Below are 72,089 nucleotides of genomic sequence, written 5' to 3'. Positions count from 1 at the left end.
CCAGCATGTCTGGACCGACTCAGCTGAAATAAAACAATGGCCCAAACCTCTATGGCCAGACAAAAACTGCAAACAAAAAGGAAAAGAAGTAATGGTGCTCTCCACCATTGGCTCGGCCTATTTGGCCCAAGCCAGCAGCACCCAAAGAGGGGCTAACCCAAATAGGTGGGTTTGCTGGGCTTGTGCCAAACCGTGGCCTTCTAGCCAACCGAAGAAAAGAAAGAATAATGCCTTGGCAAAGCCTTGGCTGCTACGAATCAAGCCATGCAAAAAGAAAACTAGAAGTTTTGGAGGAAAACACAAGGAAATAACGTATTCTTGCAGTCCACCATTTACCAATGCTTAAACAAAATTTAAAACTTACCAATAAGCGTGAAATCATGAAAAATCGAATTGCTTAAGCCAACCATGCCAATATTACATGGAGAAAACACCTAAAAACATGCTTTACCGAAAACCACATTCATGGAGATGTGTAGAGGCTTCTCACCTTTGCAGCTTTCAAATGGTGGAGAGGATTGTCTATGGTTTGGAGTTTTAACTAGGCACCCACACAAAATTTCTAACTCTCTCACACTCTCTCACGGTTTTGGAGAAGAAGGGAAGGGGAGAGATAAGCTCCACCAAAATCGCCCAAGGGAGTCCCCTCTTTCTCTGTCTTAATGCCTTAAATATCTAGGGCTTTTAGATTGGACGGTTAGGATCTAAAGAGGCAAGATGGAGGTCTGGGGTGCTCCACGCCCCCCAATAGCCACCCATAGACCAATGCATGTCTCTCTTTCAAAAATTTCAGAAAATCTTTCAAAAATGCCATTAAGTTGCTTTTATAAAAGCCTTTAAGGTTTGTAAAATTTACATGGGTTGTCCAAGGCTTGCCGCCCAGCCCATCCAACCGAATTTAGCTATTTGAATTAGTTCAAAAATATTACAAAAAGACCATGGGGTGCCAGCCCCATGCTCTCCTTTTTCTTGGAAATTGTCCCTCATGATGAAGCCTTAAGCTTCATCATGAGCTTTAAAATGAGACAATGGCCAATCGTGGCCTTCTTTTTTCAAATCCATGCAAAACCTTTCAAAAATGTCACCAGATGGTCAACCCTTGACCAGCTGGTCCACCATAGCCAAAAACGTCCTCTTAGAGGGGTGCCACTTAGGTCTGGGCCACCTCTAGTCGATCCGAATCCAAATCCAAAATTGCCAATTTCAATACTTTTAAAATAATGCTTATTTAATGCCTTTAAATATTAAATTAACTTCAATGAATCATTTAGTTATTTTCAAACCCTCAATTAACATGGAATGTTCAATGCCTCTTAAGAAGATTCTCTTTCGTTTGCGAGAAACAAGCTTATTACGTTTTATGTTCTATCGTTAAGCAAATCTCGTAATTCACATGCACTGACAGGGTTTTTTCGTCATATAGGTCCTAAATTTGGGGACAAACTATACAAATACAGTACAAATTTACCCTTAAAGTTTCAGAGGTTAATTCGTTCGAAATTATGCTCTTTTTACTTACACAGTAAACTTACGCGATTTTCGAGTCGCGCGCATAAAGCTAAAATACAAAGCATAGTCAATTTACGCTTAATTATGCGATATAACCTCGTAAACACACAAAAGCATACATTTCAACTCAAAGCAAACTGTGAATTCCTCAGAAAATTTTGCGGGCCTTATAATAGTCAGGTGGAAAAGAGCTCCTCCACCGTCCGACAACCCTTCGTCAGACGATGACATGCAATGAGAGCCCCACCTACCGCCAACAATTACCCCTCCATCGATGATGACAGGGGCCAGTGACTTCCCCACGTGGGTGGGGAACTCTACCTGACATTCCCCAAAGTGGGTGGAGTCCCACCCGCTAGAATGGTTGGGGGAACTAGTTCGACCTCATAACCTAGTTCCATGTGATGTGGGTATGAGTTCAACCCAAAGCTCATTGGTTTCAGGCCTTGGGCCATTGATTCCACGTTGGGTGAACCCTGTTTAATATCTAGGTCCACCTAGTGAGCCCCACCACCTATTTTTGGTCCTGATATAAATACATAAACCCAAAACAAACCTAATCAGACCTAGACAGAGCTCCAGATCCAGTTCATAGTGGGTTAAAACCAAACTGAGCATAATTTTGGATATTGATCAGGTCTTAGCCAAACCTTTTACCTTCAGATCTCGATCCAATATCCAACCTAACCCATTCTAGGTGTAACGAATCAGTATGTCTCCAATCAGATCACAATCAAACTGGATCTTTACCAAGGCCTATGGCCACCCAAACTCTCCCTATGAACCAAACCTCACCCAAACCCAAAATCAACCTAATGAAAATCTAGATTACCTATAACCACCCATGTACCCTAATTGTCTTCCACCTAGGCTTGCCCAATACATCCCAAACCTTGCTATTGGACCTTACCGGAACTTATGTCTACCTTAATGCCCAAATCCACAACCCACTCCAATGGGCACCGAATCTAGGCAATATGCACAAGTACCAGAAGCATTGTGGCAAGATCAGAGGACACTTGAGGTATTGCTTATCCGTCTGTTGGAGAGGCTTCGTCCTAGGCATTCAATTTAAGGAGATTTGGTGGATCCATTGGAGGATCCAAATGTTGATGCAGATTTTTGGTATGAGCACCCATCGGGATTGGTTATGTGTTGTCAAAGGTGACAAAAAGAGCATGTGGAGACCTATGGAGTCAAGCTCGACCTCCCAGAATTCTCAGGACAACTTGATGCTGACATCTTCTTGGATTAAAGGTTGATGATGCACACATACTTCACTTCCCAGCAAGTTCCAGAGCACCACTGTGTCACACTGGCCGCAACCCGCTTACGAGGGTTACCACTATTATGGTGGACTGATTTGCACAAGATTCATGAAGGCTAGGGACTAAGACCTATAGCGATATGGACTGAGATGCAACAAGTCATGGAGGCCAAGTTTGTACTCCTCAATTATGCTCAGCAGGCTTATCGGTGATGTCTTTTGCTTCGAGATGATTCAAAGTTCATAGCTGAATACACTGCGAAGTTTCATCTCTTAAACCTTTAAAGTCGGCGTCAAAAGATGGAGGATCAACAAGTTACTAGGTACATCATGTGCCTTTGTTCTCATATTTATGATGAGATGATTTACCTTATAGTGTCAAATATGTATCAAGCAGCCTAGCATGGCATGTCTATTAAGGAAAAGCTCAAGTCAAGGAGTGATTTACCAGCATTGTCCTCGTAGTCCAAGGACGTTTTCCCAACCTAGAGAGTGAGATCAGACTAGCATGATGCCAAGGCTGCCAATTAGAAGGGCTCCAAGTAATCAATGTGACATGAGGATTTAGGGCCTGCACACAACACTAGGTTACGTGCTCGGGCCCCTAAGAGTGGATCAATGTAATTTCGTTGTGCATCTAGCATCCCAAAGCCCCACGGTCTGCAAGCTAGTTCAGTTGGTTGAACATGAAGCAGATGACAATACAAATCTAGATACTAATAAAAGGGCCAAGAGTCAGAGCAGAATGAAAATACCATTATTTTTTATGGTGCAACCCTTTTGTGCGAGTCCACATTTAGAAATATGGATGTCACTACCTATGATTCGCTGGAGATGAATCCTTTCCAACCCGGAGAGGATGATACAATTGTAGATCTAGAGTTGGATCCAACATCAGCGAAAGGCAAGAAGAAGAAGAAGAGGAACAAAGGGTGATTGGATTCGATAGATCCAACGAGAGGAGATCCATTGAGATCTGTAGTTGCATTTTAGAATTGGATTCTTTTAGTTCGTTTGGATATTAGAATCCTATTTAAGATCCGACGTAGGGTAGGATTTATGTTTTTGCTATAAATAATTATCACTATAAGGATGAGGGTCAATAGCTGCGACTCTTTTTTAGTGAGACAAAATCTTGCCGCTTTTGATAACGCAATAGCAGTGACATTTTTATCATCGTTAATTGATAAGTAATAGCAGGAACATAAATATTTCACTATTATTACTCTACTACGGCCATAAATTTTGTTGTTATTAGCTTATCAATAACAATGAATTAAATATCCTTTAGAATGCCTTGCCCTTGCACATGTATCGTCGTTAAAGGCATACATATAACGATGAGATTATTTGGTCATTAGATATTGTCGTTAAAATACTTTACGACTATATTTAATGACTAGAAGATCTCGCTATTATAGATCAATAACTACGAGATATGGATCATGCCATTATAAGGTTTTACTCTATAACTGCGATAATTATGTCATCGTTATAAGGTTTTAATCTATAACAGAGACATTTATGCCGCCGCTATAGAGTGACGTCTATAAAAGGGGGTCTTCTTTATATTTCTCTCTCTCTATCTTCACTCTCAAACCCTCTCTCGTTTCTTCTTGCTAATGCCACCTCCCACCACCATGTCATCATGCTACTACCATCGGCCGTCGTGACCCTAGCCACCCTGTACTCCACCCAGCCGATGTTGGATTCCAACCACCCTCCATGGAGCTACCGCCGACCCTCCCCTCCTCCACCTGAATCCCTCTCTCCCTCAGTTTTGTTTTGCCGACCACCGATCACTCCACCATCGAGACACCTTCTTTCACGAGAGCCCCTCGCTAGAGCTGCCCCTGCTACTGTTGGCCACCGCCACAACATCCAAACTTTTACCACTCTGGTTTGCTCTCTCTCCTATGCAACACTTCCTCTCTCTCCCTTTGAATTTTTGTTGCACGAAACCAGCAGGGTCCCACTACCTCCCTTCTTCGGCAGTCTCTTCTTCCTCTTTTACACCACCACTGTTGGGCTAGGTCTTCTTCCTCTTTATTTATTTCTATTTTTTTTAAATCATAAATGAGTGCTTATTTTGATTTTAAGGGTTATGTTTGTTTATTTTTCAATTGGCTTAATGCATGATGTTTAATAGGGTTTAAGTTATTGATTTAGTTTGTTTTTTAAACAATGTGAATGTTTAATTAAGTTTTTAGGGTTTACTATATTTTTTTTATTATCATTAGGCATGTCATGGATGTTTGATTTTCATTAGAATGTCATATAATTGAGAGTGTTTATAAAATAACACAAAACATTCTTGAATTCATTATTCCATACTAGTCTTTGTTATGTTAGTGCTCCATTGGTATGATCTTTTCATAATCTTAAAAGTCCTAATAAACAATGATGCTCTTTAAACATATTTTATTAAAATTCTTGATTCGAAGTAAATTTTTTTGTGAACTATTTAGGCTTGACCTCAATGTGGAAAGCTTGTTGAAGTCTTATAAATGAGTTGCCATATCTTCTTTTATTGCTCTAATTTTCCACTCGATAGTATGTTAGCATCCCTTCTTTTGTTGGCCTATTTTCTCAAGAAACATGTTGGTCAAGTTATATTGACTTAGGTGTATAGGAACACATGGTTGTGGACAACCCCATTTTATATTTTACACGATATGTTATAGGTTTATCTTTTCTGGATGAGAATAGGTATATGTATGGAACAAATGAATTCACTATGGTATGTCCATGTTTACATTCAACTGCTTTTGCTTATCCAAATTCTCTTGTGTATATGCTTATTTAAAAACATATTTAACATTGTATCTCTTCTTTTTTTTAAATAAATGGGATTTTAAGTTAATTCTTATATACATTCTTCAATTATAAGAGCTTGAAAAATGTGCTATTAAATTACTAGCACGAGTATTTTATTTATGTTCACAAAAAGGGCCTCTATGTTTTATATTGCAAAGCTGAAAACCTATATTGTCATCTTGATATTAGTTGCAGGAATAGAAATAGATGTTTACCTTAATATCAAACACAAGATTATATCAGGATTCTTTGTGGAGAACACCACAATTGTGGCAGATGGTGAGTTGCTTTCATATGATATCTTTCAGGTTTGCATCTCATAATGCCCATTTTTTTCTAAAATGATATTATGTGCTATTTTTATAATCTATAAAGTTTTCTTTATAGAGTACTAATCATTATAGCTACTAGAGTCTTGTATATTGTTTGACATTATGTTTAAGTATTTCCCCTCCCTTTCTTCCTTTCAGATATCATGTGTTTGCTTGATTCATTTAGGATTACTTATGCATAAATTTGGAAGAACTTCTTAGGTTAACATCAACAATATTCATAGTACAAATATATGAAAGTTGTTCGATCTCCAAGCCTATGGTGTTTGAATGGTTAGTATCTATGGCATTAGAGGAATAGGGAAGACCACTCTTGTCAAGGCCATTTACAACAGATTATCCACCGAATTTGAAACTAGTTGATTTATTTCAAACATCAGAGAAGTATCAAAAAAATTTAATGGTCTTGTTTCCCATCTACGTTAGTAGCAAGTTGCGTTTATTTCAAATCTGGTTCATTGTGATATCTACTTGAATGCTATATCATTCTGACTTACTGAATCTATGGAGTGTCTTTTCAATGTTATATCTACTTGAATGCTATATCATTCACATTAACTTGCTAACTTACTAAATCTGTGGAGTGTCTTTTCAATGTTACTAGTTGTCATTTAGGTTTTCGTCAAGACTTGATGGACTTTGATGTTTTAGTTGCAAACTTAGTCTATTTTTTTGTCAAATTTTGACATGATTTTAAGTCAAATATTTTTTGAGAAATTAGAGAATGATTGTACTTGAATGGTTCAGTTGAATTTTTTTTTTGTTTAATTAATTAGCATAAATGATCTCTCTCTATTCTGAATATATATATATATATATATATATATATATATATATATATATATATATATATATATATCCCACTGATGAAAGATTCGCTTGTTGAATATAGTGGGGTTATGAATCAATCATGGATATGCATTCACGATAGAAGTTCTGAACCTTATACATCTGGAATTGATCGATTCCTTGAAGTATCATATGCTCATATTGATTCCGCTGGTAGGATGTGATGCCCATGTCGTAACTATAATAATAAAAAATTTAAAGTTCTACGACTGATCAAACTACACTTGTTTGTACATAGTTTGAGTTCAAAATATATTCAGCCCCAAGTGAGTGTGGTCCAAACTCACGTAGATGCAGTGCATATACATCATAACAAGAGAGAGGGTACAACAAAGGTTCATGATCGGGTTTAAGAAATATCGAACGATGTTATTATGGGGATAACATTGGATCCATCTCCAGATGATGATGGTGAACACATGTCCCTTCAAGACTTAATGGATGATGCCCAGAATGATCTATATCCAGACTGTACAAAGTTAACAAAACTAGCTTTCATTTTTAAGTTATTACATATCCAAACAATGAACAATTGGAGTATCAGATCATTCGACATGCTGATTGATTTGTGAAAGGAGGCGTTGCTTGAGTGAAAAAGATTGTCAAACTCTTACTATGAGGTGAATAAATTTGTGAATTGCATCAGCTTTGATTAGGTGAAGATAGATACATGCGTGAATGATTGCGTGCTTTTCTGGGAGGAGCATGAGAAGAATGAAACATGCCCAAAGTATAATACTTCAATATGTAAACCACACAAAGGCAAAAGAAAGAAAGTTTCTCAAAAGATGTTACAATATTTTTTCATAAAATCAAGGTTGCAACACTTGTTCATGATAACGAAAACAACATCAAATATAAGGTGACACAAGACCCAATGTACAAGCGATGATAACATATTAATTCATCCATCAGATTTTGTAATGTAGAAGGAGTTTGACATATAACATATATCGTTCATGGCGGAACCTCATAATGTTCATCTCGGCTTGACAAGAGACAATTTCAATCCATTCAAAACTATGAGTCAGTCATACAACATGTGGCCTATAATATTATTATCACTTAATATGCTTTCATAGATGTGTATGAAAGATCTTTTCATATAGCTTTCCCTACTCATCCCTGGATCAAAAGCACCTAGAAATGACATATATATTTACTTGCAATCATTAATCAAAAATTTGCAAGAGTTATGGAATGAAAGGATTAGCACGTATAATGCATCAACTAAAGAGATATTTCAAATGCAACAGTGATGTTGTGGACTATCAATGATTTTTCAGCATATGCCAACTTATCAGAGTGGTCTACGAAGAGAAAGCTTGTGTTTTCAATTTGTAATGTCAATACAGGGTTAGATAGCTTAAAGTTTGGTAGGAATACATGCTACATGGCATACTGCCGATTCTTACTACACGATCATCCATGGTGTCGTCAAAAGAAGGAGTTCGCCGATAAAGTGGAGCATAGAGGGCCAGCAAATGAATTATCTAGAGTTGAACTGGAGGTACAATTAAGTAACATTACTATTGATTTCAAAAAAGTATTGGTTTGTGAAAAAAGAAAAAAACATAATGACAAGTAATGGTATCTAAATTGGACAAATATATATATATATATATATATATATATATATATATATATATATATATATATTACTATTATATTGGTCATCACTAAAGCTAAGATACAATTTAGATGTGATGTATGTTGAGAAGAACATATGTGATAATATCTTATATACATTGCTCGATGTCAAGAGAAAAACAAAGGATAACAAAAATGCATGGAAAGATTTAATACTCAAAAAGATATGTCATCACCTACACTTAGACAAAAACGATGCAACACGGAAGAATATATTATGGGGTTCCTATGAGGGGAATGAGAGTTGGATGATTAAATTTTATTATTTTTGTTGAATTTATGCAAAATTTTCAGTATTTTTTCTTGATTTTCATGCATAGGAGTAGCATAATATAGTTTTTCTTTGCGAAAAGTAAACTCGATTTGTATCACTAATAAAGTCCAATTTTAAGATGGAAATCCATCACATATAACCCCCATTGCATGTATGCACGCCCAAGCTCCAAAGGAAACTTTAAAGTTTATGTGACTTTTAGAATTCACCAAACTCATGCAAGTGGATTAAAGTGACTACACACCCGTGGTTATGTTGCTTTGCTGAGGTCCAAATCGGCTTGAGAGTGCCTGGTTGTAGGATGGGCTAGGCCCATTGTCTGGAGTTTAGTCAGCTTGGCTGGTTTGGTAGGTGTTGAAAGGCAAAAATAAAAGAAAAACAAAGTAATTTTAAATATACGGTAGACTATCGAAGCGTGTTAAATGCATGCTTGCTCATTTGCATCGAGCATTCATGTCATTGTATTGTTAAAAGCTTCCAACTTTAAATCTTAGAATTGATGAATCAGTTAAATGCATCCCTGCTCTCTCTCTCTCTCTCTCTCTCTCTCTCTCTCTCTCTCAGAGAGCCCAGTTGGAAATCAAGGGTGTAAAGGCATCTGCTCAATCTGACCCCATAGGTGCTTGCAAACATAGTCTGTTTACTAAAGGATCACACCTTCAATCATGTTTTCTTTATGTAAAGAACACATTTTTCAAGTCATGAAATTTTGATACATCATAGGCAATTGATTTTTGAAGCATTTGAAAAAACTTCATGCACACCACAGTCACATGATCTAAAACTGAAGAATTGAAAAAGATCAAAGACGGACTGCCTGACACAAATGTAAGTGATAACTCGTTATCAATAGATAACGAGTTATCTGAATCAACTAATAAAAACTCAATTTATTTTCTGCTAAAAATTCTATATAAATCAAATGTATAGAGTTTCATCCATAAACAAACTCAAAAATGTGAAAATGATGGTCTTCACGAAAGAGAATAGGTGTCTCATATCATCTCTCTCTATATATATAGCTACAATCTATTATACTTACAATTGAGTTGGAATCTCATTATACGAGTTGTTTTGACACAATCTGACCTCATAGATGTGTTCAACATGGTCTATTAGTAGGAATCACTCTTGAATCATATTTGTTAGACAAAAAAATGCTTTTAATAGTAAAAAAAATGATACATTCATAGCTATTGATTTTTGTATCACTGAAAAAACCTGTTACATTCTCGCTATCCAAAAGACAGTTCCCACTAAATAAAACATGTTGATCACATTTATGGTATTAGGCGTGAGGAACAAATCAAAAAAGAGGGGACTGCCACTTTGCTAGGTCGATTACATAATCGGCTGTAGCACATATATACACACGCAAGATGACACGCATGTTTATTTTGTGGTTTTAACTGCCGATAAATGGCTAAAATGCAAAAAAAAAATGTGTGCCACTGATCGCAGGCGTGTTGAGTCCGACATAACATCAAACTACTTGGTAGTTTGCTGTTACACCCTCTCTCTCTCTCTCTCTCTCTCTCTCTCTCTCTCTCTCTCTCTCTATATATATATATATATATATATATATATATATATATATATATATATATATATATATATATATATATATATAGTCACTAGAATATGAGAACTACCATGTGAACCACTATTTTCATAGATTTTTCTCTCTTAAATCTAGCCTTCACAGATGTAAAATGCATTCTTGGTTTTATAAGGACTAACTCTTGAAACATCCGATTTTGATCCATAAACATGATTTTTTTAAGACTTTAAAATCAATGGCTCATAATCTTCACAAATATTCAAGCATTTAAAAATCATATTTTTCATCGAAAATACACAACTCGACCATGCTCAACACATTTATGGGATCAGAAGCATGAAAAAACAATAACAAAAAAGCTGAAAATCCATTTAGCATATTTCATTTAGCACCAATGTATTAACCATATATATATATATATATATATATATATATATATATATATATATATATATATATATATATACACACACACACGATGTCAGGTTGAGCTAGTTAGAGGCAGTGTTGGGTGCGATAACTTGGTAGTTAAAGGGTTAGGAACCACTAAGCGCACAGTGTAACTGGTAGGTTATGATTGGGCTATGGCCAAATGTGAACCGGGATGCCTTGGGTCTTTACTCAGTTGGTTGGGCCAGGGTTTGGGAAAGATATGGAGGTTACAGTTAAGTGGTTGACTCGGTTTTGTTCAGGGTTCAATTGGTCGGCTTATAAAGGTTGATCAGGTTATTTATTGGGTTTGGTAAGGCTGGGCTTTAGAGGAACTTCTTACAGGATCAATGGGCTAGAGTTTGCTCGGTTCAACAGGGTCAGGTTTTAGTGGGTGCGACTCATGCATGGTTCTTATCCATGACGACTCAAGGCATCCTTGAGTAGTTTTCAAAGATCTGGTTTACATAACCCAATATATATATATGGTAACTGAAATATGTAAACTGATATGCACTGGAATTTTCATAGGTTTTTTTATTTTTTTCTAAAATTTCACTGTTCGGATGCGATCTAGATGCTTAGTTTTATAGGAATAGACTCTTCGATCATCCAATTACAATGTATAAGAAAGATCTTTTTAGGCTTGAGTTCAAAATTTTTATAAATATTCAAGCATACAAAATCACATTTCTTGATCCGATTACAAGCATTCAATAGTCTATTTCAAACAAATGGATCATGTAGAATGCATCTACAGGGTTAGATTTGCAAAAAACTACGAAAATCTTGGTTCAGTTTACATATTTTGCTGATTTATATATTCCAGTTTATATATATATATATATATATATATATAGTCACTAGAATATGAGAATCAGAAATATAGGCATTTCAAACACTTTTTTTGCAAATCCAACCATGTGGATGTGCTTGGCATGGTGAATTTGTTAGGAATCAACCATTGGATCATGTATTTTTGATGAAAAATATGATTTTTGAATGCTTGAATATTTATAAAGATTATGAGTCATTGATTTTAAAACCTTCAAAAAATATTGTTTATGCATCAAAATTGAACGATTCAAGAGAAGTTCTTGTTAAACCAAGCATGCAGGATACATCTGTACAGTTAGATTCAAGAGAAAAGAACAAAAAATTCATGTAGTTCTCATATTTTCAGTTCTCATACTCTAGTGATTATATATATATATATATATCAGAAATATGCAAAGCAGAGTGTGAACTAGGTATTTTTTATTGGTTTTTTTAGTAAATTTGAGCCTGCATTGGCCTCTGCTATATAAATTTTCTGTTTCCACCGCTTCATACAGCGACTTGCTTGACAGCAATCTATCTTGGCCTTTCTGGAGATGAGTGCGGTGTTAGTATCGAGAAATGTTGAAATGGATGGTCAGCAGCAGTGGAGCCGCGCATGCTACACGACTTTATATTTATAGAAACGATTACTTGGACCATCCTTAAGAGACTTCAATCGCATAATAAAACTTAAAAAGCTTAATTTTCAAGCTCTCAGTGACGACGAACAAATCATGAGCCTTAATGACTTTGCCTCCCCGGAAGTAGAAATTATATAATGATATTACGCAAAATAAAATAACAAACTAGAGCTAAATGGGGGAAGAAACAAAGAAAGAAAAGCTTTTTACCTTTCTCTTTTCTACCTTGTATTAATTTTTTTTGTTCCTCTTCTTCTCTCAGTTGTCAATTTGCTACCGACTTTTGCTGCCGATTTTGGATCGTGTTAGTTGGTAGGGCTCTGTTGGATCCTATGCCTTTTAGAGTGGCCAGAGATTCACTACGTGAACTGTGTTCAAATCCCCTTGCTTTCTTGCTTATTTTCCAAGATGGCCTTTCCTTCTATTACCCACATCCACCTACAATGCCTTCCCATGTACAAAAGAAGAAACAAGGTCAGCCATTGCCGGTGCAGTTCATCTGAAAGATGGACGGTGGTCACTTGGGCTTGGATGCATCTCATCATGCCACATGTGTCTCTTTTGCTATTTGACTGTCCCAACTCCCAAATGATATGTCAGTCGGGCCGTTCACGTGGGCTTTGCAGCTCTTGTGGTACCGATCGGACTCGACCAACCACCAACACCAAACTTGGTTCGTACGAGCTAGCAAACTAGATCCAATCAAAATTTTGTTCTCTTGCACTGGCTGTTGTTGGAGTCAAAGAGTGCATTGATGTAACTTCAATGCATGTGCTTTTGTAGTTGAAAAGAATGGCTACAACTTGATGTGAATTGCCATTGGGATGCGGATGACTCTATGCCCACAAAAACAGAAATGTCACTGTCTTGTATGTGCCAATTCCTTGTTTGGCTATTGATCTCAATTAGGATAATGCATGTAATTAAACCCTTGGAGAGCTAGCTAGGGATGTCATGGTTCACTTTGAGCTATGATAGGACAAAAAAGGATCCTATCTCTGGCATATGATACATGGGATATATCTTATGTCGATGCTAGCCCTTCAACTGATGATTCTGGATGGTTAAGATCGAATCTACACCCAACTAAGAATGTGGACTAATTCTAACTATTAGTTTGATGGCTAGAATGGATTGTAAGATGAATCCTGTCATGTGTAAGATGATGAGTCCGTTCTCATCGTGGGATGAGAGGTGCCAAATGTTTCACTCGATGTCACAGGGGACATGCCATTTTGGTTATTGTCCTTGGTGATACAAGCAGCTGACACGATAAGCATGACATTATCTTAATATTTTATTATATTTTAATAAAAAACTATTTTTGATGTTAAATTATTAAAAGATGATGTCAAGTCACACGTGCTACAATGGCAGGGACAAAGGGTCCTGATCCCGTGAGGGTGAACTAATTTCAAAAACCAGTCCTCAGTTGGCATTGCAACTAACTTCAAAAACCAGTCCTCAGTTGGCGTTGCAAGCTGCAACTCACCTGCATGAAGCCGAAATCGCTAGTAATCGCCGGTAGGCCATACAACAGTGAAAAAAAAATCAGATCTTCGTCTCTCATTTTTTTAAATTCTTTTAAACTTTCGAGTGAAATCCGAATCCGGCATCCTCAGGTTCACGAATCATTGTGACATGGGTTTCATTGCATTTCCTGTCATCCCCATCATGCATGCATCTCTCTACAGATACTCTGTAAACAAGATGTGGTTGAGAATGTGAGTTGGTGGAAAATGATGGGGGGGGGGGGGGTATTTATGGAAGGAGTGGTTTTAATGAAGGATGGGAAGCCGTTAAAAACTGTGGCATTGGGCTGTCCACATCACAAGAGCCCCTCGAGATTCATGCCGGCCTTGTCTGCCCTTTGAATCTCCAAAGCACACGAGCAGTTTCTGCCCTGCAGCTTATTTAACGGGGCCCCTCCGTTTGGGGAGGGTGCTTTATTTGACACGTCAATATCTTCTTTTTTGCAGAGACCAAACAACGGGAAAAGTCATTGGGCTTCCTGCTTTATGCAGTAAATAGCAGTAGTATCATCCAGGTCATGGGTAATTGGATTTGGATGGCCCAGCGGTAATAATACCAGAACGGGGTTTGTAAATTTTTTTTCCAAAAGCTTGAAAACCAGTTCAAAAGACACGTCACATTTGTAAGGCAGATACATCAAATGCCATTTAGGCCTCGTTTGTTTCACGCAATTTACATGAGAAAGTAGTAATCCTTCTTTTATCAAACATCAATTCATCATGGTGAAAAAGTGGCACAAGTGAGCTCCAGTTTTTCAACCACCCATCACTTTTTCCTTTCCTTTACATGGGAACAAAACCTTATTACCACAAAAATGAAGCGTAAAAAAGTAGTGAGAATCATGTCGATGGGTGTTTTTTTTATATTTAAAACTCAAGAAACCACATAGGAAACCCAAAAACTAGTTGCCTGCTCGGTGGCATAAAACTCCCAAACTAGAAACCCACACCCCCAAGGCTTGTACTGAGTTTCGGTTTATGCAAGAGGACATGATGCCTGAAAGATTCAAACCTCAGCCGCTCGTCCAACCGTCTTGGATGAACACCACTGTGCCAACCCCCTCGGGGCCATGTCGATGGTTCTTAATTGGGCTGATTCTGATTGAGCAATCCATTTCAAGTCAATTACAATCAAGTGGGGATTCCAGCCTACAGTCAGAGATGCACAGTAAATACATGGTCTCGATCCTAGTGTGACAAATATCGTGAGATTTACGAAAATCTCGCGATAATATCGCGAGAAATTGCTTGAGAGTTTAAAATGGCAATTTCTCGCGAGATTTTCAAAATATCGTGAGATTTATGAAAAAAACATAAATATCGCGATTTAAATGTGATATTTACGTTTTAAACGGCTATTTATCACAAAAAAAGTCATGTATTTTTATTTTTAAAGAATTTTTATTAATATTTTCTTATAAAAATACTTTTTATATTTAGTTTTTTATTGCCAAGATTATGCTGAAAAATGCGAGATTTATGAAATTTTTTCAATTTCAACGAGAAATTGCCGATAAAAACGTTTGTCACTATGCTCAATCCCATGCAAGAAGGCCAACTCATGTTGCCCAGGCCGTTGCTAAAGGCAACTAACATGTACCTCGGATAGGTCTGTGATTTTGATCAATGTTATCAATATCGGTGTGTGTCGACCTACTTATCGTATAGCTAGAAAATAGAAACGGCTCACCCTTGAATCAGTTACTTTTAATAAATTTTAAAATTATTTATAATTATTTTTTTAATAGTTTTAACATGTATCACGTTCCCATTGACACATAATATTTTTTTTTTGGCTAATATAAAACGATTCGTTTGAGTATTGGTATGGCCGATACACCAAAATCCTTTGGCCAAAGGATTCAAGGCTGATACCAATAATGACAACATTGATTTTGATAAACACTAGAGTCTCAGAATTATGATGGTTTTTGTTGCGTTTCCTTGTGGAAACTGATATGGATCCAACTGAACCCGTATCTACAACAATAGTAATTAGTACATATATATTTCATAGAATCCAGACCCGCGTTGGCTAAGCAAGAAGAATCTGGATCCATTGAGGCCCCGAACGGATTGGAGCATGAAGGAAAGAACCAGACCTCCTCACTTAGGAGAACCTGGATCCAAGGAAGGGCCGGCTGAACCTAGTAGGGCCCACCTAAAAGTCGACCTCGCCTTGGGAGGATTCTAGATGGCCATTCAAGCGGGGATTCAAGAAGGCTCTTAGGTGTTTTATAACCCTAAGAAGGCTTTACCCAATTTTAGAGTTGGGTCTCTAAGAAGTCTTTTTAGGTTTTTCTTGTTTTAGTGTGTCTAAAGTAGTAATTACTTTCTTTAGATTTTATTTACTTTTCTTTTTTGAATTGGTTTTTTCTCGTTTACTTTTCTTGAACTTGTTAGCCTTGTATTCTTGTGAATTGAGACTAAGCAAATGAATGAATTTTTGAAGCCTCTCACTCTCCTCAAATTTGTCTCTCTCTAAGCCTTTATGATGTAGTCCAACACTCTTTCTTCTGTTGGCCCCTAGGCCCTTATCCTTCTCTTCTCCTTGACCCTCTCTCTCTCTCTCTCTCTCTCTCTCTCTCTCAGTAAAGTCTTTCTCTTGAATCGTGTTGCTTGAGTGGTTAATTCTTGTGGTCAACTCACTCTAGTGAACCTTGGTTGCTGCCAAGACCCACCTTCAATGTGATTCGCGCTCGGTACCCGGCAGTTCTAACCATCCCCAGCCTCATTTGTGAAGCACTGACCTTCCCAGCAGTGACAACATTGTGGCCGACCCCAGCTCACCCAGTTAAATCCAGTAGTCGAGATGAACCCATGCCTTGCCCTGCCCAAGTCATTGAACCATGTTACTTATATTCAGTTTTGGATTCTGTCTAAACTACAGAATCTGACCTGACTTACCTAAATTGTATCTTGCTAATACAACTTTAGTTGAAACTCAAATTTCAACTATAGGTGTACTCACATGTCTCCTATAAACCCTTCAAAAATGAGTCCCAAACTCTGACTCAATCAGGAGAACTGACTCCTTTAACAAACCTTGTCAAACATGAAACCTAGACCTCAGCCTATTTTCTGTCTATTGTTTTCAACCACATAACTCCAGAACCCCATGGAGTTAGACCCTAAAATATTAACTAGACCTTCCAAAGCGTGTCTAGATCAATCCTTGAAAATTTGAGATTTTTCTACTAAGCCAATTAGGAGTTCTGATTTTTTTTAATAAAACCTGTCAGAACCCAATTAAACTTGTTTTATGTTTTAAATAGTTTTAACCTACTTAACCTAGGTTTAAACCCAGTCCAAACCGTGGGCCCAGGAATGTAACATAAACAAAACTTTTATTGGCCTGTTATGGATCCAGATTGTGGGTTATAAAGGTTGATGGCCCAAATTATGGGGGTTTGACCCAACTTACACTAAAGTGATCTGGTTCCAATTACTTTTATCGGTTAAATTTTTTCAAAGCATATAGAAAATAGGATGGACGTTTTAACCATAAATAAATATGAATCACTTGCAAAAATGAGATGTGGCTTATTAATTAATTATGTTTGTCCAAATTACTATGATCACTTAAAAAAACAAACCTTTTTTTAAAACAAACTAAAATCATGGGAATATACTGTTGAAAAATATGCTTTACTTAGTGGGTCAGAATATTGACTTTGAACCAGGTATGCTCAGAAGCTTGCGTATGAATGCACTATCCTGTTAACAATAGTTGCCCTACTTAAGATCAAGTCTTTGGTGTAGTGGGTACTCATGCAACTATGCTCCCCTGAAATGAGCTTTCATCTACTCATGAAAAATTAGTCAACGCCCTACACTGGATGATACCAATAACCTCGACATGAACCACCTTGAAGAGTCTTCTGACTATGTTAGGTTGATCCGGGTTTGACGTAGGCTCGAATTGGGTATAAATCCTGAGTTCAGATATAAGTATACATCGTATATGCAAAAATGTATGAATCCGGTATGAATCCAAGCTGCAACCAAAATTAGATCCTAAAAAGGAACTGGATCCTAAAAGGACTCCCGAAAGAACAAGGAGAGAGGAGAGAGAGATCCTACAGGAATGACAAGAAATCAATAAAACTTAAGAAAATGATGAAAAAATGTAAGAAACCCCAATACACACCTCACCATTTTTATTTGAAGGTTGTGCATGTTGGTCACAAGAATGTTGCAACCATGTATGTACTGCATGTGACCCCCTTATGCATGGTTTGTCACTTCCTTCAGCCTCTTTTAAATCTTATATGGTTTGGCAAGAATCTTTAAGCCTCAAAAATTCTTCAGAAGTCGAGATGCTCGGTTTTTTTTATGATGAAGAACTCTCGTCGAAGCAAGGAAAACCCCAGGTGGAACCCACGACCACCCTGCCTTATGTGGCCCACCTCTAAAAGCTAAGGACACACGAGATGCTCAATGTTGTTTGGCATAATCGAGAGCAGTTCAATAAATTTATAAAAAGGAAAATCACCTCTTTAAACATCCTTGAAACTCAAAAAAAATATTTTACTTTTACTTTGTTAGTTGCAATCAACACATGAAAGACAACATGTCGATAAGATAATGCATGTCAGACGCATTAGCCACTATTGTTGATGAAGACAATAGTGTCTTTTTCATTTTGTATGTAATTTGGTGACTGCTACACGCGATGCACATGCGTTCCTCAGCTGGCCATGGTTGTAGCCTGTCTCATTTACCCAATTAACCAAGTTCTGGCCGAGTGGGAGGAAGATTGCAAGGGGAATTCAAGCATGCATTTACTGTGGGTGAGACTTGAGAGTGAGACTTATGCAGACTGACATTGGCAGAACGAGTCTTCGTTTCAGAGGCCGCGCTTTGTGAGGGAGCATTTAGGTCTCTTACCAGTTGCCATGCCTTTGAGCAATCACTTAAAAACATCTTGTCTTGTTGTATGTGTCTTGTACACCTTCTTACTTTTTCTGTTTTCTTCAATGAAACGTTGATGGAACCGATGGAATTGCTGCACTCATCAGGGACAGTGCATAATAAATGAGAACCTCCAGTTGAAGAGCTACGTACTGCCAATACCATTAGTTAAGCCTCTGGTCAAGTGGGTGTGCATATTGCAAAAATTAAATGCATCCCATTGTACCATTACTACTATGATGACCATTTGGAAACGCCAAGCTCATGTAGGTGCGTATCCTGACTACTCTCTCTCTCTCTCTCTCTCTCTCTCTCTCTCTCTCTCTCTCTCTTCAATTCAAAGAAGAATGCTTGACATGTCATGGGCTCTTTTGAGAACTGCTTGTATGTATGTGTCAAATCTGCTTCCGATACCGATTCAGACAACTGGTGATACTGTACATACAACACATGTTCGACAGGGGCAGAACGAATTGGATCTGGGTATCCATATCCGTTCTCATCATCTGATGACAAGGTGGCATCCTTGGCTACCTCTCTGATCATATATCACCAAGAGGATGCATATGCCTCAGGTCATGACAAGCTTTCAATTATATGTTTTGGCGCATCCGTCACAAATTTCATGAGTAATACAAAGAGGTTCCATTGCTATTGGGGAGTGACAAAAAGTAGGTCACCCAAGGCTTCATTGTCGGGCCATAATGGTAGGGGTTTTGGCTGTTCAGGCATGGAAAACAGATGGGTCCCCATAGCTCCAATGGTGGGTAAAGCGGACGATGCCTCACATATAATGTTTGCCTCAGAAGTGGGCATCTTGTATTGTCAGTAACAACATGAACGTTTATACAGATGCGATGTGGCTTTAAATTTTGCAAAAAAGTAGGACGTCCTGAGTCCTGACACATATTTTTTTAGAATCTAATATACATTTATAATGATTTTTTAAGAGAGGGTGGTGTACGCCCCCGATGATTCACTGAATCCCACGTCTGTGTTCGGGGCTTTGAATGAGCACCACGTATACAAGCACATGGGGCTCGTATTCCCGTGTATGTTGACATAACTTTGCATCGGACTCTGGTGTTGTTGCAAAGACTTAAGTACCCTTTCTTGCTATTCTTCTCATAAAGTGATGGTTTGAGAAAATGACAAAAATGCCCTTCATTCAAAAAAGAAAAAACAAACAGTTAAAAAAAGGACAAACATGTCCTCCATCCAGAAAGTCGAGGATGATGTTGACTCTTTAAAGTCTTTTTCTTTTTCTGTTAAAAAAGGACAAACATGTCCTTTATCCAGAAAGTCGAGGATGATGTTGACTCTTCAAAGTCTTCTTCTTCTTTCTCCGTAAAACACTGTAAAACCCTCTCTCTCTCTCTAGAGAAGAAATCAAGGGAAACAAAGAGTTCTTCCTAGAGAAGGTCATGAACATCAACCCTCTCACTCTCTCTCCCTTCTCTCTCTACTTCTGTGCACATCCAACAGACGATCCTACATTGCTCCATCGCCATCTTCTTCTTCTTCCTTCTTCGTAAAACACTGTAAAACTCTCTCTCTCTCTCTCTCTCTAGAGAAGAAATCAAGGGAGGTAAAGGGTTCCTCCTGGAGAAGGCTATAAACACCAACCCTCTCACTCACTCTCCCTTCTCTCTCTACTTATGTGCCTGATTTAGAGTTTTTGCCCTTACAGAAGGGGGGTCCGGGGGATCCCCCCCGACGAGCAATGTAGGATCGTCTACGGGGGTCCAGGGGGGGCTGCCCCTGGCAGGGGGCTCGGGGGGCAGCGCCCTCTGGACCAAAATTTTTTTGGGCCTTCCAACAATGATTTGTAGTATTATCGGACTTTTCTACAGCAATTTGTAGTATTTTCGGGTCTCCAACGAAACACTATAGCGATTTGCGGAAGACACTACAAATCGCAAATCGCTATAGCGATTTGTAGTGTCTTCCGTAAATCGCTATAGCAATTTGTAGATTCTTACGCAAATTGATATAGCGATTTGTAGATTCTTACGCAAATCGCTATAGCGATTTGTAGATTCTTCTGCTTGTAGTGTCTTCCGCAAATCGTTATAGCGATTTGTAGTGTTATTCAGTAAGCAAATCACTGTAAATCGCTACCCGAATTAGGACCAACTTGTTAGGGTCATATCTTCTTAACCGGAGGTCATATTCCAAATCTGTAAAAAGTGGTGTCTTTGTTATTGAGTCTAGTTTATTTCTGTAAATTTTCAACGATTTATATTGTCATTTCATTCCCCATTTTAACTTCAATGATACATTACAACCACAATCATCAAAAGAAAGATTGCCCAAGCTAAGAGTCTTGAGAGAGTAGAGGAGGGCCTCACCACCCACCAAACAACAAAAAATACAATGACTCAACTTCAAGTGCAGTAAGGACCCAGAGTCGAATAAATTTAGAGGCAGCTCATCAGTAAGGACCCACAACAGTCAATGTGTAGGTCAGTCGGTGCTTGATGGAGCAATGTAGGATCTTTTGATGGATGTGCACAGAAGCAGAAATAGAAGGGAGAGAGAGAGTGAGAGGGTTGATGAGCCCCCGGACCCCCCTCCTATAAGGGCAAAAGGCCATGAACACACTGGGAGGAGCCCTTAGACCCCCCTTCTGTAAGGGTAAAAGCTCTGAATCAGACTCCATAACTCTTCAAGTTGAATGATGCTACCCACACTGGGAGGAGCTCTTAGACCCCCTTTTCTGTAAGGGTAAAAACTCTAAATCAGACTCCACAACTCTTCAAGTTGAATTATGCTACCCACGCTGGGAGGAGCCCCCAGACCCCTCTCCTGTAAGGGTAAAAACTCTGAATCAGGATTTAGAACTCATTTAGTTGAATGATGCTACCCACGCTGGGATGAGCCCCCAAACCCTCCTCCTATAAGGGTAAAAACTCTGAATCAGGATCCACAACAGTCAATGTGCAGGTCAGTCGGTGCTTGATGGAGCAATGTATGATCTTCTAATGGATGTGCACAGAAGCAGAAATAGAAGGGAGAGAGAGAGAGAGAGGGTTGATGTTCATGGCCTCCTCCAGGGGAGATTTCTTTCTCGGATAATCCTGCAGTGCAGAGACTGGGTCTTAAATAATCATCTTCGGGGCACTTACGTCTTTACAACCACTCCTTTTCAAGAACCGTCATTTTTTTTGCACCAATGGAGGAGAGGGTACTTAAGTCTTTGCAATCGCATCAAACTCCAACGCTAATTAATGCTGACAAACATGGGGATACGAGACGCACATGCTTACATACGTGGTGCTCTTTGGGACCCCCGAACATGAGATGTAGCTAACTGCCCTGTTCGGGGGGGAACATATAACCTGCTTTGATTTTTTAATATGTGCAAAACATCTATATCTTCTCTTAATAATAAGCGGCAAAATTATCAACGTATCCGCGTATCCTATCGTGTCCATGGGACACGCTGACCGGGGTCTCGTGGGAAATAATATGGATTTTTCAGTGGGAGTAGAACTGAGAACAACAGGAATTGAGGCCCTTGGGAGTGCATGCAGGTGGGTCCAACCGAACCGACCCACAACAGAACAAGGGCTCCGAAAAGCCATTTGCATTTGCCTTTGGGGATGGGCCCCACCTTCACTGGGGATTTGAAGTGTCGGCACACCGATTCGATCCATCAGACTGACGTGGGCGCGCTTGATTTTATACCTTGGCAGGCTGCGTACGATGGCCTTCGTTTTAATAGTTTTTGTGTTAGTCGCTTTTGGGGGTTTTTTGTTTTTGCTGGTTGTCTCACAACCCATGTTTTCTCTCCCCTTGCCAATAGGGGCTCGCCTTATCTGGTAGGTGCAGCTAGTGCACGTCACTTTGTGTTGGGACGTTGTAGGTTCAAAACCCAATGGTTTAGTTGTATAACTGGTAAGGGTCTGCCTAACCCCAGCTTGCCTTTAAAAAAAATATTTGTCTTCTCTCCCCCTCGGGCGAAGGCCATTCTTCTCCCATTGTCCCTCCTTAATGTTCACCGAAATTGCTTTGAATGGTACAGTGAGGAAATGACTATCTGGTCATATCAACTCCATAGCCTAGCCTGTGATGTTTTCTTGAGAAAAGCCTGCACTGCAATCTCATGGAATATATTAGATAAGGAAATGTTTGAGACTGAGGGTAACTAAACGATCTTGTTTAAGAAATTGAAGTAAAATAGATCCAAGGACTGGTGATCCAAGATCTTGTTATACATGCACCCGCCATGCGCGTATACATCCACACAGATTTTGGAACTCCAAAATTCCTACAAGGATATGATTTCACCGGCATCAGAAAAATGTGCTTTGGGAGATCATTGAAAATCTAGACGCTATTGACCATCACAAGGAAGAAACTTTGGATTTTTGGTAGCGTTTCACAATACCTGCTGGTTTAATCAGGATTGTAGCACAATGCCCATACTTTGAATGATTTAATAAACCTATGGTTATAGGGTTGAATTTTCATTTTTCTTTTTGTAATGCCTTCAAAATTTTAACCTTAATTATTGTTCAAACACTACAAGAAATCTGCGGATTATCGACGGGCGTAATTCATCGTAAAAAAGTTTAGTGACGGATACCTTTCATTGCAATTTTCTAGTCGCTAATTAGCGACAAAATATATCTGTCGCTACTTCCATCGCTAATTAGTGACAGAATATATTTGTCGCTACTTCCGTCGCTAATCCGCAGAGATTTGGTTTTGCGACAAATACACATCTGTCGTTAATTTCATCACTATTGTAGCGACAGATTTATGATGGATTACAATCTGTCGCAAAACATCGATCGATTCAGTTTTGCAATGAATAAATATTTGTCCCTAATCCGTCGCTAAATTAGAAGCCAATACTAATTAGCGACAGATATTATCCGTCGCTGATCCATCGCAAAAAATAAAAAAAAATTGTTTGAAATATAAATATCGAGAAAAAATTTCTCATTATACAATTTATATATCATGTGTATAAAAAATAAAGTATACATAAAAAATACATATACAAAGCAGCTGAAATAATTTATCGATCCACTATAATCCTCGCCAAGTTCTAATTATTTACAAGTGAACATTTACAAAGAATTTCTTTTGAAACAACAAGATACAACAAATTCAACACATGAATCTAATCATCGCCAAGATTCTGAGCATCATCTTCTTCATTGTCTCGATTTGCCCCTCCATCCATACCTTCATCAGCTCCTCTATGCTGATTATCTCCAGCATCCTACAAGAGAAAAGAAAGGTTAGTATTGATAAACAAAATATAATGAAATAATTTATATACAATGCACCCAATCTAAGACAATAAAAGTAACATGAATGAATTACACATAGACTAACTAGCAATAAAGTGAAGGACATTAACAGAATTCAGATATATGTTCTAAGGCTGACAGAAAAAAAATCATAGTGATTCAATCATGCAGATATGTGTTCTAAGGTTGTCAAAAAAATATCATAGTGATTCAAGCATGCATATATGTGTTATAAGGCTGTCAAATAAATGTCTTTTGTATCACAATCATGCTTATATGTGTTATAATGTTGTCAAAAAACTCTCATAGTGATTCAATTATGCATATATGTGTTCTAAGGTTGTCAAAAAACTTTTATAGTGATTCTAGCATGCATATATGTGTTCTAAGGCAATCAAACAATTTCATAGTGATGAAATCATGCCTATATATGTGTTATAAGGCAATCAAAAAACTTTCATAGTGATGGAATCATGCTTATATGTGTTCTAATGTTGTGAAAAAACTTTCATAGTGATTCAATCGTGCATATATGTGTTATAAGGCAATCAAAAACTTTTATAGTGATGAAATCATGCTTATATGTGTTCTAATATTGTCAAAAAATTCTCATAGTGCTTCAAGCATGCATATTTGTGTTATAAGCTTGTCAAAAACTTTCATAGTGATGAAACCATGCATATTTGTGTTCTAATGTTGTCAAAAAACTCTCATAGTGATTCAATCATACATATATGTGTTCAAAGGTTGTCAAAAAACTTTCATAGTGATTCAATCATGCATATATGTGTTCTAATGTTGTCAAAAAACTTTCATAGTGATTCAATCATGCATATATGTGTTATAAGGCAATCAAAAACTTTCATAGTGATGAAATCATGCTTATATGTGTTCTAGTATTGTAAAAAAACTCTCATAGTGCTTCAAACATGCATATATGTATTCAAAGGTTGTCAAAAACTTTTATAGTGATGAAATCATGCATATATGTGTTATAAGGCAGTCAAAAAACTTTCATAGTGATGGAATCATGCTTATATGTGTTCTAATGTTGTGAAAAAACTTTCATAGTGATTCAATCATGCATATATGTGTTATAAGGCAGTCAAAAACTTTCATAGTGATAAAATCATGCTTATATGTGTTCCAATATTGTCAAAAAACTCTCATAGTCCTTCAAGCATGCATATTTGTGTTCTAAGGTTGTCAAAGACTTTCATAGTGATGAAATCATGCTTATATGTGATCTAATGTTGTCAAAAAACTCTCATAGTGCTTCAAGCATACATATATGTGTTCAAAGGTTGTCAAAAACTTTCATAGTGATGGAATCATGCATATATGTGTTATAAGGCAGTCAAAAAGCTTTCATAGTGATGAAATCATGCTTATATGTGTTCTAATGTTGTGAAAAAACTTTCATAGTGATTCAATCATACCTGACAGGCAGCTGCAAATGAAGTTTCTCTGTCTCAAAAAAAATTGCACAACTCATTATGGACAACATAAAAAATTGCTTCATGTAAATAGTCACGCATTGTGTCTTTAACAAGCTGGCGGACACCATCCCAAGAATTAGTCGGGACAATCGGACGTTCGGAGTTGATGTTGGTGGGAGAACTCTGAGAACCCTGGCTAGAGGAGGCAACGATCGATGTGGTGTTCATATTACTCCCAAACCCGAACACATAACTCTTTTTGCGTTCACCGGTTGCAGTCACTTATGCTGCAGGATCAAAATGCGGATGCTGAGTGGAGTCATCGTCATATCATTCTACCATTTGTTGCTCATATGACTCCTACAAAGTAATGATTATAATATGGATTAATAATTAAGAATTACAATATTCATGGTAACTTGTATATTATAATGTTTATTAATACAATAAATACATACTGTTATGGTTCTCGCCTTCTCTAATACGAACTCTCTCATGCTCTTACGTTTATGTGTTTCAACAAACACATCTTTGTAAGGCACAATGTCTCCTTTTTCTGCTTCCTACGAGGTTAAATGATAAAAAATTTATTTAAAAAGTATACAATAATACTTATAAATTTGACAATATATGTATTGATGAGTTACCATTTTCTTCAGGTGGCTCCCAAAAGTCCTAGATTCACCTGTGTGTAGATGGGCATCGAGCATCTTTGTTTGGTTTTGTGCAGCCTTTGCTGAGCGGTTTTGAAATTTATGCCCTGCCCACTTGTCGCACATTGCATCCCAAAAATTTGACCTGATAGTAGGAGCGTCATGGCCTTTCCCACTACAAGAAAAATGCTAATTAGCGACGAAAATTTGTGATAGATTTTTTTGTCGCTAATTAGCGAGTGAAATCTATCTGTCGCTAAAATGTGAAATATTTATGGATTTAGCGTCGGAAAATATTCCGTTGTGGATTCATCGCTAATTAGCGACGTATCCACGATGGAACAATTCCGTCGCAACTTAGCGACAGATCCGCGACAGAATATTTTTTGTCGCAACTTAGCGACGGAATTTTTCCATCGCTAAGTCCGTCCCTATTTTTTGATAAAAACTACCCAGCTATGGCACGAAAATCTCCCTCCTTGTCTCTTTCTCTCTCGAATTACCCCCAAATGACGCTTCCTCTCCTCCCTCATCCGCAGCCGGCCAAAGCTGTGACGCCTCCGGCGTTTTAACCCCTCCCTCCTCTATTCCTTCTCCCTCTATAGGGTTTTAGCTAATCCCTTCATCAGAGATGCTCCCCCCCCCCCCTCCCTTTCCTGCCCCCGGTATCCCTTCCTCACTTTCCTTCTCCCCTTGGTTAGGGTTTCTTCGTCTCTCCTTTATCCTTCTCTTCGTTCTCATCTCTTTTTCATTTTCTCAGAGATTTTTTACTGAAAGTCATTGGTAGGCTCAATGGCGGACGTTCTACTCCTCCGCTCGCTCTCTCAGACGCTCATCTTCGATAGCCGCCTTGTTGAGAGAGCTCTTTTGCTTTTTCTTCTACAGGTAAGGAAAAATCTCACCTTTTTTGCGAATTTTGCGAATTTTTGTGTCGTTCTTCACTGAAGTGTTAGTTTCTTCCTTTCCGTCTCCAGAAGATGGAGATCGCTAGAGAAATTGTGAGGTTAGATCCAAAAACTCCTGCTATTTTCGTTTTCGCTCTGTTCATTTTCAATCAGAAGTAAAAGAGGAGAAAATTATTAAAAAAACTCGTTCTGTTTAACTTTTCCTTTTGTTCGTTCTCTCTGTATCGTTGTTTATGGAATGTGTGACAGCGGGGGAGAAAACGCCGTTATACTTGACGGAAAGGAGTATGGCGCCGTCATGAAGGAGGAGAACAAGGAAGACGGTGAAACGGACGATGACGAAGATGAAGACGAAGAAGACGAAGGTGGTGACCAGGACGACAACGAAGATGATGCAGTTGACGACGATGATGACGAGGACGCCGATGTGAACGCTAACGGGAACGCCGACGATGAAGAAGAAGACGACGATAACGACAGTGATGAAGAAGATGACGACGATGAAGAGGAGGAGGAGCCGCCAGCCAAGAAGAAGAAGTGACCCAACTTTTTTTTTCTTTCTTCTTCTTTAGCTTTTTCCCTGTTGTTTTCTTCTCTTCCACGTCTGCCTCTGTCCGCCACTCTTTCACTGTCGAGGATTAGCGGACGCCGGGAGCAACGCCACGACGAAGGAGTGATGTTAGGTCATATGGTATTAGCATTTTTTTTTGGTTTTTTAGGTCATCTAATTGTTTCTCTTTGGGTTGGCCCATGAGTGATGACGGTGGTTTTTTTAAATCAACACGTAAAACAAGGTCTATCTCGCAGGTAATCTACTAAGCATATTGAAGGATAAAATTACATAGATCAACTTACATGTTTATCATTCACTTGAGGCTCTTCATAATTCAGGCGAGACAACAATTTCATAAAAGATTTAAAGGAAGCACAGGCAAATCAAATGCTTAGTATGTCCATTGTTCAGAAACCCACTTGCTTAGGAAGATCTTTACAACTTTGTTGATTGCAAGTGTTTTGACCTTTGGACTTGCAGGTATTTGATGGCAAGTTGTCTAGAGAAAACCTTTTTCCTATATAGGTTCGTGCTATTTTCTGAATATCTGAAAAATTACTTGTCTGAACTGTTTCACTTGTGAAGTTATTTGATCTTTTCATAGTGATGAACGCTTCTTTTATAATTTTCTGTTTTTCGAATCTTACTTTCTCCATAATAAAAAAATGATAATTATGTCCTGGATTCATTAGAAAGCTTAAGTTGTTTATTAGTTGTAGCTAGACTATTTATAGCATGTACACAGCGAGAGGGATGGTCACAGTGCAATTCCTAGACATTTTAGTTCACTTGTTTTTGTAAGGGTCCTTGGAGTTGTAGCCAATGATGTGAAACTTCATTCACATCATAATCAGAATGCCAAGATTTCTATAATTTTTATATTGATTTAAAAATAGAAGGTAATTTTTATATTGATCTAAAAATAAAAAGTAAATTGAATTTTTTTGAAAATTTAGTAATGATAAGAGAGATATGGAAAGAGAGGAATATATGTGAAGTGGACCAGCTGCTTCCTTAGGTAAGTGCCTTTGCCACGCTGCAATGGATGACCCTTGTTTTCTTCATCACCGTTTTGCTTTTGTCAAAAATATGGTTAAATCTATATTCTTTAATCATTATTTTTGTGAAATATTAAACTAATTTATTGTACACTTAAGCTTGTGAAGGAATATGCTGTTTGAAATATTATAGAATAATCTTTTCATAAAATATAACTAGTTAAAAGTAATGGGCATAAACTGCCTGAATGGTATTCAATTTTTTTTTTTACTTTTTTATTAGCTTCTGTTTGTTCTCCTTGCATCTGGTCATTGGGATGTTCCCTTGGGTTCTTGTTTGCCCCGCCTTTACCCCCAATATGCATATATTGACCCCCATTTCACCGCAAATTTATTCTCAAACATCAATTTTCATGCTCAGAGGGATCAATGGAAAAAGGAAAAAGCTTCATGTACCTATATTTCAATTCTCTGACTCAACTTCAAAGTTTGTTCAATGTTGTTTGAAGTAATGTAATACGCTGGGAAGGGAATTTGCCACTCAAACAGTGGAGTGGATATGATGACCTAATGCAGAGTGACAGATAGTTCCAAGAGTGTTTTTGGTTATTTTGATTTTTATTCATCTTATTATTTTTGTCTTATAGGATGCGCCAGCTATTGTGCAATCCTACTACAACAAATGAATAGTTGGATGTCCAGGAGGAGAAGGCGGTAATCTCATATTAGATTGAACCTCAAACTTATTTGCTTGAAGTTTCTTTGGGCCATCCACACTATATTTCTCTTTGTTTATTTTGCTGAATGGCATGCACTTGTTCTTTTGCAGAGGATGAACATGATGTCGTATGGTTTTTGCTTCAAAGAGACAAGCCTGTTGAATGTCGTGTGTTCTCAATATTTCAAGGTAAAGATGGCTTGCAATTGATTATTTATTGATCTGCACTGTCATGTGGTGATTATGAACTAGAGGAGTAAATGAAAAGGCTTTTGGTTTTTGAGATCTGCTAGGTGTTAAAACTGGACAATAAAAATCATTTTTTGTGGAATTTATATTTTCAGTCTCACTGGAAAACTGTCTTAACTGTTTTTTGCATAAACATATATTCTAATCTATGAAAAATTAAATTGTATTTTTTATTTGAAACATTTTAGTAGGTGGGACTAGTCTATACCTCGATTAAAATAAAAAAATATACATATAATATGTTTAGTTCAATTGGCAAAATGTTAGAATTGCTAGAATTTCCTCATCACAAGGTGTTTGTTTGTGGGTCACTAACTGGAGATTGGAATGTAGTCTTCATGTGGAACCTAAAGGATGGAGAATTTGACGAGTAGTTATCATTGATGAATTGGATTTTGGGAAAGGGACTAAGGAGATGAAGGATAGAATAATTAGGAAGGAAACTAGAGATGGAATTTTCACAGTACCATCTTTTCATAGGGCCAGTTTAGAGTTTGGAATGGAAATTCTACATAGATATTTGGGTCCTTTGCATGTAGCTAAAATTTTTGCTTCTTTAATATGATAATTCCCTTTGATAAAATTAGTGTCCAAGCTAATTTAAAAAAGAATAAATTGTTTTCTGCTAGCTAACCCATGTGTACGAGAAAGAATCTACATCCCATATTTTCTGGTATTGTGAATCCTTTCGAAGACTCTTTAAGGAAGGATGGTCAGATGTATCAATGGTGTTAAACATGGTTGATTTAAGAAAATTTCTTGTACTTCAAGAGACCTCACAATTGCATGATGTAGAGTTAACTGCATCCACCTTTACATGCACTGTTATGTAGCATATTTTGTGTTTACTTTTCTGGTCACCTTTTCAGGTGCGCCCCATGCTCTTCTCCAGAGTTGTTACTTTTGGAGTGTTCTCTTGCATTATAGAGGGATTGAATAAGCAACAACCTGCATTAGCAATGCCATGGAAAGGCAGGTGAATTTTTCCATGGCAGAATGTTAGAATTGCTATCCTGATGACAGGAAATAGAGAGCTTATCCAAGAGAAAGAAGTCGTTGCTCGGCTATCCAAGGCAGAAGTCGTAGACATGGATCAATTGTTTCTTGATCCTAACAGGTACTGTGTGGCATGATAGTTTTAAGTTTTGTTTGTTGAAACCATTTTTTATTTTATTGAATCTAGAGCAAAAGTCAGAGATATGGTTCAACTGTTTCTTTAACTTAATAGGTATTGTTCGGTTGCTATGATAGGTTTAGGTTTTTGTTTATCAAAATTGCTTTGCGTTGTTTATTTATTAAATGAATTTGATATATGCAATGTAATTTTGATGGGTTGCGATGGTTATTTTTCTCAATTTTCATAAATTTTTTTTTAAAAAATAGCGATGGATTAGCGATGAATATTTCCGTCGCTAATCCATCGCCAATTAAAATCAGTTGTTGACCTATATATGCAGTGCAATTAATTTGATATATGCAGTGCAATTTTGATGGGTTGTGACGGACTTTAATCGGTCGCTAATCTGTCGCTAAATTGCGAACCAAAAGTTAGCGACGGATTACATCTGGATATAATCTGTCACTAAGCCATCGTTAATTAGCGGTGGATTAGCGACGAAACAATTTTGTCGCTAAGCCGTCGCTAATTAACGATGGATTGGCGACAGATAAATGTCGTCGCAATTTAGCGACTAGGATTATGCGACAGACGCTATCCGTCGTGAAACCGTCGCTAAACACGTTAGCAACAGATTTTGCAATGGATTAGTGACAGATAGAGTCCGTCGCTAATCCGTATTTTTCTTGTAGTGTCCACTGCAGTGGATCATCTATCCCACCGGATGCTTTTATTGTTGCAGTCTTCATATTGTGCAGTATATCTGCAAATCGACTGACAGCCACTTTCTGCCACACCCGTCTCACGTCCTGCTCCTCCATCGCAGTCGCGAAGCGTATAAATAATTTCAGACAGTTAGTAGACATGACTATAATAAAAAGTTAAATATGAAACACATTAGCTATGATAAATGATTATATACCATGAATGAGGACCACAATCTGTCCAACACCTCATTCACATACTCTTTTCATTGAGCGATCGGTCCTAGTAGATGTTGAACTAGTGATTGCTTAATCTCTCGTATTACTTCTTATAGCTCGAACCTTGTGCTGCACATGAATTGATACATATTAACTATCGATATACAATATTTATAAGATAAGTATTGGATAAGTGAAAATGAAATACTTACCGTCGATTATCGATATACACTATTTGTGTGAGTCATTGTGTATCAGACTGAGAAGACCCTGCATCCAGCATTGTCTCGTGACGTGTATGAATAGCTGGTGTAGGTGGATCATATGCAGGCGAAATATCATCTATAGAAAAATGAGTTAGAAATTCACACAATGCGCATTTAAACTAATCAAGTATATAATTAGTTAAATGATATACTTATCGAAGCAGCCCATGAAGATGAAGGCTGAGATTGACTACCACTAGGTGCTCAACCATTATGACCTCCACAAACCATATTCTAACAAATAAAAAATTTATTTGGATCAGTTACACAACACTATATCTTCATGGATATATAATCAAATCGAAAATAACTTTATGCAATATATTCAAACATTGGAATACATTCAAATCATTACAATACATTGCAATGCATTCAAATCATTCACATCAAACATTGCAATACACTAAAATATAAGATATGACATCACTTGCTAATCATGGATAACTTATCCTTAACTTGCAATACAATTGGATCAGTTATACAACTCTAAAAGATTTTAATACATTCAAACATAAGGTATGTATTACAAGATGTATTTCACTAGCTCGAGTATGCTTCATCATCACTTGTTTGACTTTCATATTCTTCTTCTTCTTCCTCTTTCTCTTCGTCATCTTCTTCTTCTTCTTCATTGGGTGCCCATTCACTTGGTATATCATTTGAAGCACATTCTTCCATACGTGTGTTATCGGACAATGGAGATATGACATGCATACCATGTGTGATATCATAACCATAAGAGAAGTCATACATATCATCTGATTGATAGTAATCACCCTATTCAGCAATCTTGTATTCTTGTAATTGATCATACTTAGGCTATAGTTTAAACTTCACCTTGCAAACAGCCCATTATTCATTTCTATCTAACTTCCTTGTATTCAGATATGAAGTATAGTAAACGTGTTGAGCTTGCGAGGCTAATATGAATGATTCATATGTTCCAAACCTTGATTTATGATTCACCTCTACAATGCTTGAGGCTTTGTCGACTCTTGTTGTTGTGGGATCAAACCAATAACACTTGAATAAAGTTACCCTATTATTTATGCCTAAGTCAACTCCATTATTTCTTCTATAACATTGTAATAGTCATGTTCATTTTTACCTTAGTTGCTATCCTTGACACACACGCCACTATTCATCGTTGACTTGTTTACATCGTAGTCTTTTGTATAGAATCGATAACCATTTACGATGTACCCGTTGTAACATTGCATAACTTTGGTCGGACCATTTTGTAAATCACATATTCCTTGATCATTAACATCACCATGGCGGACCTACAAGCATAAATAATGATTGTGATCACGACCAATTAAGTAACTTATTGTTCTTTACACTGAAAAAATGTATGTCATCGTCCTTATCAACTCTTTCAACCATGCCACAAACTTATTTTCACGTTCTTTTTGTACTTCTGAATCAGTGAGATATGGAAGTTTTCTTCGCAACTTCAGATCAAATCATTTGTACTTAACAAATATTTATATTACTGAACCATGTACGCACGTATAGAACTTAGTGTTACATATTAAGTATACTTACTCGATGTAGGGGTCGATCGCTGAGCAATTAAAAAGGATATAGACTTGTGTTGTATCTTGCTCTCGATCTTCCAAGAGTCTTGACCGGCAACTACCAAAGGCATGCTCAAGTAGTTGAAATATCGATAGTTTGTCAGCTATAGTAAATTATTCTCTATCATCATTACGAGGTGGGTAAGTTTAATGTGTTGAAATGTGAGGTTCAAAGTACATAGATGAGAAATTTGAAATCTCTTCTAAAGTGTACGCCTCACAAATAGAACCCTTCACTCTTGTTTTATTTCAAAACTTTTTTTTTAGGTCAAACATGCATTTGTCAACAATATACATCTCGTAATACAATAATTTCCCAATAGCATTGAAGAGAAAAATATAAAATATATATATACATTTCAAATGGGTACATCCACCGATATTGCACAGGACCACCAACCCTAAGTTCATATGGTAAATGTATGATCGCATGTTCCATAACATCGAAAAATGTTGGCGAAAATATCTTCTCTAGCTGACAAATAGTAGTGACGACAGAATCATCGAGATTCTTTACCTCAGTTACTACAACTTTCAATGCGCATAATGTTTTAAAAAATCTACTCAATTCGGATAATATCCCTCTTATAGGTTTGTCTAACATATCATGGAATGCTAGAGGAATCAATCGTTGCATAATGACATGACAATCATGGTTCTTCAACCCATATAATTATTTCTTGTCTATCTTCACAGCCCGAGCAATGTTAGAGACGTATCCATCTGAAAATCTCAATCGTCTCAATCATTGACATACCTGCTTTACTTGATCTGGTTTAAGCACGTACATTGCCTTTGGTTTCAGTATTTTGCCATTGTACTCTTTGAGTTCCAATTTTGATCTTTTACATATTACTTTTAAATCCATACGGACCTTCGGATTATCATTCATTTTTTCTTTGACATTTATTACCATATTGAACACGTTATCAAACTCATTTTTCTCTACATGCATCACATTCAAATTATGTCATAACAATAAGGTCAGACAGTATGGTAATTCCCAAAATATAGATTTTTTTGTCCAATTGTGATCCTTCCCAAATCCAAAGAAGGGCATTGGACTACGGGCATCTATCAGTCTATATAAAAAGTATCACAATCGTCTTAAAATATCTATGCCAGAGAACCATGTAGGTGGACCTTCCATTTCAGTTGTGCCTACTCAGAACACATTCATTTGTCGTTGGAACGAATGGTCGCTGGATAGAAATTGACGATGACAATCAAACTAGCACAACTTCCTTCCATGCGTCAATCTAAAAGATTTTGTATCATCCATGCAATACAAACATGCCAACCTCCCATGTGTGCTCCAACCAAATAACATAACATATGCAGAAAAGTCACTGATTGTCCATAAAACAACAGCCTTCATATTGAAGTTTTGTTTTTTTTGGGCATCGTACGTGAGAACACCGTCTACCCACAGTATTTTCAGTTCATCAATCAATGAACTTAAATATACATCAAGATTTTAGCCTGAAGAGGTCGGACCAGGGATCAATAGAGACAAGAAAAGATTTTGAAGCTTCACACACAAGCTTGGAGGAAGGTTGTATGGGGTGACAAATACTGGCCAACACGAGTATGGAGTTGATATACCCCCAAATGGATTAAATTCATCTGTACATAAACCTAACCTAACATTTCTCACTTTCATTGCGAAGGTCTGATGAGTACGATCAAAGTGCTTCCAAGCTTTCGCGTCAACAGGATGTGTGATCTTGTCTCCATCATGTTGAACTTTATTTGCATGCTATATCATGTGTTTAGCTGTCCTCGAAGACTTATACAATCGTTGCAATATAGGGGTGAGAGGGAAGTAGCGGAGTGACTTGTATAACACTTCTTTTGATCTCATGCTACCATTGTCTCTTGTCTTTGGCTTGAACCGATGATGCCCACAAGACAAACATGATCTGCTATTTTCTTGATCTTTGAAATACAATATCAGTCATTTGGATACGCATTTAGCTTTTGATACCTCATACCTAAAGCGTTGACTATAACATTCACACGATAGCAATTTTGTGGCAATTTCTCATCTTTGGGCAAAATAGTTTTCACAATAAAGCACAGACTATCAAAACATGATTAGCTCAAATTATACTCAGACTTTAAATTCATTAGTTAAAGAACTACAGACAAGATAATGTTACTCTCGCAACCATTCTAAAGTGTCTCATCAGCATCTCTAAGTAAATCATAAAATCTACTAGCTGCATTGTTTGTTGCTTCTTCCTCTACCCCAGTTGGTAAATCACTACGACCCATATCAGAACCCAATTTTGGTCCTGCGGCATCAAATATCAAATCCACATATGGATTATCGTGCACCACATCCACCCGTGGGTCAAAATTGTTCTAAAATTCTTCACCATGAAGCATCCAATTCTGATAATCACTCATAAAACTCTTCATGTATAGGTGATGTCTAATGCCATGAGGTTCTATAAATCGATTGTTCTTATACATTGTGCAGGGGCATCTGATCTGACCTGTGGGATCCACTGTACTAACACTTGCCATTGCAAATTCAATAAAACTGTCAACACCATCCATATATTCAAGTGATACCTCATTGTCAACTATCCTACAGTACATCCATTCACGGTTTGCAGCCATTTTGGGCAACGGATGTTACAGATACTATCTTAACCAGTTAAAAGAGAATCATAAGAATGCTATGATGAAAAAAATATTTAATTTATTATGCATTCATGGTGGATGTAATGATTTGATCTCTCTCTCTCTCTCTCTCTCTCTCTCTCTCTCTCTCTCTCTCACACACACACACACACACACACACACATATATATATATATATATATATATATATATATATATATATATATATATATATATATATATATATATATATATATATATATATATAATGTCATTCAATCACAAGAACTATGATGCACTCGTTGATAACTTAATATTTTCATGTGCAAAACCATTCATTTGAAGTATGTTTGAAGCATTGATAACTTATCATGCATTTTTATGTGCAAACTCATTCATAATATGATACATTCATTTGAAGCATGTTTTCATGATACAATTTCACATGGAAGGCATAATCAAATTGAAAATAACTTCATGCAAGCATGGATACAGTCACATCAAACATTGCAATACATTCAAAACATTCATATCAAAATAATGTCAAACATGTACCTGCAGCAAACACACTTCAATATCCCGCTAACTACTACCATGACTAGCATGGAATCCGAAATCCAAAAATAAAAAATACTTTAATTTTCATACATTAAAATCATGCTCAGCATGATCTCTGAACTCTATCACAGCAGTTCTAGATATCCACAACTAAGTGAGTGTGTGAACAGAAAAGTGTTGCATCCAAGAAAATAAATAACCTATGATGCGCTTGCATCACTTACTCACCATGGGTATTTACCCGATTTGCATGCTATTGCCTTCGCATTTTTTTTATTTATTTTTACATTACATTTTTAGTTGCATGTGATGCTTAGCACTAAGCATTGCGCAATTATCTCAGCTACGCACCTACAAAGCATATTTATATACGACAGGGATAGCAACCCATCAAGAGGCGGCAGGGGTTCCGCCACCGTCTGGCATAAAGAGAGAGGCGATATACTTGCAGACTCACCGACGAAGGGGATCCGGTCACGGGTCGGCTATGAAGCGAGGCAGAGGATGGGGTTACATCGAGCGAGCAAGGTGAGAAAGGCGGGGGTGAGAGAGAGGCAGGGGCATCAGCCCTTGCCGAAAATAAAAGAGAGGCAGAGGCATCAACCCCTGCTAGAAACAAAAAGAGGGGCAGGGGCATCGACCCCTGCCAAAAATAAAAGAGGGGCAGAGGCCGATGGCCCCTGCCGTACCATGAAGAAAAAAAAAGGGGGGGGGGGCAAAAGGCTCCTACAACTCTTGAAAAGGAAGAGGCAACCCTCGCAAGACAAGAAAAATAATAGAGGTCAACCCTGACCAAGCCTACAAGGCGATGCAAAAGGCAACCCTGCCGTCTGCCAGAAAGAGAAAGAAGAAACAAAGAAAGAAGAGAAAAGGGGGTTTTACCTGAGAATCGTTAGCTCCAGGGTTCCGTCTAGGGTTTCTCCCACAAAAGCGATGGGAACGGCTCCGGTTGGTCGGAGTATACAAGGAAGAAGGAATAGAAGGTCAGCGGTTGCTTTCGTCGGTCGCGCTAGCCGGCGGTGGTAGCAGAGAGGAAAGGAGGGAAAAAGGTCAGTGGCGAGGGACTACCGGCAATGGTCGGAGGTCCCCGACTGCTACGGCATGGAGAAAGGGGAAACAAGAGGGCAACGATGATAGAGAGCCCGATTTGGGGGTGGCCTCCGGTGAGGTCAGGATTGGGGCTCAAGGAAGGGGGCAGCGGCGGGGTGGCTTCAACATGGGTTTCCGGTGGCAAGGAGGGTCGCCTGATGCTGGGAGGGTCGCCGGAGGTTGGGAGGGTCACCGACGGCAAAGGGGCGAGCGGCAGAGGGTTAGGGTTCTCTTACTGAGAACCCGATTTGGGGGTAATCAGAGAGAGAGAGAGAGAGAGAGTTTTGCATCTTAGACAGACTTATATCAAAAATTAGCAACGGAAAAATTTTGTCGTAAATGTTGTCGTAAATTAGCGACGGACTAGCGATGGAAAAATTCCGTCGCTAAGTTGCAACACAGATTGCGACGAAATGTAATCTGTCACTAATTTGTGATGGAATTTGTGATAGATTTTTTTTGTCGTTAATCCCGCATTTAATTCCAATTTTAGCAACAATTTATTTTCTCTAGCTAATCTGTCGCTAATTTGTGACAGAAAAAATTCATCGCAAATTTCCGTTGCTAATTAACATTTTTCATGTAATGAAATATTGAAATTTCGAGACCAATTTTTTTTTATAAGTATAAGTAAATCAGATCTATAATACATAAATGATTTTAAAAAATCGTTAAGACTTTGGGCGAGATTACACAAAAGATAACAATCAAAGCCAAATGTACGGGATATACACATTTCAAACCACATACAATATAAAACTAAAATATGAAGAGTTTTAATTTTATTTAAAAACAGAGTATAAAAATAATAGTTCAGTCTCTACATGATCAAGTGCTTAAAACGAAAAGATCATGTCTACCAAGATCGTAAGGTAAGAGTGAACCCTCGAGGATGTAGCTTGACCAGTCCTTCGCTCTAACTACTCATCATACTCTACCTGCATTAGTTGTCCCCTATAAAATGGGGTCAGACTCGCTAAAGTCTGGTAAAACAACCTAAACTCAAACTTAAAGAAAATATATCAAGCATTTAAATGTCAAGACATGATATATTATTCATCAATCATCAAGTGATAGACAAGGGAACAACGTCCTATGAGTCATTCATTTCAAGCATTCGAACATAAAATATTTAAAAGCATTTCATCATTTAATATTCTATTCAACCTTAATTTACATAATAAAGCATAATCTATATGCATTCAAGTCATACAAGTCATCGCATATATATATATATATATATATATATATATATATATATATATATATATATATATATATGCATCAAAGACATTCAGATCGTTGCATCATTTTCATATGCATTCATAATTCTTATAAATAATAAGTCAAATTATATTTGACCATTCCAGTGTAAAATACATGCACATACCTTCTAAGTAATTTAGTTAGACATTTATGATACACATCAATTATGATATATAGGAGTGATATAGTCACTCAAACAATCATAATGCAATCATTCACCTAATAAGTTAAAACTAGTCATTTATAGGTGTAATGTGTCATTCACCTATATGCTAACATAAGCGTCACAATCATAACCTCATATCAAAATCTAAAATCAATAAGGATTCGATTCTCACATCTAAGTTCAGTATATAATTATGCTTCAATAGAAAAGTCAAATATATAGATTCATAACTAGCTATCTCAATCAACTCAGAAGATCATCACAATTTATCATAATATTTTATTTAATTATATAAATATTTACAAGATCCACGCCGGATAGCCTGGTCTATGAAATGTATAACCTCACAAGGAGTTACCACCCTAGACGAATGGTCTACCTGGTCTTAGACAATGTAGTTCCTCACAGGAATATACCATCTTTGTGGGCTATCCACTCTTGAACAATGCACTTCCTTACATAGATTTACCACTCTAGCCGGATTACCTGATTTGGTCATGCACACCTTCACAGAGAATCCTTTGGGAACAATTCCTTAATAGGTACCATATCCAGTGAAAGCTATTGTGATACATGCATCAATACAATTGACCACTCTCAGGATCGATAGCCACCAACACGAGCAGAAACATGTATACAATCAATATACATCACATCATACATCACTTCATAAGATACTTAAATCATAAAATCAAATATTTAACCAATAAGGTTCCATGAACCATAGTTCACTATTAAACTTAAATATTTATTGCATGCATTCATAATTTTATATTACGTGGCATTTAAATCATATCATACAGAAGCATATTATCATACGCATCATACTATCGCCATAAGGAACATTGTATTTCGTAAATTGAACCTCAAAGCATGAGTAAACAAAACATGAGTTTTATGCATGCATATATGAATATGCATATTTCATAATACAAAGCAACTAAATCTCAACATACGTAACTCCTACATAGTTCGAGTTATGCAGAAAGGATTCAAGTCATATATGCATTGTTTCACCACATGAATCAATATGCAAAGCAAGCATTTCATGCATAATATGTCTCACACATAGTATATATATAGCATTCATACAAATCATGGTTCGTTCATGAGAGCATGCGAGGTATCAATCCATGCATAATGGTATTTGCATAATCCTATCATGAACATGATTCTATCACTCATGCTTTCGTGCATGACTACACAATTATTTTTTCACACTAGCATTCAATATGGTCATGTAAAACACATCAATTTATGCAACATTCATTCACACAAATGCATGCTCAAACATGTATATGCAACAAATACACTCCATGTTTCGCTATCTAAAATCTTAACGAGTATGATCTCTGAACTACGACAAGAAAAACACTTTTATTCTCATACATTCAAATCATACTCAGCATGATCTCCGAACTGCAATCACAATGGTCCTAGATATCAACAATTAAGTGGTGTGTGTGAGCAGAAAAGTGTTGCATACAATAGAAATAAATTTATTGGGTGATACATTTGCACCACGTACTTACCATGGGCATTTACTCAATTTACATTTCACATTGCATTGCATTCAATGCGCATTGGCTTATAGCTGGATACTTAGCATATCACATTTTTAATATATCATGCACTCAAATCAGTTAAACATATATGCAACTATAGCACTCCTAGATATCCACAACTATGTGCGGTTGTGTGCGCATAACATGTATTTGTAATTCAGTGAAGTATTTAGCACAACAATATCATGCTTATGCAATTAGTGCATAAACATGCTCTCTATAAGTTTAGTTAAGAAAACTTACTTTAATAATGTGAAGAACAACAAATCAAAACCTAAAAGACCGAAGGGTTTCAAAATTCGCAAAGACCACTCAAGCAACGATGCACTGAACACTTGTTGTGCGGTCAAAAATGGCAACAACTCTAAAAATATAAAATCCCCAAAAATCCAGAAAGATAGGGTGAACCACCAATAAATATTAACTATTGAGCAGAAAATACTACATACACCAACATCTCCATCTCACCAAATTTGGTTAATGCAAACATAAATTAAATATTTTAAATAGTACTTTTAATTAAAATGACTAAAATGCCCCTTGGTTAAAAATTAAGATTTTTAACTTGATAAATTCATCTAGTAAATTTCAAAATTCAATGATATCACACCAATATTTTACAAAGCTCTTAAAAATGTATTTTTGATCAAAAGTAATATAATTGATTGTTAAATATTTGAAATAGTTTAAAAATACCAATTTAACCCTTGTTAGCCAGAAATGAGTAATTGAGTATTTAAATACCAATAAATGAGATTTAAATGATAGAAACACATTTCTAACTCGAAGATAAAGATAAATTATTTATTTATTAATAATATCCAAAATTTACAAGTTTTATACTTTTGTATTGGCATCGTGGATGCGTGATGTGGGTATGACTTGAAAGTTTGATTTTTTTTTTAAATAAGATATGAGGACATAATTTTTAAAATTTTAAATCAATAAAGAATTAATTTTTTGATATTTTAATATTAAATATATATTTTTATTAAAATAAAACATTAAAAATATTAAAATATTATTCGTAAGTGTCAGTGTTTGTGTCCAGATGTCTCAATGCATCTTTTCATGGCTTTTTTTTCACACTTCCTATCTCGTGGAGAGAGGGAGCATGGTGGGTTGTTTAGGTTGTGCGGCATGCAACTTTCCCTAGAGGTGAGGAACTCCATAAGTTTTATGTAAGCGAATTTGAGGTCATGCATATCCCATGCACGCTTAGTGCAACAGAATGTCTGAAGTAATAGAGTTGAACGGGTCGATAGTGTGGGGCGATGCCAAAGGCTTTGGCGTATGAGCGTCCAAGCCAAGCAGTCAAAGGTTGTAGAGCCAGCTAAGCATCTGAATAAGCATCACAGACATTAGAGTGAACATCGAGTTCTCAAGATGCACCGAACGAGAGGCATATTGTATTATGACACCTGTTGGGCCTAGTAAAGCATATAACGTGCCTCATGAGGAACCCCTCATCACGATGGAGAAGACCTTTCGGCTCTCAGCCGAAGCCGGTTACTAGTATGACGTAGTGAAACTCCCTAGCCAAAAGAAATCATCGTTGCTTGATATGCACTCATCGAGCTCCTTGCAAGAGTGCGAAGTTGGGCAGTATGGTGAGGAGCAAGAGCGGGTCATACGCGTGCTTTAAATGCATAAGGGGAATTTACATACTCGTGAGCACCCATGTGTACTCCGATGTGCTACTCACGAGACATAGGGGTTATCACGCCAAGACCACATGGTGGTGCAATAATACAAGTCAAGTGCAAGGTCCCCTATATAGATGTTATAGGCGCTAACCTCTCGCCAGTAGGAAGAACCCTAATACCATTTAGAAATGCAATGCTTTTGTCCCCAATGATGTTTCTGAACATAGACTTCGTATTTCACTGAAATGACTGTACTAGGGTCTTCCTCACATATAAATGTGTCGGCGAGATTTTGATCTTGACTGAATAATTCTAAATGTTCATGGAGATACGCGGCCTCAAAGTTCGGGCAAGCTTGCGTAGGCACTGACACGGTGCCCCAATATGAGGTATCTCCTTTCTTTGTTCTAACCTCTCGGACGTGTTCTCCCACATATGGTTGTGCAAGAGAATACTCGACCATAACATATGAAATCCACATGGAAGTTCTCTATTTGCGGACATGAAGTTGAGACGGGTCGCGGATGGCGTAGCACCCCCGAAGCATGGCATATGGCCACGGGTGGCCGAAGATAGGCTTTCGTAGCAAAGAGCATGGAGTTGAGCAGATGCACTTGAGATGTGAGATGCACACTAATGTTTTCTTATTGAGCTGCTAACGAGCAATGTTGTGTTGCCTCATCCCACCGCCGCTTACTGTAGCCAAGACATAGGCTTTCTACTTAGCAACAAGCATGTCATCATAGGCCCCACCGCAATGCACATGCATGTGCGCCACTTTCGAATGGTGATGAATAAAGTTTGTCACATTCTTCTCCACTAAAATGAACTTGACTCCCTCATTGATACTTTCCCAATTGGGAGAAGGTTGTAGCCGAACCATAGAAAATGATGTTGAGCAAGCATCCTTCAAAAGACCATGTGCAAGGCAACAGAGTAATGAAGTCAGGTTTTGAGATGAAGCTTAGTATTAGTGTCTTTGTTTGGGGAAGCAGAGTCCCTAAGAGTGTGGCTTAGAGAAGTCACCAATGAAGTGTCAATGTGGGAATCATCACCCACAAAGATATGAAGCGTAGCAAGCCGCCAGGGAGTTTTGATGTGACCAAGGCAAAGACACTGAAGTTGGAGGTGGTCTAGTCGTCTAAGATGTACGAGTGTTTGGCACCCGAGGTGGTCCGTTGAGCAAAGCAACACGACCATGAGCAAATGCGACATAGCGATATTGGCCAAGAGAGCGATGCAGTTTGCAGCAGATAAGTTGGTCCTTTGGTAACCAGATTGTCCTTCAAGATCGCAATAAAGGGTGTCCATGGAGTGTCTGAACGGTTCATTCGCATACGCCACGAAGCAGAGGGGCGGCCTTTGAAGGGTGTAGCATGGAGTATTTGGATCTTCACATCATCCGAGTGAAGGGGTGGCCTTCAAGATGTAGTGAATATCTCTAAAACAGTCATCGAAGTGTGACATCGAGTCTCACTGCAAGGATGAAACGTCAAGAGCTAGACGGTGCTATTTATGACCTAGCATAAGGTAGGTGAAGAAATTGACCGAGTGAAGATAAACCAAGCAGAATGATGTTGACGATGGGAAGCCTGCACGAACCCAACGATCAACGAGCATGCGACATCGAGGCAAGGTACCCAGTAAATGGACTGATAGAGTGTCCACTAATAAGATGCATATAATTAGTTGATTGCACTACGCAGTCCCCATACCACATCATCGCACAAGCAATGAAAGAAAGCAAGCTCCACCTGCGAGACTTGCCCAAGAAACATCAAAAAGAAGCAGAATGCAACCCCTTAATACGCTTGAATAGGAAAGGGTCACCACACCAAGGTGCCCAACTGATGAGCGAATATCCCATGTAAAAGTGAGCAATTGCAATAACAAACATCACCACAAAGCCTTACGAAGTGTCTCATAACTGTCTCACTCAACTGGTTAGTAGCATCTATTGATAGAAGAAGGGGCAAAATACCAAGCACGTGTCACTCTCGTGTGACTTCAGGCAATAGGGAGTGGAGAAAATCTACAAGTCACTTTTGAATCTTGGAACTCGATCATGAACAATTTGCCTTCAATAGTGTTGCAAGTACCCTCGATGTAGACAACGAACCTCCGAGCAGTAAGCTTCACCACAACTCACACTTGTGTTGTGTTGTGTCTTAATCAGTCTATCACAAATTGACTGGTGAGAGACAATGTGGAGAACATGAAGTGTTTACATAAATGATACCAAGAGAGACTAAATCAACAGAGAAACTGTGAACCAAGACAGGTTGTATTCTGATAGCAGTCTGAATGACTCTGACAATCATCAAAACTAGCAAGTAGACTCTGATGGCAACTTGGGGTAGATCTGAGACTAGTTTGGTAGGCTCTTATATCAGTTATGGTATACTCTGATATAAGTTGTCAGCGCGAAGCATATTCAAGGTCATGCATAACTCATGCACGCTTAGCTCAGCAAAATGTCTTAAGCAACAGAGTCGAACGAGTCGATAGTGCAAGGCGATGCTAAAGTCTTTAATGTTTGAGCATCCAAGCTAGCGAGAGACGGGTGTATCGCCTTCTTGTGACGAGCGCATGAGTTGTTGAGGGTCGTAGAGCCAGCTAAGCATTTGAATAAGTATCACAAACATTAGAGTGAGCATCGAGTTTTTGAGACATACCGAAGGAAGGGCATAATTCTGGCACCTACGGGCCCTGTGAAGCATATAGCGCACCCCACGAGGAACCTCTCATCATGATAAAGAAGACCCTTTGGCCCCCAACCAAAGCTAGTTGCTAGTATGATGTAATGAAACTCCTTAACCAAGAAGAATCATAGTCACTCAACATGCACTCGTTCAGCCTTTCGCAAGGGTGCAAGATTGGGCGAAATAGTGAAGAGCAAGAATGAGCCCCACACATGCTTTAGATGCTCAAGAAAACTTTGCATACTCATGAGCAATCCTGTGCACTCTGATATGCTACTCACGAAACATATGGGTTGCCAAGCCAAGACTGCACGGTGGTGCACCAATGCAGGTCAAGAGCAAGGTCTCCTATATAGGTGTTATACGGCTGACCCCCGCTAATAGGAGAAACCCCAATACCACTTGGAAACAGAATACTTTTGTCTCCAATGGTGTTCTTGAACTTAAGCTTCATATTTTACCAAAATGACCGCACCAAGGTCTTCTTCACATATGAATGTGTCGACGAGATTTTGATCTTGGCTCGATAATTCTCAATATGCATGGAGATATGTGGTCTTGAAGTTCAGGCAAGGCCGCATAGGCGCCGATACGATGCCCCCTAATGAAGTAGCTGCTTTTCATGTTTTGATTTTATGAATGTGTTCCCCACATATAGTTGTGTAGAAGAATACTCGATCGTGGCACATGAAAGACCTTCATTTGTGGACATAAAGCTGAGACAGGCTACAGGTGGCATAGCACCTCCGAAGTATGACACATGGCACCCCTGTGGCATGGAGCTGAGCAAACAGACTTGAGATGTGAGATTAACACTTCAACAAGTAATGTTGCATTGTCATGTGCCCCTTCCGCATGCCATAGCCAAGACATGAGCTTTCCACTTAGCAACGGGCATGTCACCATAGGCTCCAGTGCAATGCACATGCACCACTTTCGGCCAGTTTTGAATAAAGTTCATCACAGTCCACTCATGTCACCATGGTCACTATGCTAAAATGGCATGTCCCTCTTACATAGGTTGGCATATTTTTCTTTGTCGTGTAGCCATAGAATGTTTTGGTTCTCACTCACATATGGAAAGGCCAGATGATATGAGACATTGCACCTTGAATATGTGAAGGATCTCATTCTCGAAAAAAATCTCAGCAAAGAAAATATTACGCTGAATTAAAAAATGTTAAAAATTATACAAATGAAAACACAAAAAATTAGGACGATAATGACAAAGGCCGCTCATAAATGAGAGCTTTGAGTTAAACTGCTCTTCAAGAATATAGGCTTTGAGCTTTGAGGTAAACTGCATCAAGGTTTACATCTTGTACAGAAACAATGTGATGTCGATAATGACAAAATAATGCCTAAAAAGATAAGTGTAAGAAACAAAAGAAATAGTATGAAGATGAAAAAAAACAAGGAAATTTAGGACTACCCTAGAATACCAACGGGAACAAAATTATTGTGTCGTTGGTCTGTGGTTGTCCACTAGCAAGAATCAAAGGCCGCTCATAAATGAGGAATTGGCTGCATCGACCGTTTCCATAACCCTACCATGTGACGTTCATTCCTTCTTTGTCACTGGGTTCCCTTAGCCTTCATCTTGGGTTCCTAAAGAATACAAGACCCACGTGGAATGTTGCTTCTCAGGCAAAAACATGTTTGCCCCCTCGGTATTTTCTGCTTCTCCTCGACATCATTGATTTGACTAGTCTTGCTAATAGCTACAAAACAGGCAAAATATCAAGATCGCTCCTTCCTTCCAATGTAAATGTCATATTCGCTCATTAATTAGTTCCTTTCTCTGAGAGTTTCGTTTCAATCGCAACTTGTCATATCGGACACTGTAAAAATTTAAAAGTATCTAAAACCAAGTTTAAATTTGATAACAGTGACAGTCAAATTCCCGTGTGAAATTCAAATGTTTTCACTACAAGGAGAGCGACTGTATCCACCAGTACAGCCATTTACTGGTGAATTTGAACTCGCCGGTATTTAGCCTGTACCTGCAGAAAAATCCACCGGCAAAGGATTGTAGATTAAAAAAACAATATATTACAGAAAACATCACCTATTTAGTATTACAAATCCCTGTATATAAGATATGAATGAAGATATCTATTTGCATCAGTATGCATATCATATACATGACCATTGTTTAACTCAATGAGCTCCACAAAGTAACAAATTTAAGGGAAGAACATCTAACACATTATAGATGAAAATTTTAAGTAAACAAAAAGATACAACTAGCTATAGCTAACACATTATAGATGTCAAGTTCAAGTCTAGAAAGCTCCTGGTGATGACATTGCAATCTCATAGATTGCCTGAGCTTAACATCAACATGTCCTTTTTCCGGTTCAGACATGGGAGCCACTTGCATTGAAGCCCCTGGCTTCTGATCCTTTCATAATCGTCAACATCTTGCATGAAGAAATTAACATCTTAAACCAAAGAAAGCTCAAACCAGATCCGATCATGTCATACAGAGAGAGAGGGAGACTTACGCCCAAGGGACATCTCCAACCAACATCCAGTCTCCATCTTTGTCCTCATAAGTTGACACATAAACTGGCAAGAACAGAGCATAAAACACAAGTTTAGCAAGATCTATCTAAACAAGGGGCATGTCTCAATAGACATGAGTATATCAAAGGTGGTAGAATTTGAATATACCCATGGTAGAGACGCAAAATATTTTGTCCAAGGCCTTGAGAAGATCCTGGTAGTTTCTAACACAGATTCAATCTAACCATCTGCTGAACGAGATTTTGTACCTGTAGAAAATGAGATTAGATTAAACAGTGAGCATGGTTTTTTACTGAAGAAGGCCTCAAATGAAAATCGAAAAATTTATCTCAAAATCAAGCTTATTTAGATGGATCAGAACTTCACAAATGAAGGTGAAGTAGAATATCACTATTTGAAAAGCTAACTGTTATATTGTAAGAACGTTCAAAAATATCAGATCTACAGTGGTTCATCTCTATGTGAAGACGAGAGAGAAACGCACAGAGAGATTGGTCAGAGGCAAAAGCTGCAGAAGCAGCCCTAAACGTGTATTTAGATTCTATTTATGTTACAGTCTAATTAGGGCTACAAAAGACTAAACAGCCCTTAATAATAAAACATTATTACACAGCATATTTGGATCTTAGATCTACATCTTATCCAAACCCAAACAATATAATAAAAGGATACATTACAACGTCTTAACAGCCTCCCTCAAGATGAACATGCATTTGAATCATGCTCATCTTGCCTTTAAGAAACCAAAATCTTCTTATTGTCAGTCCTTTAGTGATTTAGTGATCAGGTGTGCAATTTGGTTTTTTGTTCCAATGTATCTTGCTTCTAGTTCTTGATCTTCAATCTTTTGCCTGATAAAGTGTTGATCTATCTCAATATGTTTCGTTCTTCCATGATGTATAGGATTCATTGAGATCTTTATTGCACTTTGATTGTCACATAATAAAATGGATTTTGGTAAAAGTTCTTCTAGCTCAACCAAAAGATACCTAATCCACGTTAATTCGGAAGTGACGGAAGCCATCACACGATATTCTGCTTTTGTGCTTGACCTTGCAACAACCCTTTGCTTTTTACTGCTCCACGAGACTAAGTTTCTTCAAGAAACACACAATAACCGGTCACTGATTTTCTTTCATCGGGATCTCCAACCCAATCTGCATAGCATTTGAGTATGCCATTAACATTAGTATGTCATGATTTTGTCTTCTTTTCTCATACGCCAAACCATCTCCTATTGTGCCCTTCAAATACCGCAAGATCCTCTTAACCGCCTCCATATTAACAGTCCTTGGTTCGTGCATAAACTGAGATACTTGATTGACAACATAAACTATATTTGGCCTCGTAAAAATCAAATCAGAATTATCGAAAATGCCTAGGTAAGTGGGGAAGCGCGAAACGTCGCACTTCCGAAACGCACTGGGAAGCGCGATTTTTTTGGGGAAGCACGCTTCCCTTTTATAGGAAGTGTGTTTCCCCCTCGCTTCCCCCATTTTTTCATTTTTTTTGTTCCTTTTTTTTTGTTCTTTTTTTTTCCTTTTCGCTTCCTAGGACGCTTCTGGTTCGCTTCTGAGACAATTCCTAATTCAATCCTAAGTCGTCCCACGCTTCCTGCTTTCTAAAATTTTGAAAGTGCCTCGCTTCCCGCTTCTGCTTCTCGCTTCCTCGACTGGCAACCATGGGTCAAATATTGAAGCATACCAACTATGCTCCGATAGTTGGTAGCATTCTCATATATATCTCCATCTCCACTACTTAACTTCTGGTGAATGGGAGATGGTGTGGCCACTGGTTTGCTGTCCTTCATTCCACTCTTAGCAAGCAAATCAATGGTATATTTGCGTTGAGTCATTATTAATATCTCCTTTTGCCTGTCAACTTCAATCCCAAGAAAATCCTTTAACTTTCCAAGATCTTTCATTTGAAATTTGCTGCTAAGTAGCCCTTTGGTCATTTGAATATGTTCTTTTGAACTCCCTGTGATTATCATATCATCAACATATATAAGAAGTGTTATGCAGCCTTCTCTTTTGTAGATGAATAAGGAATAATCAAGATATGAATGAAACAAATCCATGCCTCTGAATTTCTTGAGAAAAGATTTCAAACCATTAACGTGATGCCTGCTTCAATCCATAAATGGATTTTTGTAATCTATACACATAAGCATTTGGATCATCTTGAGTATACCCTTCTGGTTATTTCATGTACACTTCTTTTAGGTTGAGTGTCCAACCATAATCAATAGATAGAGACATAATAATGCGAATGATACTCATTTTTATCACAAGACTGAATGTTTCATCATAATCCAATCCATGCTCCTGAGTGAATCCTTTTGCCACAAGTCGTGCTTTGTATCTCTCCACACTACCGTCGGGTCTATATTTTATTTTATAAACCCATTTGGATCCAACCATATTTTTATTCAAAGGTCTTCTAACTATTTCCCATGTTTGACATTTATGCAGAGCTTCCATTTCTTCATTCATTACATCAACCCATCTTTTATGCTGATATGTCTGATAAAAATACTTGGGTTCTTCTTGAGATTCTATGACTGCAAGAAATGCTTGGTGATCCGCACTAAATTTTTTATAACTAACCCACTTCTCTACAAGATGATGTATTTGTGCCGACCTTCTCAAAGTCATGGAGTTCTCATCTGTGACCACGGCTCTTTCCTGTCCTGATACTTGGGGCATAAAGCAAGATCTCGTACCTTTGGTATAAACTTGTCCCTTTGTGAATTTGTTGTGTACTTGCTCCTTTGTCTGGTCTCTGTCATTCATCTAGTTCAACAGAAATTGTATCCCCTCTTTATGCATGTGGGAATAACTCTGCATTGAGTCAAGGTTGATAATATTCAATCTTTGAATGCATGTCTTGAAGTATATTTGCACTATCATTATGCTGAAAACAATTCTCAACAAATATGATATTTTATGAGATACGAATGGTTTTAGTGACAATCTCATAACATTGATACCCTTTATAACCATCTACATATCAAACAAATTTGCAAACACTGGCTTTATTCCCAAATTTATTTCGTCGTCTTATCAATATGAACATAACGGATGCAACCAAAGGACTTCAAATGTGTATAATAAGGATGTTTGTCATAAAGCATGAAATACGGGGATTTTTTGTTCAATACTTTCATGGGAAGGTGATTTATCACATAAACTGCAGAATGAAAAGCTTTTGGCCACAGTCCCATTGGCATACCACTGGCATGTGTCATAGTGAGGGCACTTTCTACAACATGACGATGTTTTCGCTCTGCAAGCCCATTTTGTTGAGGGGTGCAAGGACAAGCCACCCTTCGAACAATTCTATTTAGTTGCAGAAATTCAACAAAATCATTAGAAACATACTCCCCACCCCATCACTTTGAAAATTAAGAATAGTTGAGGAAAGCTGATTTTTGACATAGGCACGAAACTTGTGAAAAATGTCAAAAACTTTGAACTTTTATTTAATGAAAAATATCCACAAATAACGAAAATAATCATCGACAAATATAACATAATATCTACTTCTAGAAAACAAATTTTCTAGAGCAGGACACCAAACATCAGAATACGCAATTTCAAAAGGTTTTGAAGCTTTTTCATTCATGGAATGAAAAGGAATTACGTGACTTTTGCAAACTTGACAACTGAAACACAATGTCTTATTTAAGTCATGACTTAAACTTGTCTCTGGAATCAACTTGCTAGAGACAAGGTGTTCAATAAATTTGTGGCTACAATGACCCAACCTAATCTGCCAAAGATTGGCATTATTGACAAGACTAACTGAATAAGCAAAAGATTTCTCAGGAACCGAGGTTGAAGAAGAAAATGAACACTTCTGCAATGGGTTTTCCTTAAAGACGTACATGTTCCCACATCGCTCTCATTCAACGTACGTTGTCTTCACGCGAAGATCCTTCAGATACACAGAAGGAGTGAAAACAATGAAGGAATTAGTATCATCAACATGTTTGGAAACAAAAACAAGGTTTTTCTTGATAATGGGTGCACAAAGATCAAGAAGTTTGATAGATTTAGACTCAGAGAAGGAGATAAAATATTTCCAACATATGTGATGGGGCTGTGACAACATTACCCTTCCTAGAATATGTAACCGGTCTAGAAAGTTTACTAGAATCTCCAGTGATGTGACTAGCTGCTCCAGAATCAACGTACCAAACTCATTGATCATTTTGCTTTATATTTAAAGAGTTTATTGCAGCAATTAATGCATTCAAATCACTGAAGTTTTTCTCTCCTCCAGCATGTGGTTGATTCATATTTTGTCTAATTGTGTGCCTTTTACGATAAGTAAAGCTATCTTCAGCATTATAAGTCTGATCATCTTTATGATAGCAATTAGCTTTCACATGCCCAGGCTTTCTGCATATAAAGCAAACTGGAACTCGTCCACCCCCAATGTTAACATTGTTTGAATTTGGAGCATTAGGAGAAGATACAATAATTCTGCCTTCCTGATTGCCAGCTCTTCTATGGCCACGGCCTCCTTGGTAACTTCCTCTCCCTCTTTCTCTATTTGCCCCATAAATAACACCTCGTGAGAATCTTGTGACAACCTAAAGTCTCATGTAGCATTCTTGAGATTCATTTCATACTGAAGTAATCGTGGTATGAAATCTTCGAACGATGGGAGAATAGGAAAGCACTGCAATGTAGTAGAGATAACATGATATTCTTGCCCCAAGCAAGCTAGAGTCTGTTGCACTTTGTCACGATCAGAAACGGTCTCCCCAACCAAATCTAACTTATCAGTGATCTCTTTCACTTTGTTCAAATATTCCATAATGGTTGAAGATCCCTTCTTGAGACTTTGAAACTCTTTACTTAGATACATAACTCTAGATTCTAAAATTTGCGAGTATGTCTTGTCTAAATTGTCCCGTAGTTCTTTAGTTGTGCAGTCATCTGGGATTCCAACGATAACCACTTGTGAGAGAGTAGACGTTAGATAGACTACAATTGTTTGATCCCTTTTTATCCATGACACATATTTAGGATTCTTGATGTAAACCATATTCACTGCCCCTTTGTCATCTCTCTGCTCCTGCATGATAAATTCAGACAGCATTTTAACTGAACCATCAAGGTGACCAGACACATCATGACTCCTAATAAAAGAAATAATTTGCCTTCTCCAAGTCAAAAAATTATTGTTCAACTTTTCTGAAACAAGTTGGGTCAAGAAACTAGAAGACAGCATGGATTGTGAAGCATTAATATTTATGAGAAAGAAATAGAGGTAAACAAAAAATATGATGGGCAAAAACAGATTTCGACAAAAAGAGAATATTAATCCAAATATAGAGATCATCACAAGAATAAAAAAAAAATCACGCTACAAGAAGCATTGACAATAAGGAATAACTTGAGAAGAAAAGATTTCGGACACCCAAAATTCAGTTTCAGCCCAGATAGAACAGGTTCACGAAACAAATCAGTTTTACGACACAAGGAAATCAGATTCACGACACAGATATTAATCAGAGAGTCAGATTCACGACACAGAAATTGATCAGATCCACGACGACGACACAGGGAAAAATCAGATTCACGACACAAAAATTAACGACCCAACTAGGTAGAATCACGTTACAGATTGAAAGGAGAATGAACAGCCCCAGCGATAGAATTTATGAACGTCTGATCACGCTCAATCACGTTCCTTGCTCTGATACCATGTTAGAATGCCGAAAAATATCAGATCTGCAGTGGTTCATCGCTGTGTGAAGACAAGAGAGAGAAACGCAGAGAGAGATTGGCCAGAGGCAAAAACTGCAGCAGCAGCCCTAAACGTGTATTCAGATTCTATTTATGTTACAGTCTAATTAGGGCTACAAAAGACTAAACAGGCCTTAATAATAAAACATTATTACACCACATATTTGGATCTTGGATCTATATCTGATCTAAACCCGAACAATATAATAAAAGGATACATTACAACGTCTTAACATATATATATATATATGTGTGTATGTGTGTGTCTAACTACAATGGAATAGCTATAAAATGATGACTTTTCATGTTGTCCCAAATGTTCAACTTCTTTTGGAACCACAAAATTTACCAGTCTTGGATGATCAACTAAATCTGAACCGAATGATTATTGAAAATTGGTCTATTGTGGATATTTAATTAAATCTGATTCTAAAATAATATTTGGATTGATTTATGGCATGTCATAAAAATCTGATTTCATACATGTAAAAGGAATCTGGTTGGAAATCAAATTGAAATCTAATTATGTTTAGTTGCCTAAAACTCTGATATGCTTGGTTCAATACGCAATCGCTTATATGTTGTGGATACGCATTGATGTTGCATTGTGAACTCCAGCTTGAATATCTTTGTGTGATTTATGTTCACCAAAATTTGCAATGTTATTTAAATTATTATTCAATTATATAGTGGTTATGTGTGAACCACTAATGGGTCTTTGGAGGCCAGGAGCATGTGTTGCTCATGAGATAGTAAATTGTAAATGCATTGCAAAACGATTTTGTTAAAATTGTTTCTAAATTAATTAGATTGTTGAATACGATTTTGTTAAAATTGTTTCTAAATTAATTAGATTGTTGAATTGATAAGACAAAGACCCAAATTTGTTATTGCATGTTGATTTATATAATTATTCTTAAGTAAAAAAAACTCTTAATTAATTAATATGGTAAAAGAGACCAAACAGTATAATAATTTTCTTCCCTAGTGTCCCTCTGAAAGGGTGAAAACCTTAGATGGCGGTCATGAGAGACCGTGAGGATACTAAACACCGTGTGCATTTATCAATTCTGAAAGAATGCATACATCAATCTTAAATGGGTACATGATCAAATTCATGTGCCAACTCAACTATGCAAAAATTTCTCATCAAGCCAACAACTGGAGCTGATCCATGTACATGATCCAATTCATGTTCATGGGTCGGCCTATACTAAAAATACATAATTTAAGTATGCTGGCTGATCCATGTACATGATACCAAACCTAAAATTATGCTCATAACAGCCTGTACCATGTGCTGGCTGATCCATGTACATGCTCAAGAGCATATGCATGGGTCGACCAGACCATCGGGCATGTACATATTAGCCTGCGTATCATATATACATTATTAAAACTTAACCATTGCATTTTAATGCATGGACATGTAATAATAAAACAAAAATATAGTATTCTGATGCATGAACATAATCAACCAAGTCTAAACCAAGATCAAAATATTCAGCTGTATATGCATATAACCGGACAGGTTTGAATCAACAGTTTAAAGAACATGTACTCGGTAGATCCGTCCAGATTTGTCCACATGTGAAAAATAAATAAAACTTTGCAGATCAGTCCAGAACAACATGTTCATGTTGTTCGATCATGTACTCGGCAGATATAGACAGAATTGTTGACATATGCAAATCGGCAGATATGGACAGATCTGTCCACGTGAAAAAAATATAAAACTTTGCAGATCAATCCAGAACAGCACGTGTTTATGTCGTTCGAACATGTACTCGCAGATCTGGACAGAATTGTCGACATGTGCAAATCGGCAGATCTGTCTAGATCTGTCCACATGAAAAAAAATATAAAACTTTAAAGATCAGTCCAGAACAGCTCGTGTTTATGCTGCTCGGCAAAATCTGATCCAGAACAACATATCTACATGTCGTTCAGCAGATTTGGTCCGAATCACCATGTTCATATTGTTCGGCAAATCTGATCTGAAACAGCATCTGCATGTTGTTCGATAAATCATATCTGAAACAGCAAATGCACAAATCCAAAATCCAGATATGCAGGTATACGAAAATAAAATTCAACGAATCTGAAATAAGAAAGAAATTTTTCAGATGCATGTATATGTAAAGGCAATCAAAAACAACAGAACAAGATCAACTGTATGCATGTGAACTTGACGACCTAAATCCATTAAATGTAATCAGATTTTAGAATATGACAAATCTGGTTTAAAATAGGCATATTCCAATGCATGGACATAAAACATAACACAAACTGAATATGAGCATGCAACGCATTGAAACTGAGGCACACGCATATATGTCAAGCTTTATGAAAATCGACCATCCCGAAATTTAGTTATATATATATATATATATATATATATATATATATATATATATATATATATATATATATATTCTTGGCAAGCATAAACATGAAAAACAATCATTGACATGTATTACATGCATGTTTGATCTCAAATCAAGAAATCAGCATCTATAGAATCGTAATCATACATATTTTATGAATTTAATATTGTAGAGAAATCGATAATCTCAAAAAAATTAAATATATGCATGAATATATATATATATATATATATATATATAAATATAAAATCGTCACTTTATATATATATATATATATATATATATATATATTCTTTTAGGTCAGATTTCTCTTTTCCCTCTAATATTTTACATGAACCCGATTTAAAACCCTTTCTTTCTATACGAATCTAGAGAGGAACTCATACCTTAGTTGAAAACGAAAAACAGACCGGAGAATCGTCGGATAAAGGGTAGAAATGACGAATAGATTCATGCTCCTCCTCCTCTTTTTTTTTCTCTCTTTCTTTCTTTTCTTCCTTCTCTCTCGCTCTAAACGAAATCTAGAGAGAGACGAGTTAGACCCTTTTAATTTTTTTTTTAGGATCCTCTAGAGAGGGTGACGTCCCCTCTAGAGTCCTTTCTATAGAGCTCTATCTCTCTCTAACTACTCCTATTTATCCTCTTATTATCTCTTATATTTTGTTTCTTTTTTTATCTAATTTGGAATCAATCTAGAACACCTATCTAGGTAGAGTTCTACTCCATGTAAAACTCCACCTTATCCAATAAATACAATTTCAAATTTTAATTAATTAATATTTTTATTAATTATTTAATATTAAATTATTAAATAATTAATTTTTAGAATATTCTAGAGGGTATCCCCCCCCTTCTGGAAGTCCTCTCAACGTGGAATTCTTACTCAATTTAACCTTTAGATTGAATTTAAAGTTCTAAATTGGTTGAACTTAGATTCTGAATCCAGATTCGGATCCAAGATCCAAATCCATATGGATCCCAACCTAGACTACATCCTAGTTAATATGGGTCTTGGACCGAATCCATACCATATCAACTCGGATCAAACGGATCGGATCCGATCTGATCTAATCCAAAAAATGATAAAAATAGAGGCGGGTCATTTTTGAAAAACGCGATTTTCGAGCCAACCATAACACGATTTAAGAAAAACGAAATATCAATGTTCTCAAAATTACGAGAAGCATCTAACGGTATACTTACTTGATTTTTGCCTCTAATTTTTGCCTGAATTTAACTTGAATTTCACTCAATTTTTGCTTGATTTCCAAGGTTAAAAACAAAAAGTTTATCAAATATTATTTACCTCGTTTTGGTCTTGTCAGTGGGCCATGGGCCACGCCCAAACCCGGCTGACATTGCCTATAATTGAGGACATTTTCCATGATTTTTATCAACTTTATAAAACACTTAGCAAAAATTTCAAAAATTCAGATTTTAAAACTATGAAAACACACGATATTACACAGAGCATCGCTTATGGGAAACTATGTCGACCAGCCAAACTGCCCTGGTCAACAGGGCAAGAGCCCACGCCCTTCTCGGCTTCGTTCAGGTATGTTTCGATGCTCGCGATTATTTTTAGGATTGTTTAATTCAGTTGCATCATATTCAGTTTTTTGGGTAGTGTTAGATCAGTCTCAATGTTGATCTAACCCGGATCCAAAGGATTTAGTTTTGTTTCTCGTGACCCGAAACGTTTTTGGGCTTCCAAAGAGTCGGACGACAGTCCCGATATTTTTGTAGTCGTGTGGCTGATTTTTTTCTAGCCCACACCAAGCAGGATATGTATTTTAGTTCAGCGTAGACACTTTTGGGAGGGTCTGACCAACCCAGGTGATCAATCGTTGTATCGGGACATCTTTGCCTTGCATGTGGGAGCCCCACGCCTACCCGGTCATGTGCACGTGTGGCACTACCGACACCATTACTATGACTATTTTGTATCCTGATTCCCTGCATCAAAGGCCCATGCCCTTCTTAATTTCGTAAACCTGAAAACCTGCGATATGACCCAAGCACAGAACATGGTTGCGCAACTCCGTCAGGAGTTTCAAACGCGGTCTGCTCAAGTGGACGAAAGTCTCGTCCAATTGACGCAGACCATGGTTAACATGGATATGTGTGTGGAAACGCTCAACATGAACCTGGATGACCGATTCCAGCAGATCCCAATGCACTTGGATGAACGGGGTAATGATCATAACGTTGAATCCAACTTGGGTGGCCAGACCGCGGGTTCCACCAACGGACCCTATCAGGCCCACCAACCCCGACTGGAGTTCCTTAAATTTGTCAGAGCTGACCCTACGAGTTGGTTGTTTCAGGCTGAGCAATATTTCAGGATTGCTAGGATGCCGAGGAAGACCAGGTTGCCATCGCCTCAATCTACCTGGAGGAAGAGGCTGTAAAATCCGTAAATTTATAAGGGTTCTAAAAAAAAAGATTCGGATCCAGGTTAGATCCAGCCGAATCCGAGTGGAACGTTGACATACTAGTCGATAACCCCCCCCCCCCCAATTAGCCTATTTAAACACCCCCACAGGGGGGTTTCTTTTTAAAAGGGAACCTCGATGCCCTCTGACTCCCTCCCGTCTCTCTCTCCCTCACCGGAACCTCCACACCCGAGCCCCCGACTCCCCTCTCTCTCTCTCTCTCTCTTAATCTCTCTCCCCGTCTCTCTCTACTTACTCCCCTCTTGTCGGAGCCACTCTCGTCGAGACCACTTCGTCGAAAGCTCCCTCCCCTGTAAGTCTCTCTCATTCTCTCTCTAGACCTCACTCTCCCTCTCTCTTTGTGATCAACAGGAGGGCATCGTCTTGCCCCTCTCTCCTTCCACCACGGTTGCCCACAAAAGTCGTGGCCCGACCATCCCCCTCCCTGTGCTTTTAGTTTGCCACTGGCCACCTCCCCCCTTTTTCTTTTCTTTTTTCCCCTGCTTTCGCCGGCAAACCAGAGCCACCAATGGCGGTGGCTCTGGCTCACCAGGAGAGAGGTGCCCAAAACCCTCTCTGGTGTTTTTTCAGACAAAATCAGCAACAACCTGAGGCTGCTACTGTTTTTCCATTTGGACAGCCTGAGGGAGTGACGCCACTCCCTCCTCCCCTACCAACACCTCCTTCTTTGGTCTTCTTGAACCCGAGTCGAGCTCGGGTTCTGTCGCGCCACTAGTGACAGGCAGGGGCCTTCGGCCCTCGGTTGCCACTGCAACCACTGCCTGAGGCAGTGGCCTAGCCGTCGGTCGCCTGCCCTTCTTTTTTTTTTGTGACAGCAGCAGCATCCTGCTACAATTGTCCCTTGGGCCGGCCTACTGAGCTAAGCTCGGTTTGAACCGAGCCTAGGCCGGTTCTCTCAGTAGAAGAACCAAGCCTAGGCTCGATCTTGTCTTGTTTGGGGGCCAGACCCGGCTCAGCCTGATAGCCAAGCCCTCTATTCCCCCCCCCCACCCCCCCATCCTCTTTGTTGTGCTCGAGCAGCAGCAACTTCTAGTGTTGTTGTTGTCTCGAGTTTGGTCGAGTCGTGTTGAGCTCAGCTATCACCAAGCGCAACCCAATACCACAGGCTGACTCGTGCACACCGAGTTTGACTCGACTTCACCAAGTCAGTCGGTCGGTCCTGCTTGCCCTCCCTTTGGCCTGCCTGGTCAGGTGCCGCCGAGCTAAGATTGGCTAGCATCGAGCCCAGCTCGATCCGATGGTTCGAACTGGATTCAAGTTCGACCGCTGCGACGCGAGCATTGTCACTTTCGTCAAAATCTAAGAACTTAACACAGTACGATAAAAAATCATTAGCAGCGTCCCACATCGGCACAATGGATGAGACTATATTTTTGACACAGTTACGGAGACACGACAATATTATAACCTACGCTCGGAATCGTCAGAGATTCGGAGCATCTCCGAGGTAGGGGAAAGTTGCATGCAAGAACAATGTCAAAGCACTTCTAATATATATGTATTATATTTATATTATATATATATATAAAGATATATATATATGCTTTTAACTCAAGGATGTGGTTTTGTGTATTCTTGTCCATTTTAAATTACGTCATTTACTTTGCCGTCACGCTATAATGTGCATAAGCTCCAGCTTTCTGTAACTTATTTAGTTCGATGTGTGGTTTCACACATCGGGCCCTGCTTTATGTCATTTACTTTGTCGTCGCACTATAATGTGCAATGTGCACAGGCTTCTACTTTACGCAATTTACTTAGCCTAATGTACGGTTTTGTACACCGATCCTCGCATACATAATTTATTTAGCTTAATGTGTGGTTTCATATATCGAGCCATATTTTACGCCATTTACCTTGTCGTCGCGCTGTAATGTGTACAGGCTTATGCTTAAATATATATGTATTCTATATATATATATATATATATATATAATTTTATAAAATAAGCAGCTTTTGCGTACTCCTACTTGTTTTAAATTACGCTAGTATGTAAAGACGCAGATTTGTGCATCCTCACCGAAACTCAATTTTTGATAGATTTCACATGCGAGATTTCAAGCTCGCATTCTCCGATGTCTCGAAAAGCAAAACAAGTGTTTTGCGTTTGCATATTCACAACTGAGTTTTCTCTTCGAACCAACATAACAAATAGGTCCTCGACTACGTAACCTTCGATGGTAGGCACGTCAGGTCCTTTTCTGTATCTGGAATGACTCGGATATTTTCCAGCCTAAGGCACGGGATATTGGAATTTTCAAATGTTGTATCTAGGTTTCTTTTTGAGAAACCAATATCTTTCGCATCGTAGTGGTACTATCAGACATGCATGACATGTTAGTATGACGATAATTGGACTAAAGGTTTATGGTAACCTCGTAATGCGACAATGCACCATGATTAAAAGAAATCACATAAATGGAGATGATCGCCTTCACAAGCAAGATGCTCGATTTAGTTTAAAAGACCTGAGCATATTGAATGGGTTGTTAAATAAAATAATACATGTAGTACCCATTTGTTCTTTGGTTCTGTCAAGGGAAAAGATAGGATGGTAAAAAAAAAACTCTGATGGACAAGTTATTAACTATGCTCATTGAGTAGCAATGACTCAGTATCCCCGGTCATCAGAGTTAGGGGACTAGGCTACCAAATATTATCCTAGGTGGTAGATCCCAATGACTTCTGCAAAAATTCATATGCATCCCCCGATAACAAGTGGCCTCTGGGGAATTCTCTTTGTCATTAGGTCATCTTTTTAGGAGCAGACTTAGCTAGTTGTTCGGGGTATTAAAATACATGGAATAATAAACCTTCGGACAATCTCAGTTGTTTCTATGTTTTATCCTGTGTGTACCCACAGGTCAGTAATTATCGAAACAAGTTCACCATGCTCATTTTTACTTATTCTGAAATTACACGTGAAATAACGCATATGTTACTCTTGTTCTGACTTTTGATATCTATGCACCTACCAGGCTTTCATAAGTCTAACCCGTTTTATGGGATACAGGTGATGATTAAGTCGATGCGGCAGGCAATGGCGCGATGACATGATATCAAGAACCTACTCTCTCTGTTGTTTTGCTCCTGAGCACATTTTTTGTAATTTTGTATAAGAGTTTCTTTTGTAATGCCAACCTTGGGAAGAGAAGGCGGAGGAAGGATGGTGCCTAGTCACGAAGGTATTAGTTCAGTGAACTGAAAGCAGAGTTGACGAAGCGACCAGGGAAGAGGAAGACCAAATAGTTGCTCAGTATCTGGAGTTCCCGCCATGAGGATAAGGTGTGTTTGAAAGGGATGGATTGTTACAGACCCATTCCTGCTCCAGGTCCAACCCAGAGAATCTACTACAGCCTAAGATCTGCCCCAAAGGAGCCACCTAGCTTGTCCCACTCAAGTTGAGACCTGCAAGTTTTATCAGAAGTCCATCCTAGTCTGGATTCCTACCCAGGTTGGGACTATGGTGGGATGCACCCCCTGGAATCCCATCCAGGGTGGGATTGTGTTTGTACTTTTACTTTTTTGCCTATGTAGTCAAAAGTGTTGATTAGGTGCCTAGTCCGGCTAGTCGGTAGGTAACTTAGGAATCGACCAGATTCCTAGGTTCCAAAAAATGGACCTTTTTTCGACTAGGCACCTTAGTCGATGCCTAACTTGGCCTCGCCTAAGCACGAGTGCAAGAAAGTAAATTTTTTATTTTAATGTGAAAAGACAAGAGGGGGAGGGGAGGGTTATAAAACCTGTTTTCCCTCTCTTACTCTCTCGCTCACTCTCGTTGCTCGCAGTCGTTATAAATCATCTATCACCCTCTGCCTCCAGGTATGCTTCTCCCCTTCTTCTTCTTCTCTTTCTATCTCCTTGTTCATCTGCCTCTTCTTCTTCTTCTTCTTCTTCTTCTTCTTCTTCTTCTTCTTCTTCTTCTTCTTCTTCTTCTTCTTCTTCTTCTCTCCCCCTTCTTCTGCTTCTTCTTGTCTATGATTCTTTCTTCCTCTTCCTCTTCCTCTTCCTCTTCCTCTTCCTCTTCCTCTTCCTCTTCTTCTTTTCTTGCCTCTTTTCCTCCCTTCTTCTTCTTCTTCTTCTTCTTGCCTCTTTTCCTCCCTTGTCTTCTTCTTCTTCTTCTTCTTTTCCTCCCCTTCTTTTCATCCCCTCCTTTTCATCCCCCCTCCCCTCTTCTCCTTCTTTTCCTCCCATGTCTTCTTCTTCTTCTTTTTCTACTTCTATTTTTTTTTTGTCTAAATGGGAGTCTATTTTTTTTCTAGCGTGTGATGATTTTTTATGAAGCATGATTTTTTTCTCCTGGCATATGATTTGGTTTCTTATTTATGCAGCATGATTTTTTTTTCTGATTTTATGATTCTACCAAAGCATGTTATGTCTTTTTTTCTGATTTTATGAAGCATTAGTTGCTTGGCTGAATGAAAGCATGTTTACTTAATTTTATGTTGGATACATGTTTGTTGTTAGTTTTAGCATTTTATTTTAAGAATTTAGATTATTTTTAAATTATTTGACATTTGTTGATAGTTGTTTGCTTTGCTTATTCAATTGTTTTTAATATTTGGGCAGGTTTTGTAATATACCATGTTCAACATGTTTGTTTTGTCTATGGCTTATTGTTGATTGATTTTATGTTGCATGCATGTTTGTTACTAATTTTAGCAGCTCATTTGCATATTTTTTATATTTTTATATTTTTATATTTTTATATTTTTTTTATTTTTTTTATTTTTTAATTAAGGTACTGACTAGTCCGCCTAGTACCGCCTAGCGCTTTTGACTACATAGTTTCTTGCCCCTTGTAAAGTCCATATATAAATGTACTAGCCTAGTTATTTTCTTAATGAGATTTAATGAGTTCAACATCTAAATTTAGTTTTGGTTCTGGTTTGGTGTGGTTCTCTGAGGGAAAGGCTTTTCTCCCTCACCCGCTCAAACATGTTTGTCGCCGGCCTATCGGGAACATTTTTCTCCCTTCCGGTCATCACCCTCGCCTTCCGCTTCGCTGCTCGCACCAGCAAGGAGAGACACTCCTCTCTCCCCCTGTCGGCCCCCACCCTGGCCGAGTCCCTGCCCTGGACTCACCTTTCCCTTCACAGTTCACGTGATCATGTCCCCAGACCCGGGACACGGCCCTCTCTCTCGAACCGCCTGCAGTTCCCTGCTACAAGCATCAGCATGTCTGTCAGCCTAGCTGAACACACCTTTGCCCCTTACCGCGGTGTTGCTTCCTCCTTGCGTGTCACTTGCTTCCGAGCCCTGCCCCGCTTGTGTGCCAAGACCCGCAAAACCGATACTACCAGGGTTCGAGTTCTGACAACGACATCTGATCTAGCAGCATCTAACCATGATTAACTGAGGTCTCTCAAGTTCATTTGTGCTGCTTCTGCACTAGAATATGAGAACGTGACCTATCCACAAATCCACTTTCATAGCAGGAAGGCAGCAAAATTACTACTAATTTTTATTCACTATTATGTCATCCAAAACTATGGCAAAGCATAAATACAGCAAAGAGCAAAGTTAGAAAGAAAGCTTATACAGAACAATCGCTATAGATAGTCATTAGACAACATTAAAATTTTCTTATGAAAAACAAGCATGTGACACTTAAAAACATGGATTTACTAGAAAATGAAATTGCTTGAAAAACTAATGCTTCAATCAAGTGCATAACTACTTACCTATGTCACATAGATGCGGGTGCGGATGCGGGTGTGGCACTTTAAAAAAACTTGGGTGCAGGGGTGCGGGGAGGATATATATATATATATATATATATATATATATATATATATATATATATGTATGTATAAAAATTTTAACAGTTTTACGTTAACACTGTGTATTTGTGTGCATTTATGTATTTATATATATAATATAGATAAAAATAGACTTGATTAGGTTTAACTGAATCTACTTTTGGATAGAAATGGACCTCAGTGTGGTTGACTTCACCTAACACAAAGGAAGCTGTGTCCAAGTGTCGCACCCGCCTGGGTGCGGGTGCGGGTGCGGTGCCCTGTTAGAAGAGTCCGTGTGACATATCTACTTACCCTTGAAGAGCTAATGCTATTCACTCCAGTGGCCAAATATTCAAAGAAAGCTGAAAGGCAACATGGTAGCATCAGGTTACATTGGACATCATTTAGTGGCTACTTTCTTATAAACACAAGGAATAGGTGTAGGATCATACAAGGTGTTGCCTTTGGTCTCTTTATTGTTTGGAGCAACATTTAATTTCTTTATGTAGCCAAAGACTTCTCTAGAACTCTCATCCTCTGCAAGAAACAAAAAGACTGCTTGTTTATCTTGAATCAAACAAATTCCAGCATCATACCTTAGAGACAGATTGATGTGCAAATGATGGATAAAATGTGTCACCAATTTAAGCTTCCAAAATATGAACAATTAATACAGATAACCATTTCAGCTAACATAGGAATGAGTCCATGCACAAACCAACCACACTATTTGATATATTTCCATATGTTTTGTGTTTTGCATGCATCCAAAATTATTTTTGAAGCTATATAATAGATATCAAAGATATTTTGAAAATATCACAATTATATTGCAATGTTTTCATAAGCCAACATAATTCAGAAAAAAATGGGATTTTCTGAATATCCTGCTACCGCTTTGAGCTGCTTAGCTGAACATAACAAATATGATCTATAAGCCAAGAAATTCAAATGTTGTAGTCTATGCAGGAGATTACAAGAAACACATTCTCTAGGCCATCTACACATAATAACATTCACCAAAAAAATTGACACTATTATATCGACCATCTCCGAGTTTTTAATAAAGTAAAATTGCATGAATTATCAAAATTTGATAATGCTATCTCAAAGTGAATGTTCAAATAAAATCCATTTATTATGAAAAATTTTAATAAATAAAAAAAACAAACAATCTCTAGTGAGAAACATTAAAATGCATCAAATAAACCTTGAAAATTAAAAAAATACAAAATAATCATAAAAAAACTAAGCTTCCCAGCAAATGAACTGTTGGTTGCCACACAACAGTCGAGAGAGGTCAAGTTGATCTGATCGGAGCACAGAAACAGAGCGATGATTGCTCTCCTCCTCTTTTTCCACGCCTCCTCTTCAATCAAGGGTTTTCCTCCTCCTTTTCAACCGAGTCAACTAGAAGGTATTTCACTCCACCTCAAACACAATGAAAAAGAACGAACATTAGCAAAAAAAATAAATATAGATACTCACAGAGGGCCAAAACTCTACTCAATATAACAAATATTCCCCATCGATTGAGCAAAGCGTACCTCCAAACTCCAATGGCCCAACTTCTCTTATCTGATGAGTTCCTCCATAGATCGAGTGAAAAAACACGGGAACTTCTGCAGAAATTGAAGCAAGAACCAGGGTCTTGAGGAATTTCCGGCGATGGGACAACTCCAATGTCCTTTCCGGCCACTGCCCGACAAAAAACAAGGTCTCAACTCCAAAGAATCAAGCTGATTGATGGGCCAGGCACTCAGATTCCTCCAGCGATGACCGATCGATGGCTGAGATTCGTCGGATGGTTCGGGAAGGAGACGAAGAAGTGTGGAGATGATGGCAGGTGGTTTCGTTTCTGAGAGAAAGAGACAGAGAGAGATGATACCTCGAAAGCCAAAAAATGAAACATAAAACGTCAACCCTTTATTTGCTAAAACAAGAAAAGCTACGAAAATATGGCGCGCTTTAGCAGTGGAGTGTAGACTATACTATATTCGCCGGTATAAGATCCTTTACCGACAACAATTTTTCCGCTAGTGATGGCCCGTCGGTAAATAATAAGTTTTTTTGTAGTGTTTGTTTTTCTCGTGTTTTTATCGGTAAAAGATTGCAAAAACAAAAAAATTAAAGAATTAGAAACAAAATTGTGATATTTTTTTGTTAAAATGATAATGCTGCAGTATTTTGGCCATTTATAAGTACTATTTTTTTGTGATATTTCAAAATATCGCCAATATTTGTCACTAGCAGGCCAAGTTTGGATTTAGAAGCATGATAATGCTGCTGATAAATGCCGGATTTGAACATAGACTGCACGTCTAGCCGTCTAGGCCCATCTTAATTCTTGTTTATATACTTCTATCCATGTGGGGGAGTAAAGAAATGTTTGTACTCAGCTACAAAGTTCATTTTGTACGTTGCAAGAGATCTCATTTTTCTTAATGGGAGTTCTAGGTACAGGTTTATATGGTTTCAATGAACCAAAATTAAGTTTTGAAGCATTAACTTATCAATTGTGTCCCAAACTTAGGATAGGTCGGTCTAGGCCTGCTACAGGGTCATGTGTTGTTGGGGAAGGTCAGGACTCCATGAGGTTGGCTAAGAGATGCTGGAACTTTAGCTAATTGTGGGAGAACCTTGATTGCAACTTCGTTTGGACAAGGCAACAACTTGGTCTAAGAGAGTTTCAGACCCAAGAAGGACCTAATGCCTCTAGTTGACTGAGAAGAGAACTTAGAAAGGGTGAACGAGTCAAGGGGTAGGGACTCGTTGGGGTAAGGAAAGAGAGAAAGAAAAACATTGAAGAGAGGGGGGACATTCAATAGAGAGAATAAAATATGAAAGGGAGGGATTCACGTGAATTCTTCTTTTGCTTGATTCCTTTTCAATACACAATATGCCAAGGTGGGTTGATTAAAGGCCACACCAATTGCAAGACAATTTAATTAAATAAAACCTAAACAATTCTTAGATAATACCCAAGCTTATCCTAGTTAGAACCTCCCTTGGACACACTCAATGTAGTGCCCAATTCCACAGGGGCACTTAGACTTTCCAAGTCCATTTAGGGAGGGACTTAAGAGCTACATGTCTCCCATGGGGGAGCCTTGAAGAGGGCTACACACCCTCCATGGTGGCTCTTAATGTTGGTGGAGAAGCCAAGGTAGTGGGGCCCACTTGCTGAGGTGGTTTCTCTAGAAGGGGCATCCCACTTGTGGGTCCCATTGGAGTAAATGATGAGCTGAGGTGACACCCTAAAAACGGGTCCCATTTGGCCTACTTGGCATCTCCGATGATGTGGTGCCCCAAGGGTGAGTCTCATGGCTGGATGGAGCTTGGATCTTGCATCTGGAGTAGCATCCATCGGATCCGCTTCAAGAAATTGGTGCGTTGAGTTTAGATCTGGAGTTCACTGAGATCCAACAAACACAATCACAAGTCTTGTATATTCTGGAGCAAAATGAAGATTTTAAATTGCTCAAGGCCTCAAATCATCCTAAAATAAAATGTAAGGATCCAACAAAGTACTACAGATATCATCAATCATTGGGTCATGACATTGAAGAGTGTATCCTCCTCTAGCACATAATTCAAAACCACATTGATGAAGGTGAACTTGTCATAGAAAATGAATAAGTCGAAGAAGAGTCAGGTTGTGGCCATGATAAAGAAGTGAACATGATCATAAAGATTGAGTCAATAAAACAAACTTTATTATTATTTTAAATGCTTATATTAACCTTATTGATAAGAAAGAAGCCTCTTAGCTATCTAGATCACCTTAATTGGCTCACACTTAGGCCCACCAATATGAGGTTCAAACCATGAAGAAAGAAGGAGAAGGTCCTACCGAGAGTCTAGCGTAAGATAGTTCGGTTGTGCTTGAGTCGACCATTGGCATACCCATTTTAAAGAAAGAAGAGCAAGATGAGAAAGACCTTGAATATGTTGATTCCCTAGAAGATGTAGCATAGGCAAATAACCATGTTGAGATGAATTATCTAGATGATATCATAAAAAATTAAAGGTCAAATTTTCTCGTCTCCTTTAAGGAATAAGAAAGTGCTTTATGATGAGATTTCTTGGGATAACTTTTTATAGGAAAAGATGCAGCCTTATTATTCATATGCTCATGATGTTCATCAATCTTTTGATGTTAGTTTGAACCATGTATGAAGATCTTTTACCAACACACCTCGAGCCTTCGCCTCGAACGTTCAATATGGTGGAGAAATCCTTTGCAATGTGCATTCTGAAGAATGAGACCATGCTGCATCAAGAGAACCAAAGGGCCAACAAAATTTTTCAATCATGTGAAAGATCAACATCCATTGTCAATTCATAAAGCTAAATTTGGGGTAGCATTGGAACAAAGATCCAAATCTTAATCTCTTGAAAAGTTGAAGTTGGAAAGAAGGAAAGAATTGGAATATGGACCACATTATACTTCAAGAGAAAGATGTCACTGACAAATCCTTATGGCATTTTGGGTGCATAGCTGGGGAAGATTCAAAAGGCAATGTGAATCCCACTTTAATTCATGCAGAATTGAGAAGGATGGGATTCCATGCCAGCTTAGGGAAAAACACCAGAGGTAAAACTACATCATCTAAAACAGGTTTGTTCTTAACCTCTAATAGTCTAAGGTCATGCATTCTTTTGAAATGTGAGTAACTCTTTTGTAAATGGTTATTTGAAAAATACAAAAAATAGAAATCTAAATGCTAAAAAAAAAATTACAAAATTACAAAAATGCCCTTTTTGCTAAAAAGTTATTGCCACTTGAATAGATTTTGCCAAGAAGTCATCACGTTTATGAGAAGTCCACATGCACTTTGTCTCACTATTTGCATCATTAGGAGTTGTTAGCTTATTTTTATTGTTGTGAAGAGGAAGTATAAAGGCAGAGTCCTTTATGGGAAGGAACATAAAATGAATGATCTTGCAGTGAAATAAAAGGATGAATCATATAGGGGCTTGTGTAGCTTCATATAATATGGTTTAAAACCATGATGATCCACTTAGAAAGAAAAACTCTTTAAGCCAAAAGATGAAAAGATTACCTTCTACTTTGACTTTGTTTCACATCCCCTCCTTTGGTCGGTCTTGTGGATTTATCCATCTTATGTATTAGTACTTTTGATTTTTGAGTCTTTTTTCAACATCCTTGAAAATGACTAAGTTGATCATCTTATTGTGCAAAACAAAACCTATCCATACTAACTTTATCCTAGGGCACACCTTTTCACCTTATGAAGAGGAGCATAAAAAAAGTTCTCACAAAATAAATCTTGCAAAAAGAAAAAAAAGTGATGAAAATGCCATAAAAAAGAAAAAGATAGAATGAGTCATGTCATCCCTTATGCTTGATGCTTCCTTGTAAAGCTATCTGCCATTATAAAGTTCTGGTGGTGATAACAAGAGGAAAGAAAAAAAAAGAGCATTATTACAGCAAAAAGAAGAAAAAAGAGCATTGTTGAAAAAGAAAAAGGAAAAAATTAAGAAGATAAAACTTTCAAAGTTTCAATGCTTCTTTTTCAATTGAAGACTCAAACAAAAGATGCCTAGGAACCCTTACCCCTTTATTATTTCATTGAACAATGTTGTATCCACTTTCTTTGTTATCCCTTTTGAGCCTCGTGATACCCAAAAGTTGAAATAAAAATCATTTCCATTATCATTACCATGCTATTCCCTCTGTCTCTCAAGTCCAATGGCATATGTCCAATTGTTCCTTCAAAGTCTTTGAAAAATGATTGATCACTTGAAAATATTCAATATGGATAAATTTGATGCAAGATTTGAGCTGATCAGGAGTTGACCCTAGTGAGGAGGCTCAACCAATTTGAATGATTCATGACTATTAGATTGGGATTGATCAAATTTGCATATGATCTAGCTTGATCCACACCAAATCAGCACTTTCACCGCAATCAAACATGAATTATAACTGATCTACAGTATTGACACACAAATTTGGGTTTGGCAATCTGAAATTTCAATATAACATGTGATCAGCTATTGCTTGGGAATTGACTAGGTGAATTTTGAATTTTTCTTGATTCTTGAAGCTAATTTTTGGGATTTTTATGATTGAAATGTGTAAAAAAAAGATCAATGCTTTGATACCAATTGATATTGGATCTAGGTATCTCTAATCTTTTTTTTTTGACAGAGAAAGTTGGGGTTAGGCAGACCCCACCAGTTATACAACCATACCATTTGGGGTTTGAACTTGCAACTTCCCAACACAAAGTGACGAGCACTAACTGCTCCTGCCAGACAAGTGGAACCCCACCATTGGTAATTAGAGCCAATTCTTACTATAGGTGAAACTAAAAAATGAGTCTTACCGAATTGAAAAAGATTCTTCTAAATAAGCGCATAAACTCTATTCATAGGCTTAGTGGCTACAACAGAAGATAATTATATACCTCATTACAAGCCTAAATCCCCAACTCAAGTACATTCATCCCAATCCCCTAAAAACTATATAGACCCAACCAAAATAGTTTAGGCTATCCAAACCATAGTCTCCAGATGGACCATCCCTTACATTATGTCCAAACCTCAACTTACAATTCTAGTAGATCTGATCCAAGAGCCCATTCACAGGGTTGGTAACAACCAGGGTGATATGCCCTTATACGGGATAAGTAGGTCCAAGCCCAAGACTAAATCGTTGTTGAGATATAATTTTCTATCGAATGACATCTGCATTCCTTTGTCGTGATCATTGACGAGATACATCCCAATGTAGGAAGTGGGTGATTATTCCCCATTGCAACACAAAATTTGTGTTGCAGCCATAAATGTTGAATAAAGGGAAATTGGATTTGGCCTTGTTGATCCGGAAACCTAAAAAAAGCAAGAAGGCAAGAAAAATAGGCTAGATCCAACTAAATTGCTCGAGAATTGCTGATGTAAAAATCAAAATATCATTTGTGAATTATTATAGGAACAAAGGTTCATTGCCATGGATTCAAACACCTGATATAAACCCTTATTTTTTCTGCGTGGAACATCATGGCTGCCAGCCCTTCGAAGCCATATCAGGGTTGATAATTAAGGATCGGGAGTAACTCGTTCATTATTAAGCAATTTGAACTCAATCCTCTAACTTCTTAAGCTTAATGCCATTATGTACCACTATTTTTTTCTGAAAATTCTATCAAGGACCTACTTTTCTCATTTACTATGGTTATGTTCTTTGTGGGCCCACAAAAATCTAAAACTAGAAAAAAAAACTTGATCATAACCTAAAATTAGACAACCCTAGGTAACACCTCCCAATGTAACAACCTCAAACTCACCCTCGAAAATATGCAGATTTTTTTTAAACTAATAAATGTTTTGTTTTAAATCACTGCAGAAAGAGAAACCCATGAATCCGGGGTACATAATAGATTTATATCCACCAACTAAACACCTATAACAAATCATGAATTAAAACCACAATTTATTTTATGTCCAGACAAATATAAGAAAAAGGCAAGAATCTAAGCAAAATACATCGGCACAGATACATGATCAAACAAAAAACAATCAAAGTATCAAATTTGTTCATGAGGTTGATATATATATATATATATATATATATATATATATATATATATATATATATATATATATATATATATATATATTATCTGTTATTTAGGTCCGTCGTTACCTATAATGAGTACCCAATCAGACCTACTGACATTAGCAATAAAAAAAACTAGCAACAGTTTATATGAGTCATTAAACCCCTTAATCGTGAAGTTCGACAGAACCCTAACAAGATTCCAACACATATTCTCATGGAAAAAAATAAATTCTAACATGCATAAACTAAACTCATTTTTTTCTTAAAAAAAAGAAAAGAAAACTATACGTCTGTTTCGAATCCATGCTAATTCCCTTGCTTATCGAACCATGAAAGGATACCCGTACCTTATTGCGGTTTAGATCGAAGGAAGAAGATGCTTCAGATTCGAGTGCCTTCACCACAAGCCGGATCTCCCTCTAAAAATCGAGGAAGAGGAAGTTCCCTCTTCTCCTCTCGCCTTCTCTTCCTCTCTCTCTAACTCTCTTTCGCTCCCTCTCTCAAAACCATGATTTTTGAGAGGGGGAGTTCGCTGCCTATTTGTAAAATGGGGAATCCCACCTAGGTGGCGTCCCTCCTTGGTAAATCTTAGGAAAAATAAACTTTCCTGACTAAAAAGTTTACTTTACCTTTTTTTTTCTAGATAAAATTTACCTAACTAGTTTTAAAATTGGAAACTCTCATTAACCATGGACCATGGATCTCATCCACAGGGTCCACGCATATACAACCACA

General features: G+C 37.8%; 1 long non-coding RNA gene across 1 annotated transcript; it reads right to left on the bottom strand.

Annotated features, from left to right (window-relative positions):
* Positions 1–46,959: 46,959 nt before the first annotated feature.
* LOC149839611 (uncharacterized) lies at positions 46,960–71,862 on the bottom strand. Its single transcript, XR_016431337.1, has 6 exons — positions 71,702–71,862; positions 64,216–64,300; positions 64,076–64,125; positions 47,562–47,662; positions 47,393–47,456; positions 46,960–47,308 (listed from the first exon to the last, which is right to left on the bottom strand). It is a non-coding gene; the product is annotated as an uncharacterized LOC149839611 (long non-coding RNA).
* Positions 71,863–72,089: the final 227 nt, after the last annotated feature.

This window comes from Nuphar pumila, chromosome 4 (genome assembly GCF_984573655.1).
Source record: "Nuphar pumila chromosome 4, dmNupPumi1.hap1.1, whole genome shotgun sequence".
NCBI classification, from domain to species: domain Eukaryota; kingdom Viridiplantae; phylum Streptophyta; class Magnoliopsida; order Nymphaeales; family Nymphaeaceae; genus Nuphar; species Nuphar pumila.
Note: the sequence above shows the minus strand (reverse complement) of the source record. Positions and strands in the feature narration are given on the sequence as shown.